Raw genomic sequence first — 69,543 nt, forward strand, 5'->3', positions numbered from 1 at the left:
AGAAAGAAAGAAAGAAAGAAAGAAAGAAAGAAAGAAAGAAAGAAAGACATTGAGTTGCAGAGCAATTAAGCCACTACACAAAGTTAGCCAACTAAAAACTTACAGAATCAGAATAAGAATTCATTTTGAATTATTATTATTATTTTTGAGATGGAGTGTAGCTCTGTCACCAGGCTGGAGTGCAGTGGCACGATCTCGGCTTACTGCAACCTCCACCTCCTGGGTTCAAGTGATTCTCCTGCCTCAGCCTCCCGAGTAGCTGGGATTACAGGCATGTGCTGCCACACCAAGCTAATTTTTGTGTTTTCAGTAGAGACGGGGTTTCACCATGTTGGCCAGGACATTCTTGATCTCCTGACCTCCTGATGTGCCCACCCCGGCCTCCCAAAGTGCTGGGATTACAAGCATGAGCCACCGCACCCAGCCCGGCTTGCTTTTTAAATAGATTCACTTGGAAACATTTGAATTTAAGGTTTCTGTTGAATTTTGTTTAATCTGGCACCAATTTTTAAAAACCTAATACAGTGTTCTAACTTTGCAGATTTTATGCTTATTTTGAGCTAGTTTCATAGGACATAAGCTTGTTAAATAACTGCTTTTTGAGGTTAATGTTTTGCCATTTATAGGATTTAATGTTGAGGAATACAGCATTTGCTGTATATTTTTCCTCTAATGGCAGGGGAGGTAATGTTCCAATAATTTAGAAATTTTCTATGTAAGAAAGCAGCTGGTATGGTGTGGCTGTGTTCCCACCCAAATCTCAACTTGAATTGTATCTCCCAGGATTCCCATGTGTTGTGGGAGGGACCCAGGGGGAGTTAACTGAATCACGGGGGCCGGTCTTTCCTGTGCTATTCTCTTGATAGTCAATAAGTCTCATAAGATCTCATAGTCAATAAGTCTCATAAGATCTGATGGGTTTATCAGGGGTTTTCGCTTTTGCTTCCTTCTCATTTTCTCTCGCCGTTGCCGTATAAGAAGTGCATTTTGCCTCCCACTGTGATTCTGAGGCCTCCCCAGCCATGTGGAATGGTAAGTCCAATGAAACCTCTTTTTCTTCCCAGTCTCGGGTGTGTCTTTATTAGCAGTATGAAAACGGACTAATACACTAAATTGGTACCAGTAGAGTGGAGCATTGCTGAAAAGATACCAAAAATGTGCAAGCGACTTTGGAAGTGGGTAACAGACAGAGGGTTGGAACAGTTTGGAGGGCTCAGAAGACGACAGGAAAATGTGGGAAAGTTTGGAACTTCCTAGAAACTTGTTGAATGGCTTTGCCCAAAATGCTGATAATGATATGAACAGTAAGGTCCAGGCTGAGGTGGCCTCAGATGGAGATGACAAACTTGCTGGGAACTGGAGCAAAGGTGACTCTTGTTATGTTTTAGCAAAGAGACTGGTGGCATTTTGCCCCTGCCCTAGAGATCTGTGGAACTTCGAGCTTGAGAGGGATGATTTGGTGTGTCTGGTGGAAGAAATTTCTAAGTAGCAAAGCACACAAGAGGTGACTTCGATACTATAAAAGGCATTCAGTTTTATAAGGGAAACCAAGCATAAAAGTTCAGAAAATTTGCAGCCTGATGCTGCAGTAGAAAAGAAAAACCCATTTTTTGAGGGAAAATTCAAGCTGGCTGCAGAAATTTGCATAAGTAGCAAGAAGCCTAATGTTAATCCCCAAGACCATAGGGAAAATATCTCCAGGCCATGTCAGAGATCTTCACAGCAGCCCCTCCCATCACAGGCCCAGAGGCCAAGGAGGAAAAAGTGGTTTCATGGGCCAGGCCCAGGGTCCCCATGCTGTGTACAGCCTAGGGACTTGGTGCCCTGTGTTTCAGCCACTCCAGCCATGACTGAAGGGGGCCAATGTAGAGCTTGGGCTGTGGCTTCAGAGGGTGGAAGCCCCAGGCTCTGGCAGCTTCCATGTGGTGTTGAGTCTGTGTGTGCACAGAAGTCAAGAATTGAGATTTGGGAACCTCCACCTAGATTTCAGAGGAGTATGGAAATGCTTGGATACCCAGGCAGAAGTTTGCTGCAGGGGAGGGGCCCTCAAGGAAAACGTGGGATTGGAGCCCCGACACAGAGTCCCCACTGGGGCACTCCGTAGTGGAGCTCTGAGAAGGGGGCCACCATTCTGCAGACCCCAGGATGGTAGATCCACTGGCAGCTTGTACCATGCACCTGGAAAAGCCACAGACACTCAATACCAGCACCTAAAAGCAGCCAGGAGGGAAGCTTACCCTGCAAAGCCACAGGGGTGGAGCTGCCAAAGACTATGGGAACCCACCTTTTGCATCAGCATGACCTGAATGTGAGACCTGGAGTCAAAGGAGATCATTTTGAAGCTTTAAACTGCCCTGCTGGGTTTCAGACTTGCATGGGCTTTGTAACCCCTTTGTTTTGGCCAATTTCTCCCATTTGGAACAGATTTACCCAACATTGTACCCCCATTGTATCTAGGAAGTAACTAGCTTGCTTTTGATTTTGCAGGCTCATAGGTGGAGGGCACTTGCCTTGTCTCAGATGAGACTTTGGACTGAGGACTTTTGAGTTAAGGCTGAAATGAGTTAAGACTTTGAGGGACTGTTGGGAAGGCATGATTGGTTTTGAAATGTGAGGACATGAGATTTGGAGGTTCCAGGGACAGAATGATACGGTTTGGCTTTGTCCCCACCCAAATATCATCTTGAATTGTACTCCCAGAATTCCCATGTATTGTGGGAGAAACCTGGTGGGAGATAGTTTGAATCCTGGGGGTGGTTCCCCCATACTGTTTTTGTGGTAGTGAATAAGTCTAATGAGATCTGATGGTTTTATCAGGGGTTTACGCTTTTGCATCTTCCTCATTTTCTCTTGCTGCTGCCATGTAAGAAGTGCCTTTTGCCTCCCTCCATGATTCTGAGGCCTCCCCAGCCATGTGGAACTGTAAGTCCAATTAAACCTCTTTTGCTTCCCAGTCTTGGGTATGTCTTTATCAGCAACGTGAAAATGGACTAATAAAGCAGCCATTGTGTATTTTTCTGTATAAGTATTTGAATTGGATCCAAAATGTACCCATGATTGTGCCTTGTGTTTTTCTAAAAAATAAAACAATACATACTTACTACAGAAGATTGGCTAGATACAAAGAAGAAAAAAGGAAAAGAAGCATGCTAGTCAAAGAAAAAACATTAATAGAGTGGTGTATTTTATATGGAATTTTTATACTCAAGTTTACATATTTTACATGTAATTTACTAATTTACTTAGAATGTATTTTATTGTAGGGTGTTAAGCCTTATGTTTCTGATAGGACAGAGGTGATTATAAACCTAGTTCCTTAGTTTCTGATATGACAAGTAAATGATGTCCCTGTTAGATATAAACTTAGTTTGCAGTAAGGCAAATGCTCAATTTATATTGATTGTTGGGAAAATTCACAGGATGCAATGTATACTAGATTTATATGTTAAAACTCCCAAGATCAAGATCAAATTTCTGCCAAGAAAATTTAATTTTTAAAAATATTGATAAGTATCTCAACATTACTTTTTGATTCTAAGGTGAGATAGCTTGACAGATGGTTAAAAGAGCAGTTGCCTAAGGAAAATGATTTACAATAAATCTTTCAAGAGATGAATTTAATTGCCTGCCAAAACATTTCTCAAATAACTCTCCAAGTTTAAATTTCAACCTCTCCAAGAGACATGCGCATTTTTTTTTGAATGGATTTTATTTTTGGAGCAGTTTTATGTTCACAGTAATATTGAGCAGAAAGTTCAGAGTTCCCAGTATATCCCCTGAGCCCTAACACACACAGCCTCCTCTACTATCAACATCCTGCACCAGAGTGATACAGTTGTTATTCATACAATCTATGAATCTACACTGACAAGTCAATATTACCTAAGGTCCATAGTTTATGTTAGGGTTCACTCTTAGTGGTATACATTCTATGGGTTTGGACAAATGTCTGATGGTATGTGTTTACCATTACAATATCATATGGAGTTGTTTTATTAAAAATCCTCTGTGCGGCTGGGCATGGTGGCTCACGCCTGTAATTCCAACACTTTGGGAGGCCGAGGCGGGCTGATCATGTGAGGTCAAGAGTTTGAGACCAGCCTGACCAACATGGAGAAACCCCATCTCTACTAAAAACACAAAATTGGCTGGGCGTGGTGGGGCATGCCTGTAATCCCAGCTACTTGGGAGGCTGAGGCCAGAGAATCGCTTGAACCCGGGAGGTGGAGGTTGCGGTGAGCCGAGCTCATGCCATTGCACTCCAGCCTGGGCAACAAGAGCAGAACTCCGTCTCAAAAAAAAAAAAACAAAAAAAATCCTCTGTGCTCTGCCTATTCACCTCTCCCTTCCCCCAACACCTGGCAACCACTGATCTTTTCACTGTCTTGCTATATATATATATATATAGGGATATATATGCTATATATATGCTTTATATATAGGGGTATATATATGCTATATATGCTTTATATGTGGGGTATATATATGCTATATATAGCGGTGTACATATATGCTATATATATGCTATATATAGGGGTGCTATATATTAGATATATGTATAGCATACATATATCCCTATATATAATATATATATATAGCAAGACGGTGAAAAGATCAGTAGTTGCCAGGTGTTGGGGGAAGGGAGAGGTGAATAGGCAGAACACAGAGGATTTTTTTGCTATTTTATATATCTATATTAGATATCTTATATATATTTTTAGATATCTATATCTATGTATCTAAATTGTATATATCTAATAATAATTAGATGTATACATCTGTACATCTAATTATGTATAATTATATATATCTAATAATTATATATATCTAATAGTATATATATCTAATATAGATATCTAATATAGATATCTATATTAGAGACAGGGTCTTGCAATATGTATATATTTTAGAGACAGAGTCTGTTACGTTGCTCAGGCTGCACTTGAACTCCCGGGCTCAAGAGATCCTTCACCCCAGCCTTCTGAGTAGCTGGGATCACAGGTACAAGCTACCATGCCTGGTTCCACAATATATTTAAAGGAACTTTCTATGTCATTTAACTGGGAAACTTTTCTAAATGGTTTTCTAAGAGCTGACTGTAAGGGTCTTTGATAAGATGGCACAGAACTGGCTGGGCACTGTGACTCACACCTGTAATCCCAGCACTTTGGGAGGCCGAGGCAGGCAGATCACTTACGTCAGGAGTTCGAGACCAGCCTGGCCAACATGGTGAAACCCCGTCTTTACTAAAAATACAAAAAATAAATTAGCTGGGCATTGTGGAGAGCACCTATAATCCCAGCTACTTGGGAGACTTGAACCTGGAAGGTGGAAGTTGCAGTGAGCCAATATCTGCCACTGCACTCCAGCCTAGGCAAAGAGCGAGACTCTGTCTCAAAAAAAAAAAAAAAAAAAAAAAAAGGCACAGAACTGTATTTCCAAGCCCAGGGTCTTCTTGCTTCAAAGCAAAAAGTATGTGATGCTGCAATTTGGGGATGAGGTTATATGTTGGATTATTCTCTTTACATAATGAATTTTAGAAGGAATATAATATCTGATCCCACTTCATGCAGTCCAGGATTTGCAGCAAATGTGGTTGTGCCAAACTGGTTTGCAGGTCACAGTGGGCAGCAAAGCCACAAATGTCGCATATTGAAATGCTTAGAAAGATGCTGTGAGTATGATGGGTTATTTTTCCATAGCCAGGGAACATCTTGTCTTCTGTAAGAACAGTAAATTCACTTTCTGTTCTCTGGGGAATTAGAAAAACGTGTACAACGTATTGCTGTTTAATCATATAGCAGTCACTTTAGGTCCATTTTGAGACTGAATATTTACGGCAACTATCCTAGTTTGTCTTGCATTATTCAGAGTAGTTTATTTACTGCTTTATATATATTTTAACTGTTTTCTGGGAAATAGTTTCAAACTTACAGACAGGTTGCAAAAGTAGAAATAGTATAAGGGACATTCACATACCCTTTACCCAGATCTACCCACTAACATTTTACTCTATTTGCTTTATCCTTTATGTGAGTTTTCTCCTTTATATGTAATATTTAAATTATGTTATATATAACATTTATACACACATCATTTACCCCTAAATACACTAGTGCATACATCCTAAGAATAGGTATATTCTCTTATATAACCAGAACAGTAAATTTAACTTTGACACAACACTTTTATCTAATTTTCCATTCATGTTTAATTTTGTCAGTTGACCTGATATCATCCTTTATAGCACCCTCCTCTTATAGTACAGGGTCCAGTCTAGGGTCAGGTATTGCTTTTTTTTTTTTTTTTTTCAAGGATACAGCCCCCTACCCTTTAAAAAGTAGAATATTCAGTTTTTTGCTTTTTTTTTTTTTTGAGACAGGGTCTCACACTGTCACCCAGGCTGGAGTGCAGTGGCATGATCGTGGCTCACTGCAGCCCTGACCTCCTGGGCTCAAGCAATTCTCCCACCTCAGCCTTCCGAGTAGCTGGAAACACAGGTGTGTGCCACCACACCCAGCTAATTTTTGTATTTGTTGTGGACACCGGGTTTTGCTGTGTTGTCTAGGCTGGTCTCGAACTCCTGAGCTCAAACAGTCTTCCCATCTTGGTCTCCCAAAATGGTAGGATTATAGGCGTGAGCCAGCATGCCCGCCTTTTTGTGTTTTTTTTGTATCTAATATTTTTCCGGAAGTTCAGGAAAATAGCCCATTAGGATTTGAGCTGCATGTTCAAATGTATACTGGTATCTTAGTCCATTTGGACTGCTATAACAAAATGTCTTAAACTGGGTAATTTATAAACAATGGAAATGTATTGCTCACAGTTCTGGAAACTGGGAAATCCAAGGTCAATGACCCAGAACTGGTGTCTGCTGAGGGCCTGTTCCTTACAGATGGCACATTTCTCACTGTGTTCTCACATGGTGGAAGGGCACACAGGCTCTCTCATGCCTTTTCTTTAAGGGCACTAATCCCATTCACTAGAGCTCTATCTTTATGAACTAACCACATCCCAAAGGCCCACCTCGTAAAACCAATCCATTGGGGATTATATTTCAGCACATGAATTTTAGAGGGACACAAACATTCAGAACATAGCAACTGGAGAATGACGGGTTCTGCTTTTCTTCTGCCTTTCAATTCTTATATATGTGTCTCCACTGGCACAATTTAACCTGGAAACATTTAGGGTAAGTTCTCTGGAAAATAGAGTGCTAGGCTGTCTCCCTATAGGTGCAGAGGAGAATGTAGAAGGGGTGGCAATCATGCCAAGTTGATCACTGACAAGCTGGCACATGCTCCTGTTGGGACCTATGGGTAGAAGGGAGAGGACAATGAGGTCCCTGGCCTCATGCAGGTTTCAGACTCCAGGGAGACCTGTAAGTTTTGGGAGGGAAACAAGCAAAGGGCTGTGACTGAGAGTAACCGAGGCACTCTCTCGGACATAGTGTCCAGGAAAGGCCTCTCAGAGTCCTGAAACATGACAAGGAGCCACAGCTATGTGAAGGGCAGAGACTGTGGGGTTGTGTCTATCCAGGTAGAGAGGTGTCCAGGGCAGTGAACCCCACAGCAGAAAAGAGCTTGATTTATTTTAGGAAATGGCAGAAGGTCAATGTGAATGGCAGTTGGTGGAATGTAGCATCATTTTAAGTTGGAGGGGATGGCAGGGGCTGGATTGTGCTGGGCCTTGTAGGACCTGGTGATGAGCTGGCATTTTGTACTAAGTGAAAGAGAAATTCTCTTATTCTATGTGGCATGTTTGGGCAAATTAGATGTCCATCTTGTTGGAAAATTGTTGTAAGATAATTTTGTTAGAATGAATCACTTCACTAAAATCTGCCAGAAAATATTCTGGCAGATTTAATTAATAATTATTATAAATATTATTTATAATATTATATTTTATAATTTATAATATTTATATAATATTATAAATGTTATAAAATAAATATTAATTTAATATTAATATTCATAATAAATATTAAAGTTCCAGTGCCTCCAATGTGAACACACTCTTCCATAGGGTTGTTCCACTACAACTGTACAATTCTATATGGTAGCCTTGGTGGGGAGCCATGGAAATGTTTCTTCAGGGAGTGACACAATCCTGTGTGGCTCCTGTGTGGAGGGGCCAGGAGGAGAGAAGAATAGATGAGATGAAGTGTTTTGAAGGTAGATTCTACAATATTTTGGAGATAAAGAGATTGGATGGAGAAGATGGGAAAAAGGATGACAGGATGGTGACTCATCAGGTTTGTGGATGGCAGTGCCGTTTTACTGAGATGGGCAAAACTGGGAAAAGACCAGCCTTTAAAGGTGGAGGGGACAAAGAAATCAAGGAGTAATTAAAATCCAGGTATTTGCCATCCTATCTCTTATTGAATGTTCTGTTTTCAATTAAAAGTTAACCTAACTATTCACTTTTACAAAATACACATTAGATTCAAGAACAATAACGTGATCTTTTTTGCCTTTCAGGATTAAAAATCAGGTTAGTCAGTCTTGGCGGTGCATGCCTGTAATCCCAGCTACTGAAGAGGCTGAGAGGGAGGATCCCTTGATCCCAGAAGTTTGAATCCAGCGTGGGCAGCAAAGCAAGACCCAATCTTTTATTCTCAAATGTAAAAAATTAAAAAAAGAAATTGGGGAAAAATAAACTCAAGTTTTACTAATCTTTTCAAGTTCCTCTATGTTTTAGCAGTATGTCATACACTTTACACATTATCTTATTTCCTCCATTCAGCAGTTTATGAGGAAGTTCCTTTTTTTTTCCTAAGAGAAAGGATGTCCTTCCATCATTCAGGCTGGAGTGCAGTGGCTGGATCATTGTTCACTGCACTGCACTGCAGCCTTGACCTTCTGGGCTCAAGGAATCTTTCCATGTCAGCCTCCTGAGGAGATGGGACTCCAAGTGCCCAGCTAATTTAAAAATTGTTTTGTAGAGACACAGTCTCACTATGTTGCCCAGGCTGGTCTTGAACTCCTGGCTTCAAGCAATCCTCCTGCCTCAACCTCCCAAAGTGCTGGGATTACAAAGTGTGGTGGCTTACACCTGTAATCCCAACACTTTGGGATGCTGAGGCAGGTGGATCACTTGTGGTCAGGAGTTTGAGACCAGCCTGGCCAACATGGTGAAAACTCATCTCTACTAAAAAGAAAACACAAAACATATCCAGGCATGGTGGCACATGCCTGTAATCCCAGCTGCTTGGGAGACTGAGGCAGGAGAATCACTTGAACCTGGGAGGTGGAGGTTGCAGTGAGCCAAGATCACACCACTGTACTCCAGTCTGGGCAACAGAGTGAGACTCAAAAAAAAAAAAAAAGAAAAAAAAGAAAGAAAAAAGGGCGGGCGGGGGGGAGGGGAAGGGCGGGAGCCAGCCACGTGCCTGGCCAGTAATTCCTATTTTTATCTTCATTTTACAGTTGAGATGTAAGGCTCAAAGAGGTGTCTTAACACTTGACTTGAACAGGGTACCACAGTTACAGGGTCAAGTAGGAGTGACTCTTACTCCCTTTCAGTGACTTTGAGTTCCCTGCTTTGTTCCAACTTGGTCAGTGCTATCCAATAGAACTTTCTGCAGTGATGGAAATATTTCATATGTGTATTGTCCAATAGTCATGTGGCTATTAAGCACTTGAAATGTGGTCAGTGTGACTGAGAAACTAAATTTTTAACAAATAAATTTACATTTAATTAAGACATGTGGCTAGTGGCTACTGTGTTAGCGCAGATCTAAATCAACAGTCTCCAAATTGGGGTGCATACAGCCCAGAGAGGGCATAGACTATGAAGAGTACAGAAAGAAAACATACATATATATTTAAAATCATTATTTCTGATTTTGTGTGTGTGTGTGTATGTTGTTTTTTAATGTACCTAAGATACTAGGTACATTATAATAGGTGTATGTGTGTATATAAATATACACTACATATATTATACATATAATTCTGTGTGTATGTGTGACTGGGTCTTGCTATGCTGCCCAGGCTGGATTCAAACTCCTGGCCTCAAGTGATCCTCCAGCCTCGGCCTCCTGAGTAGCTGGGTATATTACATATGCAACAACTTTTTTAAATTTTTAAAAAAATTTTTTGAGATGGAGTCTCACTTTGTCACCCAGGCTGGAGTGCAGTGGTGTGATCTAGGATCACTGCAAGCTCCGCCTCCCAGGTTTACTTAATCTGTTCTCCTGCCTCAGCCTCCCAGTTAGCTGGGACTACAGGTGCCCACCACCATGCCCGGCTAATTTTGTGTATTTTTAGTAGAGATGGGGTTTCACCGTGTTTGCCAGGATGGTCTCTATCTCCTGACCTTGTGATCTGCTCGCCTCGGCCTCCCAAAATGCTGGGATTACAGGCGTGAGCCACCGTGCCTGGCCATATGTAACAATTTTTATTTCACACTTATGTAGCACTATATAAGTGTGTATATTATATATGTAATAATTTTATTTCACACTTGTAAAGCACTGTGTGCCAGGTATATGATTTACATATATTAATTCATTTAATCTGCATAATGACTGTGATATATACTTTTATTATCTCCATTTTACAAGTGAAAAATACCAAAGTCATATTTGGATGTGCCAAGGTTGTTAGAGGCAAAGCCAATGTTTGATTACAGTCATTCTGGCTTCTATCTATGCACTTTATTTGAGCTAAATAAGTACATGAGAAGTGAGGAGGGCAAACATTTTTACTAATGAGAGTGAGTGACCAAAAATATTTGATTAACTAATGCTCTAGGCTTGACCTTAGACAACCAGACATAGCAATTCCTACTTTCCAAATTTAAAAGGATTCTAGGCATTATTTAGTCCTGCCTTTTCCCCACTGGTAGATATTCTGTGCATGTAGAGGTGAATGAGGTAGAGTGATGGTTCAGACAAGCGACTGGCCCTGGAGACTTCGGTACTCATCTAGAGACAACTCTAAGACACGAAAGATTGTGTGTGTGTGATCATACAACTTTCCCCATTTAAAAAAAGTTCATCTTTGCCAATTTTGTTCTAATTATTATTATTATTATTTTTTTTTTTTTATTTTTTTTTTTTGAGATGGAGTCTGGCTGTGTCGCCCAGGCTGGAGTGCAGTGGCCTGATCTCGGCTCACTGCAAGCTCCGCCTCCCGGGTTTATGCCATTCTCCTGCCTCAGCCTCCTAGTAGCTGGGACTACAGGCGCCCGCCACCACGCCCGGCTAATTTTTTGTATTTTTAGTAGAGACGGGGTTTAACCATGTTAGCCAAGATGGTCTCGATCTCCTGACCTCGTGATCCGCCCGCCTCTGTTCTAATTATTAATTAAAGAAAAAAAGGACTTGCTTCAGAGACAAACTCTATTGAAATAGAGGAGGATGGGAGGCAGCAAGCCTGGAGGAGGAGGATCCCAGGTGGAAGAGCAGGGCGGAACCCAAGTCTGCTCTCTTCCCTAGGTGCTCATCCACTTGCAGCTTGGCTGGTAGTGACTCTAATTCAACAGCAATCAAATGCAGGTTAAAACAACTTACTGAAATAATAGATGAATAAGAAATATAAAATTTACCAAAACTCAATTTTCTCCTCCACACCACACACACTTTGTTTAAAATAAGTATGCTGTTCTCCCCACCTCGCCCCCATCCCTGGTCTACCCTAAGCAACTTCGTTACCTCTCCACGCACCCACCAGAGCAATTAGCTATCTGATTAATTAGGGCACGTTTAACCTTATATACTATGCTATAATTACAGTTTCTAGGTATGTGAAGTAGGCTGATGAGGTTTTGTATCGTCAAAGTTTTGGAAAGACCAGAATTCTAAAGTATGAATTTAAAAGAAAGGGCTGGGTGGAGCACGTGGGGTATGTGTGTGTCGCCGCAGTTTCCTAGGTTTCAAGAGGAGGGATTTTACGTAAAGCAAAGGGAAAGTGTGACGGGAAGGACTGCTGTGCTAAATGGGAGCAGCAAATGCCAGTACCGACGCCTTTGGGCATCTAAATCCAAAGCCTGCCTTTCTCGTTCTTCAGTTCCCTGGGGAGGCCTGCTGTGGGTGGGGAGGTGTCTTCCTTCTATTCTTCCAGTCTCCCTAAGAACTTGGTAGACAGTTGAGCAATACTTTCTAAGGGCTGGTCGGAGTCAGGAAAGTCAGGTAAGACGCCCCACGTGCACCTCAACGCGTCGCGGGAGCGCGTCCAGATATCGCACACGCACAAGCTCCGCCCGCGGCAGGCCTGGGTGGGTGTGGCCTACGCCAAAGGCCCCGCCCCTAGAGCGCGTCGCGAGGGGCGCGAGGGGCGGGGCGAGGGAACTGGCAAGAAAGGGCGGGGAGCGAGCGGTGTGGGTGTGCTCGTGACCGCGCGCTCGCGCCCGGAATGTGGGCGGGGGCGCGCCCGTGCGCGCGCAGGGGAGAGGCGAGGCCAGCCCAGGCGGCCGTTGTCGGGTTCCACTGGAGGGGCGGGGGAGTCACCTGCGAGCGGCTGCGCTGGCGTCCCGCCCGCCCACCGCGTCTGGATCGCGCCGGCTGAGTGGGGCTGCGGACCGCACACACCCTGGAAGGCCCGGGCGGGGAACGGGCAGAGTCCGCGCCCTGCGTCGGCGACCAGGAGGATCGGACCTTCGCCTTCGCTGCGGCCGACGCCTGCGGCCGTCGGGGTAGGTGAAGCCCGAGTGGGTGGTCCGCCGGCTCCTGGTGGGCCGGGAGAGGAGACGTGAAACTTTCCGGGCGCTTCCTCCCGCGGTCCTGGAGCCGTCGCGGCGCCGGGAGGTGTCGTCGTCGCGGGCGGTGGCGGCCGACGCCATGTTGGGGTCTGTGAGAAACGGGGCGCTCCCAGCCGCTCCCCTCGCGCCGGAGCCGGCCCGCGGGCCAGTCGCCGCCGCCGTCCCGCCAGCCCGGTAGCAAGCCCCGCGCGCCCGCAGGACGCCGCCGCTGCCGCCGCGGGGGAACGGGGGCCGCCGGGGAGGGTCCGGTCCACAGGTCTGCGGGGCGGGGGCCGGCGGACGCGGGAAGGAGCCCCGAGGTCGGGCGAGAAGTTTTGGCGCCTGAGGACTGGGGTCCCGGACGCGGCCAGGGGCGTCTCAGGGTCGCAACAAATTTCTGGCCGAAAAGTTTGCAGGGTCTGCGTGTCGGGGACGTTGTGACCTGAACTACATATTTGTATGTCAGTTGGGAGAAAAAAATGGCCCCGCAGAACTTGCTGTGATAGAAGCGATGATTTATTTCTTTGGAGCCTTTTAAAGTTTTATGATCCTTTGCCGAATTTATTTTTCTTTTTAAAAACGTGATTGAAGGCCGAGAGCGCGCTGCTGGTGTTGCTTGAATAGCCTTGTGTGCTCTCCGTACATTCCAGCAATAACTTGAGTGTGCGGTGGAAGTGGGTATGAAGGTTACAGACACCTAAGCCCTCCTCGGTAATTCATAGACTCACAAGACACGTTGTTGATGAATGCCTTCTTTGTCGTGTTGTGTAGTACGTTGCTGAAGAGACTCATTAAAGAAAAATTTAGACACTAACTTTGAGACTCTTAAAGGCAAGTGTTCTTTTAAGAATAAGGAGAAGTGATCCTGACAGTTTGAAGTTTTTTTCCCCTCCCTTTAGTTTTTTAAGGGTGAATGCCTACCGTGTTTTGAGCATTTACCTTTTTTTAATACTCTGGTAGCTCGTGGGGTCTTCACGTTAATTCAGTATTAACGAAGGCTTCATTATAATCTCTTTGGGTCCCGACCACACGGGGGGTGAATGGTATTAAGCTATTTATTTGGAAAGCACACGTAATCGGCCTCTAAATAAAAGTAGTGTAGTGACTAAGCATCAAAAGAAAAGATTCAGTCTCAGTAAATGAATCTAAATGATTTTTAAATGAAGACATCTTGCTTTAAAATTCTGTTAAATGAACTGAAAAGCCTCTTAAATACAGTAAGCCCTAAAACCCCAAATTCTTGGAGAATTTTACTTTTTAGATCTAAAAATACAGCTTCTGCTCATATTTGATTGTCAATTTCTTTTTCCTTTTTTCTTCTTTCCTTTTCCTTTTCCCCTCTCTGTCTCCCAGGCAGTGGTGTCATCTCGGCTTACTGCAGCCTGATCCTCCTCGGCCTCCTGAGTAGTTAGGACTACAGGCGCGCATCACCACACTTGGCTAATTTTTGTTTGAATTTTGTGGAGACAGGATTTTGCCATGTTGCTCAGGCTCTATTGCCAATTTCTGTTGTCCTTAAGAATTCTTTTAGTTTTGCTTCATTGTCAAGTAAATGCCATTATAATATTTATTTTTTATTTAGAGATGAAATAAACTAATTTCACAAATGTAGCAGCCAAGCTGGTATTTAGCTGGGATGTTATGACTCTGAAACCTTTTCATTTTTCCTATAGCATAACTCTGTAGGATACATAACTCAATTTTCTGGAGCAGTCTGTCCATCTCGTTTGCTCTTATCACTGCTCTGACTTGAATTTAGTTCTTCAGTATACTTATTTCCCAGCGAGCTGATTTACAGGTGATCCTTGTGATGAAATTTTTCCTTAAAAATACTTAAGCCTGTACTCTTTGAAACCTTTTCTGCTCTGTTCTCTCATTCCACTCCCTTTCTCTCCCCAGAAATCAATTAATTTCTCCCATGGTATTACTGTAAATATCGCATAGATCTGTCATGACATCTCCGTGACAGCAGGCAACACATCGGGGCTGATTTGCCTCTTCATTCCCTGTATGCCAAGAACATAGCAGATGCTCAGGAAAGGTTTGAATGGACGAGTACACATATGTTTGTTCCTTGTAAATATGCTTCATGAATTTCTTATGAAATTGTAAATTCCATGAGCATCATAGTTAAATCTTCTTTGTAGTCTTTTTCCCAGTACATGCCATCAACTCCATTAAATCCACAAATTGGTTTATTTTATATATATATACACACATATACACACACACACACACACACGCACATATATATATGTTTTGTTGTTTTGTTGATAATTTACCTTAGTAACTGAGTGAATTTTGGCCTGGGAATACAGAACTTGAATATTTATGAAATTTCTAAGTAGATAATGGATTAAAGTATAATTACTGAAGTATGAGAGAGAAACCATGATCATCAAAAGGATTATAATCATAATTTTAAGTGTGATTGAATGTATTTGCACTTGATGGAAATATTGTTAATGCTTGAAAATTTTAAAGGTCATATTTATACATTTAAGCTCTTGGAACAAATCCCATCTAGCTCTATCAATTATTGTTTTGCCAGAATTGTCTTAGAAGTTTTAGAATGCCCTGCTTAATAGAAAGTATATGAAAATTTTTTTCTGTTGTTTGATGAACCAGCTTTGTACATGAGCTGCCTGCTTATATTTAAAAGCAATGTATGGGTTGACTTAACTGAATTAAAAATACTTGATGGATACACTTTCACAGTGCTGTTTTAAGTTGGAAAACCTCTCTAGGTTAAGGTGTTTTGTAATTCTGTAATTTAGACTGTAGAATTCGGGGTTTATTTCCTGCGCCCACCCAAGATAACTTTCTCCCCTGTCAAACTGTAAACCACAAACTAATGTGCTCAATTTAGGGAGGTCCTGGGAAGAGAATAAAAGGCATTCAGATGGTTGCTGTGAGTGCAATTGAAAGAAAGCAAGTTGCATGTAGGATGGACTGGAACAAATAAACCTTGTCCTGGCTCAGCTCCTTGCTAGCTTGTGACTCTTGAACAAGCCGCTTCACTTCTGTAAGCTTCACTGGACTCATTTGTGAAGTGGGCGCAGAAATATTTGCCTCAGTGTTATCGTGAGGATCACCCAAGATTCGATGTTTGTGGAAGGGCCTGGAATACGATAGTAGGTATTATTTTAACAAATGAGCAGAATGACAGTGAATTATGTAGAATCACAGAATTTAAAAACTTTTAAAGGGAAGCAGCCTGTAGGAATACCTAGTTCAGTTTTCAGCCTTGGCTGCACATTAAAATCTCCTGAGGAGCTCCTTAGAAATAATATTGCCTGGATCCCACCCCAGGACAAATAAATCAGAATTACTGGATTTGGGGACAGAACATAGGTAATTTTGCCTCTTTTTAAAAGCACCCCTGACTTTAGTGTTCAGTCAGGTGGAGAACCTTTTATTTAACTCAATTTCCCATCTCCTTTCTTATGCTCTTCATTTTGTAGTTGAATAAAATGCAGAGGAGTTAGCTGCCAGCCACATTCCTATCAGTCAGGCTAGAAAGGATGTATTAAATACTTGGAACTGAGGAAAGCGAAGTGCATAGAGGTTAAGTAAGGGTTACATTCATTTCTGGCCAGAATGGCCACGTGTGGAACTACACTAATTCCAGTGACCCTCACTGCTACTCTGCAACAGCAGCCTGCACGTTATGACCATGTTACTTGTCATCATTCAGAACCACTCTACCTTAAGTCTTAAACCTTGTGGCCAGATGGCGATGCAAGGGTCTGTTTCTCTTTTTCTGTCATAACTGGTGAAGCAGCTTTTTGTCCTTATTGTCACCTCCAGTCCCTCCTAGGCCATTAGTTGTCTTCCTTCTTTTCAACCTTGAACTCTGTAGTTCATGTTCTAACCATGAACTCACTATACCACATAGTCCCTCCTCTCCTTGACCTTTGCTGGGTATAACCGGTCAGTTTTCTACTTTTGTCCCTGCCCCACACTCTCCCCCAAAGTCACACTTTTGGTGATTGTTACATACTTGTTTTCTACCTGCTATATACTAGTCACTTTCTAATCTTTTTCTTATCCCCAAGTTGACTTATTTTCTCTGTTGCTTTTTCACTCGAGTCAGGTTGCTAACCCCAGTCTGGAAACACTTGACTTTGACCTTGCTTCCTTCTAAAATGATTAAGATTTTATGATGTGAATTTTCTATTTTCTTCTCTGCACCAACTTCATCTTTTTTCCCCCCATTTTCAGAAGTGGAACTATTTTTAATTCTTTATATTTGTTTCATTTAAACAACAGTTGAGGAAAAAGGTTTTTATGTTCTTTGCTCATATTTTTATTAATTGTACATACAACTACATTTTGCTTTTTATACTTACATTTTTCTACACATTCTTCTTTGTATTTTCTTCCCAAACTAGAAGGCTTTTTTTTTGTCTATGAGAGAATGTGTTCATTATAAGATAATTAGGCATATCAAAATATTATTAGTCTAGTACTTAGAGATAACCACTACTAACTTTTTGGTGCATATCAACCACTTTTAAATAACAAATCGGCTTATACTATATGTGCTGTTTAGAAACTTTTATTTAATAAAATGCTTTATTTAACAATTTTTCACATTGAATGTTTTCTAAAAAACTGCCTAAAAATTAATGGATGTGCCGTAATTTATTTAGTCTCCTATTGTTAAATATTTAGGTTGTTTCCAGCTTTTCCATATTATAGACAAAGCTAGAGTGAACTTCATGTGAACAACTTTGTACACTTTTAATTTTTGTATATATTATTGGAAATAGAACTGTTGTATAAACTTTCTAAAGCATTTATATTGCCAAAATGGCATGTAGAAAAGTTGTTCCAGTGTGTATACAGTATTGTCAAGGATAAGAAGGCCTATTTTTACCACATCTTAGGTGAGTAATATATGAATATCATTTTAATTTTTATTTCTTTGATTGGAATTGAGAGTCATTTTTAAAATTTTCTGGTCATTTTCATTTTTTTAAATTGATATTTATTTCTTATTTTTCTGTTGGGATATTTTCCTTTTTTCTTGTGGATTTACAGGAGCCCTTATATTAAAAACGTTGGCTGGGTGTGGTGGCTCACACCTGTAATCCCAGCACTTTGGGAGGCCAAGGTGGGCAGATCAGATTGCTCGAGTCCAGGAGTTTGAGACCAGCCTAGGCAACATGGCAAAACCCCGTCTCTATAAAATTTACAAAAATTAGTTGGGCATGGTGGCACGCCTGTAGTCCCAACTACTCAGGAGGCTGAGGCGGGAGGATCACTTGAGACTGGGAGGTAGAGGTTGCAATGAATTGAGATTGTGCCACTGCACTCCAGCCTGGGTGACAAAGCAAGACCCTGTCCCATCAGTCAATCAGTAAATGTTGACCCTTTGCCATATTACTTTAATATTCTTCCCCCAATGATGAAGTTTTAAAAGTTTAGGTAGTAAAATTTTTCTTTTATGATAGCTTTTTGTGATATATTTAACTATTCCTCAGCTAGAAATTTAGGTTTTGTTTTTCACTGTTAGAGTGAATAGTGGGAAAACGTTTTATATGCCACACCCCCTCCACCCTCTTCCTCCAGTTTATTTCTCCAGGATAAATTTTTGTGGGTAAAAATTTCAGATATTTTATTGTTATACATTGCCATTAATCCTTGTTTTTTTTTTTTTTTTTCCGTGTGTCCCACTGCTGATTGTGACCTTTTGGCAGGTTATTTAGTCTCTGAGAGCTGTGAAACATGTGAGAGCAGGTTGAAAAGGTGCTTTGTGCTCCTTTGTGTCCCATTCTTTTTTCTCTTAATTTTCCTCCTTTCTAAAGTAGGGGTTCCCCAAAGTTTGGTCCTCCGCCCTCGTTTTTCTTCCAGCATCAGCCAGCATCTCTAGGTGGGTGACTACCAAATCTGTCTGTCCTGGAGCTCCCTGCCCATCCTGGCATCTCTGTCCCGCAGAAGTGTTTGTCTTGTGGATGCCCTGGAGGACTTCAAGATACATATGTCCCAGACTGATTTCTTCTCTCTCCTGAAACAAAGCTAGCATCTACCCAGTGGCTTACCCTTAAGCCTTTGAAGTCATCTTACAGTCCCTTTTCATCCACGTATTCAGTTATTTCCTAAATCCTGTCTGCTATGCCTCCGTTATCTGCCAATTATTGTGGTTCAGCCTTTTCTTACCTTTCATTTAGAGATTGTTGTAATCCTCATATGACTGGTTTCTTTGTCTTCATTCTTCTCCATATTCTCTTCAGTCCATCCTGTGTACTGCTTCTGTGTCTGATTAATATTTTCCTATTTAAAAACCTTTGTCTTCCCATGGCCGGTGTAATAAAGTGTAAACTCTTTATCTGATGTTTGCTTTCTTTTGCAGTTTGTCTCATCCCTGTTTTATCAGACTTCTTATCACTATGCTTTCTCCTGACCCTGCCTCCTCTGACCTAGGGTCCATTATTTCCTCTCTGGGCGAATAGACTTGTGTACCATTATCCATACCCAAACCCCAGATACTTTGAGCTACTACTTTTGCTTTAAGGCCCAGCTTGAATTTCTAGTTCTTACAAGACATGTTCCTAGATGTTCTACCTGGTCAAAATTACATCCCACCTCAACTCCTTGGCCCTGGGACCTTCATCACTTTTTTTGTTTTTTTTTTTTTTTTAAGTTAAAAAAAAACTTTTTGGCTTGTTTTTCCTCTGCTGTGTTAGACTTTGCACAGATTTAAGTTAATCGTATACCTCAGTTTATAGCACACTATAGGGATACCAAACCCCTTCCTTGTTTCGGTTTTTTCCTTGTCAGATACTCCCATGATCATCTTTCCTATAGAAACACAACTGAATTATATATAGTTGTCTATATGAACATGAGAATATAGCTGTCTTTCTCTTCCACAAAGGTTTTCAGTTTTGAGTATCTTCTGTCCTTTAATACTGCTTTGCACAGAGCAAGTGATAATAAATGTTTGGCTACTTGGAATTTGTTAAAAGTCAATTTGCTTTTCTGAATTAATCACTTAGACTAAAACCCTGGAGATTAATTTTAGCTTTACTCTTCTATATCCAGTTTGCAGTTCTGAATCTGACCCATCCTTTCTTTTCCTATTGTGTAAGCTTCAGACTCTTCATCAACTTTCCCCTCTATTTTTGCAGTTACTTTTCAACTGGCTCCTGTTTTCAGTCTCTTCCTTCTCAATTTATCTTTCATTGTTTCTACAGTTATCTTAGAAAAATCCAGATCAGATCAGGCCACTCCTTCCAAAAGTTTCAGAAGGAAGTCTTAGATATTAACAATATTTTGTCTTACTTTTCCCCTCTTTTCCCACTAAATAACTCCCCTACAACTTCTGCTGCAGCTGTACAGTGTGACTTTTTTTTTTTTTTTTGAGAGGGAGTCTTGCTCTGTGGCTCATGCTGGAGTGCAGTGGTGTGATCTTGGCTCACTGCAACCTCTGCCTTCTGGTTTCAAGCAATTCTCTTGCCTCAGCCTCTCAAGTAGCTGGGACTACAGGTGCATGCCACCACACCTGACTAATTTTTGTATTATTATTATTTTTTTTTTGGTAGAAATGGGGTTTCACTGTTGGCCAGGCTGGTCTTGAATTCCTGATCTCAAGTGATCTACCCGCCTCAGCCTCCTAAAGTGCTGGGGTTATAGGCGTGAGCCACTGCGCCCCACCCAGTGTGACTTTTTATGTGAGTTTTTACTTGCAAAGCTTTGTGCCTTTATTTAGCCATTTTTTTGCCTTCTTAAATTCCGCTCATTCTTCACCTGTTTTCAGCGTTCAAATGCTGTATTCTCTGTGCCATGCCCTCACTCTGCTTTTTCTGCTTCCTTACTACTTTGCTAATATTTTTATTATGATACTTACCTCCTTGTGTTTTGTATTAAACCTTGTGGCATGTATCTTATTTCCTAGTGTCTTCTTTGTTCTTTTTTCCACCAAACATATAAACCTTGAATGTAGTGAACAGATTGTAACTGTTTTGAATGATACTAAAGAAAATTGGCCAGGGATGTGACAGGATAACTAATTCCTCAGTAGTGTTTTAGTTGAGCTTTACCAGGTTTATTTTTCAGATATTATTTAATTAATTTTTTTTTTTTGTTGAGACAGGTTCTCGCTCTGTGGTCCAGGCTGCAGTGCAGTGGTGCAGTCATGATTCACTGCAGCCTTGGTCCCCCAGGCTCAAGCTATCCTCCCACCTCAGCCTCCCGAGTAGCTGGGACCACAAGTGCACACCACCATACCTGGCTGATTTATGTAATTTTGGTAGAAATGGGGTTTCACCATGTTGGCCAGGCTGGTCTTGAACTCCTGGGCTCAAGTGAACTACCTGCCACGGCCTCCCAAAGTGCTGGATTACAGGCTTGTGCCATTGTGCCCAAGCTATTTTTTAGATATTATTCAATGCTTTCTTTACAGCTGTCAGCACTGTACAGCTGCCCCTGTACAAATACTTTTAGAAATGATGTGAGTTTTTGAATCTGAGTTTTGTGATGATGAAAATATGCATGTAATCATCATTTTTTATTTACTAACTAAACAGCTGTGCTTTTTGGAGAAAGAAGAAATAATTTTTATATATTATGAGACTGAAATTTTTTAAAAAACAGGATATGCCTTGCTCAATACTTAGAATTTTTAATTATATACTGTACTGAAGTGGGCTACAACATTTGCTTGTAAATTTAAAATCTGTGGGTCTAGTGAAGCAGTTGATGGGTAGGGTGTGGTTCCTGTTTTCTGTGAAAATTAATGTAGATGTTAAAAATGAAGTCTTTGATTTTCATCACACTCAAGATTAAGAGCTGCTGCCACTTCTAACTGCTGATCATATTCAGTTCAGTGCACATTGATACCATTTATACAAGCATTTTTTTAGGTGCTGTTGCAAGTACAAAGTTGGAGGAAATAATCTTTTTTTTAAGGAACCTACACATCTGTTGGGAATGAGCAAGTACACACATTTTTATGAAACAAATAGACTATAAGTGCTATAAAGTGGTACAAATAAAATGGTATGAGGATATACCTGGCCACAGGATATACCCAGCCACAATATTTGGCTGTGAGGCGATTGAACTGAATGTCTTGAAGAATTGGTGAGATTTCAGTAAATAGAGAAGAACAAAGGAGGGAGGACATGCCGAGCTTAGAGGTAGGGAAGGAAGCCCAGAGCATATTCTGGTAATAGCTAGTAGTCTGATTTGACTATAACAAAGAGAATGTAGAGAAAGAGGTAAAACTGGAAGGATAGATTGCAACAGGTTAGGACTTGACTGTGAAGGGCCTTGAATACCAGGTTAAGGATTTTAGGTTTGATTCTGTTGCCCAAGGAATCTGGTTTCTGAATAGACTTACTTGATTATAGCAATAGTTAGAGAATATTAATCTTGCCTTGTGTAGGATGATTTAAATCAAACTTGTCCAATCTGCAGCCCACGGGGTGCAATGTAGCCCAGGACAGCTTGGAATGTGCCCAATATAAATTCGTAAACTTTCAGAAAACATTTTGAGATTTTGTGTGTGTGTGATTTTTTTTTTGTCTTTTTCGTTTTTTTCTTTTCTTTTTTTTTGAGACGGAGTCTCGCTCTGTCACCCAAGCTGGAGTGCTGTGGCCGGATCTCAGCTCACTGCAAGCTCCACCTCCCGGGTTCACGCCATTCTCCTGCCTCAGCCTCCCGAGTAGCTGGGACTACAGGCGCCGCCACCTCGCCCGGCTAGTTTTTTGTAGTTTTTAGTAGAGACGGGGTTTCACCGTGTTAGCCAGGGTGGTCTTGATCTCCTGACCTCGTGATCCGCCCATCTTGGCCTCCCAAAATGCTGGGATTACAGGCTTGAGCCACCGCGCATGGCCATCATTTTTTTCTTTTCTTATTTTCTTTAGCTCATTAGCTATCATTAGTGTTAGTGTATTTTATGTGTGGCCCAAGACAGTTCTTCCAGCGTGGCCCAGGGAAGCCAAAAGATGGGACACCCCTGATTTAAATAGTAAAATTTAAAGGGCTTGTTTAGAGCTTGAAATCCATATTTGTTCCCTCTCTCCTACCTCTCTAAAGATGTTTTTAAACCTCCAGTGTGACTGTTCTGATTTTCCAAACTCATTTTCTAAAATCTTCAACTATGACTTAGTTGTTCTTACATACTATATCGCTATCAAATCTTACCTATATGAAACTGCCTTTACTAGTACCCTAAATTAGTTACAGCTTTGCCTTTTACTTCTTTTTGGTATTTGAAGAATCATTTTGAGTGTATCTTATGGTTATTACCATAGATACATAATTTCTTTTACTCTTATTTTGTCAGTGGCTATTCCAAATACATAATATAGGTCCATATGCAAAAAATACTTCTGCCGTATTTATTTCTGAAGGTGAAGGTATAATGGAAAGAATATGCATTAAAAAAAAAAAGGGCTGGGCACGGTGGCCCAGCCTAATATTAACAAACAAAAAACAAACCCAATACTACTCATACTGTTAACCCAACACCTGCATGCTCTTAAGGAAAGTTTAAAAAAAGTAAAAGGAACTCGGCAAACTTAACACCCCGCCTATTTACCAAAAACATCACCTCTAGCATTACCAGTATTAGAGGCACTGCCTACCCAGTGACACTTGTTTAACGGCTGCGGTACCCTGACTGTGCAAAGGTAGCATAATCACTTGTTCCTTAAATAGGGACTTGTGTGCATGGCACCACAAGGGTTCAACTGTCTCTTACTTTTAACCAGTGAAATTGACCTGCCTGTGAAGAGGCGGACATAAAACAATAAGACGAGAAGATCCTATGGAGCTTTAATTTACTAATGCAATCAAAACTACACAAATCTACAGATTTTAAATTACTGCACCTGCATTAAAAATTTCGGTTGGGGTCACCTTGGAGCATAACCCAGCCTCCGAACAACCTATGCTAAGGCCACACCAGCCAAAGCGAATCAGTATGCACAATTGACCCAATAACTTGACCAATGAAACAAGTTACCCTAGGTATAATAGCTCAATCCTATTCTAGAGTCCATATTGACAATAGGGTTTATGATGTTGGATCAAGACATCCTAATGGCGCAGCAGGTATCAAAGATTCCATTTGTTCAACAATTGAAGTCCCATATGATCTGAGTTCAGATCGGAGCAATCCAGGTCGGTTTCTGTCTATTCTATATTTCTCCCTGTATGAAAGGATAAGAGAAATAGGGCCCACTTCACAAAGCGCCCTCTCTCCATAGATGATATAATCTTAATCTAATAGAATACCACACACCCAACCCAAGAACAGGGTTTGTTAAGATGGCAGAGCCTGATAATTGCATAAAACTTAAAACTTTATAATCAGAGGTTCAACTCCTCTTCTTTTTTTTTTTTTTTGAGACGGAGTCTTGCTCTGTCTGCCAGGCTGGAGTGCAGTGGCCGGATCTCAGCTCACTGCAACCTCCGCCTCGCGGGTTCACGCCATTCTCCCGCCTCAGCCTCCTGAAGTAGCTGGGACCACAGGCGCCCGCCACCTCGCCCGGCTAATTTTTTGTATTTTTAGTAGAGACGGGGTTTCGCCGTGTTAGCCAGGATGGTCTCGATCTCCTGACCTCGTGATCCGCCCGTCTCGGCCTCCCAAAGTGCTGGGATTACAGGCTTGAGCCACCGCGCCCGGCCTCAACTCCTCTTCTTAACACCATGCCTGTAACAAACCTTCTACTTCTTATTGCACCCCTACTAGCCGCCATAGCATTCCTCACACTTATTGAACGAAAAATACTAGGCTACATACAACTACGCAAAGGACCTAACATTGTAGGCCCCTGTGGGCTATTACAACCCTTCGCCAACACAGTAAAACTCTTCACTAAAGAACCCTGAGAAACCTCAACATTCACCATTATCCTCTGCCCCGACCTTAGCCTTTTCTATTGCCCTTCTCCTATGAACCCCCCATCCTATTCCCAACCCCCTAATTAATTTCAGCCTAGGCCTTTTATTCATTCTAGCTACATCCAGCTTAGCTGTCTACTCCATTTTATGGTCAGGGTGAGCATCAAACTCAAACTATGCACCAATCAGCCTGTAATCCCAGCACTGTGGGAGGCGAGGCGGATGGATCACCTGAGGTCAGGAGTTCAAGACCAGCCTGGCCATCATGGTGAAACCTCGTCTCTACTAAAAATACAAAAATCATTAGGGTATGGTGGTGGCCGCCTGTAATCCCAGCTACTCGGGAGGCTAAGGCAGGAGAATTGCTTGAACTCGGGAGGCAGAGGTTGCAGTGAGCCGAGATTTTGCCATTGCACTCCGGCCTGGGTGACAGGAGTGAAACTCTGTCTCAAGAAAAAGCAAAAAACAAAAAACCCAGGGAAAAAAACAAAAAACAAAACTGTGAGGCCGTTTGATAATTGCTTAGCTAATTAGTTCATGACTCAGTTTTTTTGTAAAATTAATGATCGCAACAAAATCGAGATTATTAAATGAAAGAGTATAATGTGGATGTGCTATTGTGCACATGTGTAGGTGCCGAGTAAATGTTACTTCCTTTTTTTCTTTCTTGGCTGAGATTGTAGAATAAGTCTACTTTTCAGTAATAGGCATATTTGGTGCCTATGAGAGATTTAAAGAAAAAAAAAATGACCTCTGTCTAAATGTGATTCAGAATTTTGAAGTTTCCATTTTTCTTAATCCAGTTTTAATAAATTTAAAATTAACATATGAAAGTTTTGTCTTACCAAAGAAATGAACCTCTTTCTTTTATCACTAGTAATTTCTACAACACATATTGTGTAGTTGGTTGGCCACAGTGGCAGAAATCCTGGTGGAAAGGGACAGAAAAAATCTTGACCTCTCTTTTTGATGGAATAAGTAGAGTTTACTAAAATTCCAAATGCAATTTGCTAAATTTTCAAGTATTTCTTTTTTTGCTTTATCATCTTAATGGTTTATTGAGACTCTTACCAAGAATTCCCTGATTATAAAACTGTAGAACTTTTGAAAGTAAGAACTGTCTTGTCCCTTGCAGATGGTAGGTACTCAGCATATTTGTTCATTTGACTTAGATGTATTAAGAAAGGAATAGTTTGCTTTGATATTATACATTTGGTCAGGAGGATGTACCTCTGATAGTTTATTGCTGTTTGTTTTTACCTCTGTTCTCCAGTTGCTCGTTAGCTTCTTCCTTTCCTTTTACATTTTCTGTAAAGTTTCAGTCCATCAGTAACACGAATTTTAAAATCTTGATTGAGATTAAAAGAGTCATAAATTTGATTAAAAATTTACTCATAGACAACTAAGTCTACAGTAAACCAGAAAATATGGCCCATTTACTATCAAAGACTCACTATTTTAAAGACTGAAAGGGCTTTAAAAATTATGTTTTCTTCCTTTAAAAAAAAAAAAAAAAGGTAAGTAATTCGTATGAAATCACTTATTTAGTATCTGAACCAAGATTATAATCCAGGTCCTTTAGTTCATAGTTCATTGGTTTTCCACTATAATGCACGGTTGAATACTGAAGCTCACTGATAACAGGTATCATAGGTATATGTAAGAAATAAAATTAGATTTGTTTTCATTTTAAACTCACCTGTAAGGATGAGATAAGTATTGATTTTCCAGTAGAGAGAACTAGGACATAGTAGTCTATGACATTTGGTCTCTCTTCTCAATTGTAAGTAGGATTCTGTGTCTTTTTTTTTAAAGAGTTTTTCCTCTTCTAATTACATTTTTTTATGATTCATTTTTATTTATTTATTTATTTATTTATTTATTTATTTTTATTTTTTAAGTGACTTTTTTTATTTTTTATTTTTATTATACTTTAAGTTCTAGGGTACATGTGCATAACGTGCAGGTTTGTTACATATGTATACCTGTGCCATGTTGGTGTGCTGCACCCATCAACTCGTCAGCACCCATCAATTCATCATTTATATCAGGTATAACTCCCCAGTGCAATCCCTCCCCCCTCCCCCCTCCCCATGATAGGCCCCAGTGTGTGATGTTCCCCTTCCCGAGTCCAAGTGAACTCATTGTTCAGTTCCCACCTATGAGTGAGAACATACGGTGTTTGGTTTTCTCTTCTTGTGATAGTTTGCTAAGAATGATGGTTTCCAGCTGCATCCATGTCCCTACAAAGGATGCAAACTCATCCTTTTTTATGGCTGCATAGTATTCCATGGTGTATATGTGCCACATTTTCTTAATCCAGTCTGTCACTGATGGACATTTGGGTTGATTCCAAGTCTTTGCTATTGTGAATAGTGCCGCAATAAACATACGTGTGCATGTGTCTTTGTAGTAGAATAATTTATAATCCTTTGGGTATATACCCAGTAGTGGGATGGCTGGGTCATATGGTACATGTAGTTCTAGATCCTTGAGGAATCGCCATACTGTTTTCCATAATGGTTGAACTAGTTTACAATCCCACCAACAGTGTAACAGTGTTCCTATTTCTCCACATCCTCTCCAACACCTGTTGTTTCCTGATTTTTTAATGATTCCCATTCTAACTGGTGTGAGATGGTATCTCATTGTGGTTTTGATTTGCATTTCTCTGATGGCGAGTGATGATGAGCATTTTTTCATACCATGCTCATGGATAGGAAGAATCAATATAGTGAAAATGGCCATACTGCCCAAGGTTATTTATAGATTCAATGCCATCCCCATCAAGCTACCAATGAGTTTCTTCACAGAATTGGAAAAAACTGCTTTAACGTTCTAATTACATTTTTAACAGGTAGTAGACACCCCACTGAAGAACATGCTACTTTAAAAGCAGGATGTTACCAAAAGACTAGGATGGAGTTTAGACAATGTAAATGCAGTTCTTGTCTGCAGTGTGAAGAAGATAACTTGAAACCTTTGATTATTTTTAAAAATTGGTATATAAAAGCTGGCTTTATAAAAGATATGCTTCTGCTCTAATTTTTACATTTTAACTGTGAATTAACACTGCCAGGCACTGCTGGAAAAGAAGACAATGTGAAAAAAAGAAAAAGAAAAAAAAAGTCAAGTTGAAAACTGTTGAAATTAATAGAATTCTATGAAGTATCTGAATGTGAAAAGAAACAAGTATCAATAGTTTTCCTATTAACAGTTTTAACTAATTAGAAAACATGCTGTGAAAAAGAGCTTAGATTCAAAGTGGCAACAAAAAGTACATAAAATCTGGGAGCCTATTTAAGAAGTGTAACTATCTTACAGAAGAAACATACAAAATTACTATGCCATAAAAGATTTGAAGCCTTGGGAAGAGATACTATCACCCTTAAATGCTCAAAACTGGAAAGATGTTAATTCTAAATTAATTTATGGAAATAACGTAAGTTTCATCAACATTTCAGTGGGATTTTATTCTTTTATTTATTTATCGTAATTAAAAAATGGTTCTAAACCTTAGCTACATGTTACAATGATCTGAGGAGCTTTAAAAATATTCTGGTGCACAGGTCTTACCCTGCATACCCCAGACCAGTAAAATTAGACTATCTGGGGAAGAATCTAGGTATTGATGTTTCTTAACCCTTGATATTTATCAGCAGAATTCGTTGTTCTTAATTTTAGGTTTTGGGTTTCTTTTCTGAGTAGTTTTAATTATTATATTGATTCATATTCTATAACTCATTTCTTAAAGTCTTCCAAAGAACAAAAACAAAATTTACTTATTTTAAAAAGCAAAATAAAACTCATTCTAGCATGCAGTTACCATATGGTTTCTTTGGGCATTCATAAATCTAAGATATATTATGGGATCTTAGTGATTTTGCTTTTCCTATATCTTGAAGCATTTTGCTATTTCATTTTCTTGCGAATTATTTAATCATTATTCATTAATTTCCTCCAATTATGTCAAAAAGAAGAAAATGGAAGAGTGATAGAATTGCCAAGAAGGATGATGCAGTGGTGAAATATAGCATCACTACTGTATCATTTCTCAAAAAGATACAAAAACAGTTTTGAGATCATCCTTTTTAGCATTTTTGTTCTAAACTTTCATTTAACATATTTGAGAATTCATATTTTTTCATTTTTTCATTTTCTGTCTTTAATAGCAAAAAAAAAGCAAAGGACATTTTAAAACTATTATACAAGTCAGAAGATAAATGCAAAGAAACAACACTTAATAATGATAGTGAATTTAATTGTATAAGTGAAATCTTAGACTGTGAGTCTTCAAATGATGATTTCCTAGACGAGTTTTTTTCAAACTCAACAATTAACAATATTTCTAAGGACAAAAAATGGAAATAATACACGTTCATGCATTCAAAGTTTCATTCAAAGGATGTTTCCTATTTCGGATATATATACCTTTAAAATCAGAGAAAGATGAAATTAAAAATTTTCTTATGTTTAAGTGTTTATGAAGCTTTCTCTTAGTTTTTTTTTCTAAACTACCACTTTATTATTTTTGTAAATTAGTCATAAAATTGCTTAAAATATTAAAAATAAAAAGTATTTTGGACCCAGATAGTCAATTGAAGTGAACATTCTTTTTCTGATATGCCAAAGGTTAAATCTGCCTTGTGATTCCAATGTGAAGCTAAGGTTGAGAACCACTATTCTAAGTAGATTTTATCTGGACAGATAAACAAGATTAGTTAAAATGTTTTTAAGAAAGTTGAGTAGGCCGGCCGCGGTGGCTCAAGCCTGTAATCCCAGCACTTTGGGAGGCCGAGACGGGCGGATCACGAGGTCAGGAGATCAAGACCATCCTGGCTAACACGGTGAAACCCCGTCTCTACTAAAAAATACAAAAAACTAGCCGGGCGAGGTGGCGGGCGCCTGTAGCTGCTCGGGAGGCTGAGGCAGGAGAATGGCGTAAACCCGGGAGGCGGAGCTTGCAGTGAGCTGAGATGCGGCCACTGCGCTCCAGCCTGGGCGACAGAGCGAGACTCCGTCTCAAAAAAAAAAAAAAAAAAGAAAGTTGAGTAATGGTCTAGAATAGAGCTACCAGATATATGGTACTGAAATAGGAATTATGAAACAGGTTAATGGATTAAAGCAGATAGTCTGGAAGCAGATTTTAGAATAGGTAAAAATTTAATATGAGAGTGACATCAATCAGTAGGTTAGATTACTAATAGCATTAATGCAAGCTACCACTCGTTGACTACTTGCTGAACGTTTTATATACGTTATCTCGTTAATCTTTTCCTTGATGTATCTGCTATTACTCCCATTTACAAGTAAGGATATCTGAGGTCACACAGTTCTTGGTGTTTCTGGAACAATTAGTTAGCTCTTTTAGAATGCAAATATTGGAAAAGCAAAAAAGTATTTTTACCTATGCCAGAATACATTTTAGGTGGATAAAATGATTAAATGTAGAGTTTGTGTCGTAAAGCATAGATAATAAATAGGTGCATCTGATATCTGGATAGGGAAGCTTAGGAGTGATGGAAGAAAAATCACCAAGAAAAGATCTGTAAGTTTAACGCTTAAGAAATACAACTGACTTCGTGTCAAACACCATAAAACTATAGATTAATATATTAGGAAAACAAACAAAGGATTAATAACTTTTATGTGTAACACACTCAGATTAATAACCTCTAAATATATAGTTTTAAAATGCGATTGATTAATAAACACATTAGAAAATCATTGACCTCATTAGGTAGCTACGGAATAAAACATTCAATTAAAAGTACTTTTCCTTCCTGTCTTAGGACCTTTGTTTATAGTATTTCCTTTGCATGGCTGACTCCTCATCCCTTAAGACTCAGTTTGTAATACTACCTCAGTGAGGCCTTTTTGTACTACTCAATCTAAATGAGTTTCCCCCTGTATCTTGACAGCCGGCTTATTTCCTTCATTATACTTCATCTTTTGGAATTACCTATTTATTTATTGGCTTTCTCTTCCCTGGCCTCTAAGCTCTGAGAAGAAAAGTGTAATACCCAGCATCTAGAGAGTGCTCAGTGAATAATTGTTGGATGAACAAACACTAAATAAAAGTGAGTCAAATGAATAAAGCAAGATGCTTTTAAAAATCTGTCATGCTTGCTGAAATTTTTAAAGAAAAATACCATATGTAGGACAAGATGGAACAGATACTGTCATTGTGCTGCTTGGTAAATTGGTGTTACTTCCAGAATGGAAATTTTGTCAAAGGTAGCAAGATTCTTTATTCCTGCCTTTTGACCCAGTAATTTTATTTACTTCTTGGAATTTGTTCTATGAAGCCACTTCCGCGAGGGGATGGGAAAGCTTTCTTCTTAGTTCTCCTATATTCACTGATACTCTTTCCCAAGAAAACTAGACATCACTCAAATTGAACCATGTTTATAGCTCTCTTCTGCTTCCTCTTTTGGTGCCCCTCAACGAGTAGGATATGGGAAGGACTCAGTCCTTGGCTAGGCCTCGTAATCTTGTATTCTAGTCCTCTCACAAAAGTATAGTATTCTTACTGCTTGGGGCACCTCAGTTTGCTGGAAGTAAATTTAGATTTGGGCTTTAGGGGAAGGGGGAGGCCTTGCTTAGGCCCTGAGCCAAATGGTAGTGCCCTAATCCAGTTTACCAAAGAACATTATTTGGGGTATCTAGCTGTAACCCAGATAAAAGTGGCACTTTGATTTCCCTTTTGATAACCTCTCCCCACTCCTTTCTTTCCTTGCTGGTTCCTATTTCCCTACCATCATTCGCTCTTTCTCGTGTGTGTGTGTGTGTGTGTGTGTGTGTGTGTGTGTGTGTGTGCAGGGCAGCATTTGTGTATTCCTGGGTTTTTTAGTTCAGCGCTTACTATCTTTTTTTATGTCTGACACATACAGAAAATGAAAGAGGATAATGGAAGAGGCTGCTTAAGGCCAAAGGCCTTAGGTTTTGTGTATGCCTATTGTTTTTCAGATATAGGTGACAACTCATCAATCAATCAAGTGGGCTGCCAGAATCATTAAAATAAATGAAGATAAAATAATGCATCGATCATTGTTGAAATAATTATGTGAGTGTTTGTAACCTTGCAATATAAAATGTGTTTTATGTTGGTCATTGTCAAACTTTTAAAGCTATTTGCTTTGCTGCAGCCATATACTAATTCATAATGCCCCAAACCTCGCTTAAGTTGCATCATTCTTAAACAGGGAGAAAGATTTATGAACAAAGATTTAGACTTAATATATTGAAAAATTTGGACAATGAAAGATTATCAAGAGACTAGCTGGGTAAATCATGACATATCCATCCTTTCAGGGGATTTGTTCAAGATAATATTCCCTTATCTTCAGTATTTTTAGGGTTTGCAGTGAAGGTCCAGAGGTTAGTTAATAGCTTCCTTAGAGTTCTTGTAGAGTCAGTGGAGTTCGAAGGAACAATTAGTGTACCATAATATACTGTAACATCACAGAGAAATCAGAGGCCTGGTCTGCTGTGACAGCCTTGGGCAAGTTATTTAACCCCTCTTTGTCTGTTTACTCATCCATAAAATGGAGCTAATAGTGCATGTATCACAAGGTTGCTGCAAGAGGGAAATACAGTAGTAAGTGCGAAGTGTTCAGCACAGTGGTTGGACTCCCTATGAGTAGAGTTCATCCCAGGTTAAGTTTTGCTTTTACATTATTAAATATCTTTGTGCCTTAATGTCTTCATCAGCTCACAGTTCAGCTAATATTATTAGATGCTTCTTTAGGGGACAATGAAAACTTCTCTAGTGACTTTATAGGCATTTCAAACAGTTCAAATCAGAAAATAATATGAAAAGCACTCTACAAATTTATGATAGTATTAATTTGCATAGTAGCAATAATAGGAAATCTGTGTTGTATATGAGTTAATTAATAACTATGTGTTGAAATGGGTGGACTCAGTAGTTGATTCAGGTGGAGATAAATAGATCTGTGAGTTTTTTTTTTTTTAAGTGCCAACATCTTTTCCTGCTTTAGGGCCTTTGCAGTTACTCCTTTTGTCTGGAATATTCTCCCCTATCCTTACCCCTTCTTGTGTCTGCCCATCTAGTACAGCTGAAATGACACCACTGTAGAAAGGCCTTTCCTGACCATCTAGTCTGAATAGTGACTCTCAGTTTCTTTTAAAAATCACTTTAAAAAAATCATAGCATTGATTAGTACTAGATTCTCGATTTTGTTTTCTCTTTCCCCCTCTCCAACTAGAATGTAAACCCTGAAGAGCAGGGACCTTGCCTGTATTGTTTAATTTATTATTTTAAAAAATTTTTATTTATTGTCACATACTCAAGTATGATCACCTGTGTTGTTTATTTTTACTTTTCCTGCACCTGGATCCTAAGTGCCTGACAAATACTTGTTGAATGCCTGAATATAATGTAAAATATGAAAAAATGATCCATAATTAGACTTTCCAGAGATAAGCTACCATTGTTGATAGTATAGTATATATTATCTAACTTGATGTTCTGTGTGTGCTTACATATACAGATGTCCATGATTATGCTTTTGAAATATGTATTCCATTGAGTCTAAAGAGAAACATTTTTTACTATATTTTATGTCTTTGAAATTGGGCTGTCTTATAATCAATGGTATGCTGTGGTTTAATTGGCAACATTTTTCTCTTTATCAGTTGCACATAAATATGTCTTAAAATCTATAGCATCTTAGATATGATGAAATATGGTATTTATTTGAAATAACAATGAGATCAGGATATGCATCTCTTTTCCCCACCTGAAGATCTTGAGCATTTTCCTTGTCACTAGTTTTAGATCTATCTTATTCTCAAAAGATATGATTAAAGGTATGTCATAACTTTTTCAACCAATTTCTCTTGATGGATATTTGCAGCTTTTCCAGTTGTTTTCCTGTTATAAACAATGCTGTACTGATTATCCTTGTACATAGGATATAAAGATATAAAGATATCTTTATGCATGTGAGTGAAACTTCTTTAATTAGATTGGTGGATGCACATATTCTGTGTAGTGTACAAGGGTACCTATTTCCCTATACCTTTATGAGTACTGCATCTTAGTAAGTTTAAAAATTTTTATTAATCTAAGTGAAAAATACACTAATGTTTAATATCATTTCTTTATGATAGAGATTGAGCCTCTTTTTGTTTATTAGCTGTTTTTATTTCCTTTTCTGTGATATACTTGTGCATAGGATAGTAGACTTTTAATTGGCTGGCATATTAGTCCTAATTAGAAAGAGAAACCTTTCCAGTTTGGAACCATGGGTTATCCTGTTAATTCTTGGGAACAACTTTTAGGCCTGCCACATCCTACCTTTGTGGAGGACAAAAGGGCTTTACAAAGACCCTAGATTTGGGGGGAGACAGAATTCAGGAATAACCAGAATTCTAGTGTCCTTTATAATGGAGGCCAAGAAGGGTTATAGTGTCAGTTTTTGAGCTGAATACTGGAACTTGTACTATGCTGTTAGTCTTTAAACTTTAAATGTGCTTCTTCTCAAGGCTTGTTGTTCTTTAATATGACTTGGTTATAGTATAGTAGTATGAGTTTAGTAGGTTTGAAATAGGATACAACTCTGGGACTTGAGTGAAGTTAATATTGGACTTATAGATTAAATGTTTAGATTAATATGGTGTTTTGCACATTGTTAAAATGTTATTAACATTTTTTAGTACCTTTGCTGTGTCAGACCATATCAGTTTCAAACATAGCTATCAGATGATCTCTGCTTTTTAGGTTCTGCAGTGGTCTATGGAGGAACAGATTTCAGTCCTTTGGTAAAAGTGAAGCTAGAATATACATGGAATATGGATAGCTCACAGGAAGGGTTTTAGTCTAGCATGGGAGTTTAAAGAAGGCTTCCTGGAGGAGATACGATAACCTAAACTAAGTCTTGAAGGATGAGTTTGAGTTAGCTGCAGTAGTAAGTAGTAAAAGGAACAGCAGTGAAATGGACGACAAGTAGCAGAGTGTTCTTAGAATGTAACATTTGAGGTGAAGAGTGACTTATGGTGAGGCTGCAGTGACAAGTAAAAACCAAGTAATGAAAGGCCTTGAACACCCTGTATTTAATAGGCTAAGGGATCATTTTGAGCAATGATAGGGTCAAATTAGCATTTTAGAGATCACTGCCAAAAGATGATTTGGGGGCAAGACTGAAGGCCAGGAGACATATTGGGAAACAGTTCTAGTAATCCAGGTGAGATAATTAAGGCTGTAGCTCAGTGGTAATAGCTTACTGGGAAAATAGTAGTCATTTTTCTTAGTTTATGTAACATTTTGTTCTCTATTGTTCAGAATCCCATTGAGATTACATTTCATTGAACATTATTTTGCAGAGATAAGTTATGTTAATTATCCAATCATCTTTCATTCAATTATGTCTGTAGGAAGTTTATACTTTTACAAATACCTGCTTAACTAGTGTGGTGCTACATGGAGATGACAAATAAGTGTTTTTGATGATTTAAAAACTGAGACATGTTAGCCCTTTTGGTGTGCTTAGTGATTATCTTAGAGGGAAAGAATTTTAGAACATTTTGCCTTTGTGTAGAAGCAATGATTTGTTAGCTTAAATTTATATATAATTAACTTACAGGAATTTATAATTTATATGTGCTAATTTCTTTTTCTTTTTTTTTTTAAAAAGGCTATTAGTGAAAGATGGTGGATCGCTTGGCAAACAGTGAAGCAAATACTAGACGTATAAGCATAGTGGAAAACTGTTTCGGAGCAGCTGGTCAACCTTTAACTATACCTGGACGAGTTCTTATTGGAGAAGGAGTATTGACTAAGCTGTGCAGAAAAAAACCCAAAGCAAGGCAGTTTTTCTTATTTAATGATATTCTTGTATATGGCAATATTGTCATCCAGAAGAAAAAATATAACAAACAACATATTATTCCCTTGGAAAATGTCACTATTGATTCCATCAAAGATGAGGGAGACTTAAGGAATGGATGGCTAATCAAGACACCAACTAAATCTTTTGCAGTTTATGCTGCCACTGCTACGGAGAAATCAGAATGGATGAATCACATTAATAAGTGTGTTACTGATTTACTCTCCAAAAGTGGGAAGACACCCAGTAATGAACATGCTGCTGTCTGGGTTCCTGACTCTGAGGCAACTGTATGTATGCGTTGTCAGAAAGCGAAATTCACACCTGTGAATCGTCGCCACCATTGCCGCAAATGTGGTTTTGTTGTCTGTGGGCCCTGCTCTGAAAAGAGATTTCTTCTTCCCAGCCAGTCCTCTAAGCCTGTGCGGATTTGTGACTTCTGCTATGACCTGCTTTCTACTGGGGACATGGCTACATGCCAGCCTGCTAGGTCAGACTCTTATAGTCAGTCATTGAAGTCTCCTTTAAATGATATGTCTGATGATGATGATGATGATGACAGCAGTGACTAAGGACACATTTGGGAGTATTTAATCAGGTGTGGCTATCTGAGAAATCAGCTTTGGGGGAAATGTAAGATTCTGAGCTCTCTGTTTTGTTCTAGCCATGAATTTGCCTGAGAAACTTGTAACCTATGTGCCTCAATATATTCCATAGAAAGTAGGTCCCCTGCCTTCTCCCATTCCTCGCACTCTTCTACAGGGATAGACTTTTGCAAATATATCAGATACATTTTTTGTTTCTTATTCTTGTTTATTTTTAGGTTATTTTCTTGGAAGGTTGGGAAAAGATGTTTGTTTAACAGATCATGTATTACTTTGTTGTTTTCATTTCTGTTATAGGTAAAACTAAAAGCACAGAATGGTGGGAAAGGGGTTATAATGTGGTTCATTAATATGTTAGTAGCTTTTTTCTAACCATCCTGTCTAATGGTTAAAACACCAGTAACAAAAACACATGATTTGGAAATACTTTGTTTGGCTTTTTCATATACCTAGTGGTGCCTTATCATAATAGCACTGTTACATGAAATAAGCCCCCTACCTTCTTACTTTCTGGATTTTGAAAAAATACACTGGTGCTCTTTGAAGTGATAAAGTGAGTGTTTATGAATGGGTGTAATTAGGAAATACTTCTCATCCGACAGCTACAAATAACTAAGTTTGGAGGTATTTTCACTCTATATGAATAAATATTTTTCCATAAAATAGTTGTGATTATATATTTGTTTTATATAGGTCCCAAATTATAATGATCAAATATATATTTTAAATTAATAATAGGTTGTCCTTAGGAATTTGATTTGAAATTTATCAGTTACATACTGCATTAGCTTCCACCTTTAGTAAGACATATTTTTAGATATAAATTCATCTGCTTTAACATTATTTCTGGATTGAAAATCTTATAAAACCCTTGAAAATAAACAATTTCTTTTTTACAAAGCCTGTGTTAGAGCACAGATTTACCTAGGCTAGAAGATTTGGAAGAAATAATGTGTAAGGATGGTCTCAAGGCAGACCACTTTAAGCCTGGCTAGACTTCATATCGTGGAAGTATTATCTATTTCAGTGTGAAACTATCTTGAATTTGCAAATATAGTGTTATATTTTATAAAGTTTTGTAAAACCCCAAACAATATTTCTATTTTTGTAAAACAATTGTATGTGTAATCTGTATCTGAAATCAGTTTGCAATCTATGGAAATAGAGTAGCAATTGCTATTTCTAAATTGTGAACTGAAAGTCAATCTAGATTTATTTTGAGAAGTAATTGTTCACTCTTTACTTTTGAGGCAGCCATTAGGTTGAAAGTATATATTTATCATATAAAACTTGATGTGTTTTGCACTACTCTCTCCATTTATATGCTGCAAACAGCTACAGTCTTTGAAATATGGAAAATCAGCAGTCTAAAGTTTGTTTTAAATTCTAAATTAAAAAAAAATCTTCAAATCTGAATATACTGCAAATGTCATGAGAAGTTTGATTCAGTAACTTGTGATGGAGGATTCTTTGGTATCTTAGTGTTTGGTTAAGGCACTAATTTTACTTACCTATTAAATTTTGAAAGCATCTGAGATATACAAATCTTCCTGTAGGAAATGTGAAAGAAAAGCACAACAAAACTAGGGTTTTTTGTTCGTTTGCTTGCTTTTATGATTTTTTTTGGTTTGTTTTAATATCAGGTGGATTTTTGTTTGTAAGCAATATATGCATATAATCAACCAACATATCTGAAAAGGATCATGAAACCTGAGAAATGCTAATGGAGACTTGCTGGTACATAGGAATCTAGCAAATTCAGGAACCAAGGGGAAATGTTCTGAGATAACATTTACATTGTCGACCTTTATTGACTTTGTTTTTACAATAAAAAATATTTTACAACTTACTTTCTGTTCTCTGTATATTGTGACTTGAGGATTTCCCCCCTTTGCTAAGATAATAAATATATTATGCATATTTTGCCTAATAATTCAACAGCTGTGAGTTTCGGCTGTGTGCCATGCATTGTTCTAGGCAGTAGGTGAGAGCAGTGAACAAAACTCCCTTTTGGATTTACCGCATGAAGGCTCAGAAAACAAACATTCTTCCAAACGCTGAAGATATGGCTTAATGTTATAGGGAAGTGCCTTAATATAATTTGGCTTTGCTGTCTAATTACTGTTAGAAGGAATGACTTGACCTGAATTGACATGTCTCAGAAGGAAACATACACGTGGCTGACAGGTATGTGAAGAAATGTCCAAGATCACTAATCATCAGGGAAATGCAAATTAAAGCCACAATGAGATAATAATATCTGACACCTGTTGAATGGCTGTTATCAAAAAGATGAAAGAAGTGTTGGCAAGGAGATGCAGAAAAGGAGACCCTTGCACACTGTTGGTGGGAATGTGAAGTAGCACAGCCATTACGGAAAACAGTAGAGGTTCCTCAAAAGGTGAAAATAGAACTACCTATAGCATCTAGCAATCCCACTGCTAAATATGTATTAATATCTGAAAAAAATGAAATGAGTATGTTGAAGAGAGAATCTGCACTCCCATGTTCATTGCAGCAGCATTCACAGTAGCCAAGATATGGAATCAACGTAAGTGTCTATCAGCAAATGAATGGATAAAGAAAAGGTGGTCTGTGTACACAGTGGAATATTATTCAGCCATAAAAAATTAAATCCTGTTACTTATGACAACATGGATGGAACTGATGGACGTTATGTTAAGTGAAATATGCCAGGCACAGAAAGACAAATACTTCATGATCTTGCTTATATGTGGAATCTAAAAAAGTTGAGCTCATAGAACCAGGAGTAGAATGATGGTTACCAGGGGCTGATTGGGGGTGTGGGAGTGGGAGATGCTGGCCAAAGGATACAAAATTTCAGTTAGGAGAAATAAATTCAAGAAATCTATTGTACAATATGATTTCTGTAGCTAATAACAGTGTATCCTTGGAAATCAGAGTAGATTTTGTGTTCTCACCACAGAAACTGATGAGTATGTGATGTTAATTCCCTCAATTTGGCCATTCTGCAATGTATCCATCTTTCAAAACAAATCCACAGTACCATATATATATAATGTATAATGATATGTATAATTATATATGACACAGTACCATATTAGATATATATAAATTTTTGTCAGTTTTTGAAAAAATAGGCCAGGTGCAGTGGCTCACACCTGTAATCCCAGCACTTGGGAGGTCAAGGTGGAAGGATCACTTGAGCCCAGGAGTTCAAGACCAGCCTAACATGGCAAGATCCCAACACTACAAAAAATAAAAAAAATTAGCTGGTCATGGTGGCAATGCACCTGTGGTCCCAGCTACATAGCTACATGGAGACTGAGGTGGGATGATAGCTTGAGCCCAGGAAGTTGAGGCTGCTGTGAGCTGTGCTCGTGTCACTACACTCCAGCCTGGGCAACAGAGCAAGACCCTGTCTCACAAAATGAGTACATTTCAAAAGAATGACTCATACTATTTTGACTTAAACCATTACAAAAGTAATAGGGTAAAATCATAAGTTTAGATTTTTTTTTTGAGATGGAGTCTCGCTCTGTCGCTCAGCCTGGAGTGCAGTGGCGCGATCTCGGCTCACTGCAACCTCCGCCTCCCAGGTTCACACCATTCTCCTGCCTCAGCCTCCTGAGCAGCTGGGACTACAGGCACCCGCCACCACGCCCGGCTAGTTTTTTTGTATTTTTAGTAGAGACGGGGTTTCACCATGTTAGCCAGGATGGTCTCGATCTCCTGACCTTGTGATCTGCCTGCCTCAGCCTCCCAAAGTGCTGGGATTACAGGCGTGAGCCACTGTGCCCAGCCAAGTTTAGATTTTTGATGCAGATCCTGCCTTCTTACAGAAATATTCTAATGACTTGAAACCAAAATTCCAGAGCTACATAAACCATTTCACTCAATAAATATGTATTGAGTACTTTTTTTTTTTTTTCCTGAGGTGAAGTCTTGCTCTGACACCCAGGCTGGAGTGCAATGGCTGTTCACAGGTGTGATCATAGCATACTGCAGCTTCAAAATCCTGGCATCAAGCGATCCTCCTACCTCAGTCTCCTGAGTAGCTTGGACTACAGGCACAAACCACACAGTACCTGGCCGTATTGAACACTTTTAATATGTCTACTGTCATTAGAATAAGAACAGCAATTCTTTCCCTTATTTTCATGACCTTGATATTTTTTAAAGATCATGCACCAGCGATTTTGTAGAATAACCCTTGATTAGGATTTGATGTCTTCTCATTATTAAATTCAGGTTATGCATCTGTGTAGCAGAAATATCACAGAGGTTGTATCATCACATCAGACGGTACCCAATTTCAATTTGTTTCATGGCTTATGTTCACTTTGATCACTTGATTAAGGTGGTGTATCCCAGAATTCATAGTATTTTGGGGGTGGTATTTTTGAGATTATGTAAATATTCTCCTCAAACTTTCAGGTCATTTAGCTTTCAGTATGAACTCAGTTTCCTGATTCAGTGGTTCTCAAACTTGAGTGTGCTTCAGAATCTTTTGGAGGGCTTGTTAAAGACTGCCAGGTCCCATCTCTAGAGTTCCTGATTCTGTAGGTATGGAGTGAGACCTGAGAATGTGCATTTTGAACAAGTTTCCAAGTGGTACTGTTAGTGCTGCTGGTCCAGGGACCACATTTTATTACTTGTTATTGTCATTCTTTTGATGCTCAGACTGTCTCTAATTTGGTCAGTGGCCAACTGGCTTCTGTGGCCTATTGACAAATCTTCATTATTTGAACGCTTCTTTACTTTTCTGCTACAGCAAGATGTTCCAGGCTCATCTTGTACTTTCCCTGCCCCAACCCTGGAATTGGCCATTTCTTCAAGGATCCCTGGTTTCTTTTAGTGCTAAGTGGTACTTAGAAGCCAAGATCTGAGCACCAGGTGTGCTCATTGCCTTGGGAAAAGTACCACTCCCAGGCCTTTTCAGGGGATAAATTTAGAGAACATTAGTATATACATACCTACACGTTCCTATTTAAACTTCTATATCTATTGAAATCCATGACATCCTACAGGTGCCTCCATTTCTAACAATACTGTAGGGCTTCTTTCTTGACATTGAGGAACTGGGTCTCACCAGCTTTAAGATATTTAAATTATTTGATAAATTTCCCTGTATGTAACCAATCTCTCATCACCACTGCTGCCCCTCTCCCACATGGACATCCTCTTTGCACTCTTAAGGCTCTGACACTTCACACCTGGCTGCCCCTATCATAGATGCCCCCTTTATCCTATTTGAGCTCCAACACCCTCTGCTGGCTTGCCCACACTGCCATGGACATCTTTCTCTCTATTACTGCATTCTAGGCTGCCCGCATAGGTGGATCCACACCACACCTCACCTGGGCTCCAGCACTCGACACTGGACCTCCTCTGTGGCGTGGGGATGCTCTCCTCACCCTGCCTGGCTCTGACCCACCACTCTGGGCTACCTACATGTGAGCACATTTTACCCTGCTTGATCTCTGATTCCCCTCACTGTGTCAGCCACATATCTGAGTGCCCTCCTCACCCTGTATGAGCCTTGACACCAGGCCCTGAGCCTTTCCTCTGTGTGGATGTCCTCACAGTCCTCTGTGTGGGATCTAGAACTGTGCACCAAGCTATCCACATAGGAGGGTGCCCTCCCCATTCCGTCTGCTGAGGCTCAAACCAGCATGTCAGGCTGCTCCCCCATGCAGACACCTGACTCTCTTTGGGCTCTGACTACGCTGGCTGCACCATCCCAATGCCCCCACCACCTTATACCTGTCACCATTGCTGTTCTCCTCAGCCAGCTCTGGCTCTGACCCCTCACACCAGGCTGCTTCTCCACATAGGTGCCTGCCTTTCTCTGGCCCACCTAATGGCTTTAGGGCTGAGTTGTTCAGAAGGAGAAGGGAAGGGTTATGGCCATAATATTATATACCTAATAGTCTTAGAAAGAGAGAAGGAAAGAGAAAGAAAAAAGAAGGAAGGAGAAAAAATGTCTTTTTAAAACAAACTCACCTGGAAGGAAGAAAGGAGAAAATAAATGTGTGTGTGTGTGTGTGTGTGTGTGTGTGTGTGTGTGTATATATATATATATATATATTTTTTTTTTTTTTTTTTTGAGACGGAGTTTTGCTTTTGTTGCCCAGGCTGGAGTGCAATGGTGCAGTCTCAGCTCACCACTACCTCCACCTTCCGGGTAGCTGGGATTACAGGCATGCACCACCATGCCAGGCTAATTTTGTATTTTTAGTAGAGATGGGGTTTCTGCATGTTGGTCAGGCTGGTCTCAAACATCCGAACTCTGGTGATCCACCCACCTTGACCTCCCAAAGTGCTAGGATTATGGGCGTGGGCCACCGCGCCCAGCCAGGAGAATATATTTTTCAAACAAACTCACCTGGGGGTGGGGGAGGGAGAGATGATCTTTTTAAAACAAACTCACCTGGCAGCATAAACAAATAGGACAGATAAAACCAGAGCTCTCAAGCTGTTCTGCCTGAAGAAAGGATTGGAGAACCAAGAGAGGAAAGAAGAAAGGAGAAAAATATATAATTATATATTATAATTGTATCATACAATTGTATAATTGTATCATACAATATTATATATTGTATTGTATAATTGTATCATACAATATTATATACAATTATATATAATTATATATACAATAATTATATATAATTATATAAATATATACTAAAATATATAAATCTCAAAATTATATAATATATAATTATATATTATATATTATATGTATATATAATAAAAATATATATGTATATAAAAAACAAAATATATGTATATATGTATATAATATATAATTATATATTTTTATTATATATAATATATAATATAGTAATATATAATATATAGGCCGGGCGCAGTGGCTCAAGCCTGTAATCCCAGCACTTTGGGAGGCCGAGACAGGCGGATCACGAGGTCAGGAGTTCGAGACCATCCTGGCTAAGACGGTGAAACCCCCGTCTCTACTAAAAAATACAAAACGCTAGCCGGGCGAGGTGGCTGGCGCCTGTAGTCCCAGCTACTTGGGAGGCTGAGGCAGGAGAATGGTGTAAACCCGGGAGGCGGTGCTTGCAGTGAGCTGAGATCCGGCCACTGCACTCCAGCCTGGGCGACAGAGCGAGACTCTGTCTCAAAAAAAAAAAAATATATATATATATATATAATATATGTTATATATATAATATAGATACATATATGTACATATATTATATAATTATATATAATTATACATTTTTATTATTTATAATATATAATAATATAGCGGCCAGGCACGGTGGCTCAAGCCTGTAATCCCAGCACTTTGGGAGGCCGAGATAGGGGGATCACGAGGTCAGGAGATCGAGACCATCCTGGCTAACCTGGTGAAACCCCGTCTCTACTAAAAAATACAAAAAACTAGCCGGGCGAGATGGCGGGCGCCTGTAGTCCCAGCTACTCGGGAGGCTGAGACAGGAGAATGGCGTGAACCCGGGAGGCGGAGCTTGCAGTGAGCTGAGATCCAGCCACTGCACTCCAGCCTGGGCAACAGAGCAAGACTCCGTCTCAAAATAATAATAATAATAATAATAATATAGTAATATATTATATATAATTATATATAATATTATATAATTATATATATATATTTTTTGAGGTGGAGTCTTGCTCTGTTGCCCAGGCTAGAGTGCAGTGGTGCAATTTCAGCTCACTGCAACCTCTGCCTCCCAGGTTCAAGCGATTCTCCTGCCTCAGCCTCCAAGTAGCTGGGATTACAGATGCCCACCACCAAGCCCGGCTAAGTTTTGTATTTTTAGCAGAGATGGAGTTTCACCATCTTGGCCAGGCTGGTCTTGAACTCCTGACCTCAAGTGATCCGCCCACCTCGGCCTCCCAAAGTGCTGGATTACAGGCATGAGTCACCACACCCGGCCAGGAGAGTATATTTTTAAAACAAATTCACCTGGGAGGAGGGAGGGAAGGAAGAATGGAGGAAGGGAAGACAAGCAAAGGAGAGAGTTTTTTTTTTTTTTTGGAGGCAGAGTCTCACTCTGTCTCCCAGGCTGGAGTGCAGTGGTGCGATCTCAGCTCACTGCAACCTCCGCCTCCCAGGTTCAAGCTATTCTCATGCCTCAGCCTCTACCAAATAGCTGGGATGACAGGCGTCTGCCACCACACCTGGCTAATTTTTGTATTTTTTTAGACATAAAGTAGGCTGGAAGAAGGAGACTTAGGATCTTGAGGTAGATGAGGAATTCATGAATGGAATTTATTGGATTTTTAAGAGAGTTTTAGTGAAATGAATCAAAAGTCAAGTACATAACTCTCCAGAAATTATTTGAAAATTAATTTTTGTGATGTGAAAAAAAGTAGCCACTATTGTATACAATTCTATATTTGTGTTTGGGCCAGCATGGGAAATCATGGCATATTTCAAAAAAATAAAATCGGTAAATAAAAATTTTGTTATCCATATGTTAAAGTACAAAGGAAATATTGCTAGTTAAATTAAAATAATTATACAGGCTGGATGTGGTGGCTCATGCCTGTAATCCCAGCACTTTGGGAGGATGAGGCAGACAGACTGCTTAAGCCCAGGAGTTCGAGACCAGTCTGGGCAACATGGCGAAACCCCGTCCCTACAAAAAATACAGAAATTAGCCAGTTGTGGTGGCGTGCCTGTAGTCCCAGCTGCTTGGGAGGCTGAGGTAGGAGGATCGCTTAAGCCCAGGAGGTTGAGGATGCAGTGAGCCAAGATTGTGCCACCGCATTCCAGCCTGGGCAGCAGATTGAGACCCTGTCTCAAAAACATAGTGATAATAATTATACAGAATACAGTGTCATTGAAGCATAGAAAAAACCAGCAAACTTAGGGAGAATTAGTTTAAAAGAGGTTACATTTGAAAAATTTGTTTTTTTGAAAACCAGTTTACTTTTAACTTGGTATAATAAAGGATATGGTTGTTTTTGAGGTGTAACGACTCCAAATTTCAAAGACTTCTATCTTTTAAAAGCATTTCTGGGGGATAACTTAAGTTTTAAAAATATTTTATTGCAAGAAAATATCTCCAAGAATCTGGGGGATATCTTAACATCTAAATCTCTGAGCATAGACGCTGAGGCCTATGCTAATAAAGGTCAAGGTTTTTCTTGTTCCTTTGTGTGAATAGAATTGTGAAAAGCATGCCTCATGTGTGAACATAAATGACTTAGAAAGTTTTTACTGATTATCTGAAGTGTATATCTCATAATAGGGAAGTGTCAATGGTAACATCATGAAGTTTACAATGATAATTTAATATTTTACATCCAGTGATCTAGAAATAGCTTCTGTGATTTGGAATATTTTAGTATTAGGTTTGTGCAAAAGCAATTTCCATTACTTTTAATGGCAAAAATTGCATTTACTTTTGCATCAACCTAATACTAGCCTTTAAGGTCTTCAAAGCAGAAAGAATCAATGGCAAAATGTTAAAAGCAGCTTTCACTTGGCTAACATGCCAAATTAACTTTAACCAGAGCAAGCTGTAGGGTCTAGGCTAAATGGTAGATTAATATAATTCCTTATTTTCACCAGGAGCTTCTCTTCTATGTAATGTGTACAACTATTATCTATGCTCATGATATATATGTGTATGTTATAACTGAATTAAATTCACTTCTATTTGTGAAGTTTTAATTTTGTGCAGAGTAACTGAGGTTTCATTGAATTACCTCAGTTTAGAAAGCATGAGATGCTAGGAATGTGATATTTGGGTTACTTGTAAAGTAGAAAAAGGAAGTTAAAAGCATTTTTTAATGTGGATTTTTCCTGTGGTGGATAAGGGAAAATTTGTATTTTATCAACAAAAAGCTCCATAAAAGTAGTTGTGATGATTGTCATGAATATGTTGTCCCTGTTTTCTGGCTATAGACACTGATTTTGGTTATAGTAATCATTGTGAAGATGTTATTTTAAAATTTAATTAACTGTTTATACCTAAGATAGAAAACTTCCTTGAAATGTTTAGAGGTACTATGTGTTTGCAAAAGTGAATGAGGAAAAATGTCTGAAGTTGCTTTTTTGTTTGTTTGTTTTTTGAGACGGGGTCTCACTCTGTTGCCCAGGCTGGATGCAGTGGCATGATCTTGGCTCACTGCAGCCTCTACCTCCTGGGCTCAAGCGATCCTCCACCTCTGCCTCCCCGGTAGCTGGGACCACAGGCACGCACCACCACGCCCCGCTTTTTTTATTTCGTATTTGTAGAGACAGGGTTTCACCATGTTGCCAAGGCTGGATTGCATCTTTAAACTCATACTTTGGTTTTTGTGATGTTATACCTGAATCCAATTTTGCACAATATTTTCCTTCACTGTACACCTAGGTTTCAGGTGAATTGGAATTATTGTTGCCCCTGAATATGCTCTGAAGTGTTCTCACCTCTGTTTCCTGCTCACACTGTTCTTCTCATGGCAGTGCCACTGCTTATGCAACCCTTGTGTATGTACCCCATTTTCTCCCTCCTCAGACACTACCTCCTTGAAGCTGTCCTTCCTCCTTCAGAGCTGAAATAATCCCTCTGACAATGTGTTCTGCCTTACCTTGTAATTATGCTTAGTTATAGCTATTTCTTTTTATATTTTTATTTTTTGTATTTTTCATAGAGACAGGGTTTCACCATGTTGGCCAGGCTGGTCTCGAACTCCTGAGTTCAGGTAATCTGCCCTCCTTGGCCTCCCAAAGTCCTGGGACTATAGGCGTGAGCTGCTGCGCCTGGCCAGTTGTAGCTATTTCTTCTTGCTGCCAGCCCTTTAACAGAAGTATGGTGTATTAAAATACCTTATAAGCCAGCAGCTTGCACATAAAAATGGCTTTATAACATTTGGATAAATGAATAAACATTTGTTTTCTTAGGACCAAAAAAAAATTATGTATTTTTTTCTCTCTAGAGTTAAAGTATTCATGTGCTTTGATATATAACAAACATTTAGGGTATTCTTAATTAAATGAATATGGCAGTAAGAATATTGAAAGAAAAACAGGGGACCATTCCAATTTATGGGTTGGTGGTAGGCCGTGTCAGATCTGCCTAAAACACTTTATAAACAAATAATGGGTCAGGTGCGGTGCCTTGTGCCTGTAATCTAGCACTTTGGGAGGCTGAGGCAGGCGGATCACTTGAGGTCAGGAGTTCGATACCAGCCAGGGCAACATGGTGAAACCCCCGTCTCTACTAATAATACAAAAATTAGCCAGGTGTGGTGGCATATACTTATAATCCCAGCTACTTGGGAGGCTGAAGCAGGAGAGTCACTTGAACCTGGGAGGCGGAGGTTGCAGTGAGCCGAGTTTGTGCCACTATGCTCCAGCCTGAACAACAGAGCAAGACTCCGTCTCAAAAACAAAAACATTTGTTATTATTATTGTTACTTATTGAGCTTTATGAAGTTTCTTGCACAGGGCAAAGAGTCCATTCATTGCTCCTTCATTGCTTCTGTGTCACTGTGCTGTGGATTTAAGAATCATTCAATTTGATTTACCTTTACATTGAAAGCTGTGCTGGTGTTTTAGGGGCAAGATTTACTCGCACTGTTAAAATTGGCCTTCTCTCTGGTTAGGCCCTTATTTGGAGTCCCAGTTGCCCTCACTGCCTATAGTGGAAAGTAGAACTGCCTTTAGATCATAGTTGGTAGTCTTTTTTTTTTTTTTTTTTTGTGGTCTTTGCTTTTTTTAAGACAGGGTCTCGCTCTGTTGCCCAGGCTGCAGTGCAGTAGCACAATCTTGGCTTACTGCAACCTCTGCCTCCTAGGTTTAAGCGATTCTCCCACCTCAGTCTCCTGAGTAGATGGGACTACAGACATGTGCCACCATGCCTGGCAATTTTTATATTTTTTTGTAGAGATGGGGTTTCACATTGTTGCCCAGGCTGGTCTTGAATTCCTGAGCTCAAGTGATCCACCCACCTCGGCCTCCCAAAGTACTGGGATTACAGGCATGAGCCACTGTGCCTGGACTAACACTTAATTTCACTCTGTATGTCAGGCCCTGTTCTAAGTACATTTATTAAGTCAATTGGATTCTTATGTGAACCCTGTGTGGTAGGTATAATATTATTATCCTTCACTTATAGGCATAGAGAGGTAGGTCTCATATTTAATAAGGGGCAGGCCCAGGATGTGAACCCAGGAAGTCTGGCTGCAGAGTTCATGCACCAGTGTCTAAGTTAAAGAGGGTATTCAAAGTCAAGAAAGTCCCTGTGTGTGTTTGAAGGAACTACCATAGATTTTTGAGCAAATGAGTAACACCGGCAGATTCCTACTTTTACAGTAAGCACCAGCTCAAATGGCCTCATCTGTCTTCCCCATTTGGTTGCTGATTTCCTGGGGCTTGCCTAGCACTTAATTTATGTACGTTTTGCATCCACCATGTTGATCCTAATGTGTCCATTTACATGTCTGTCTACCCTAGTAAATGGGACTTGACTAGTAAATGTGAGACCATGGGAGGGCAGGAATTGAGAATCCATTTTTCTCAACATATCAACCTAAATCATTATCTAACTAGAAACAATGTGCTGGCCTTGCACACCAGCTTTTAGGCAAATGTCTTCCTTCCCATTCTAGACTGGACCTGTCAGCTCCTTTTATATGGAATGAGTAGGTGCTACTAGATTCTGTAACCTTATGTCAGCTACATTCCAGCACAATGCCTGGTTCATTCACTCACCTGCGTGAAGGAGCAAGTGCTTTCCTTGAACAAGTACTTCCTTCCTTGCCAGGCACTGTTTTAGGTGGTGGGATTACAGCAGAGATCAAAACAGTTTGGTTTCTGCCCTTGGGAAGCTTATGTTATAATTTATAATACAACATCAGGTAGTCTAAGTGCTATGATAGAAAATGAAGAAGGGTAGTGGGGATTCAAAGTGGTAGAGAGAACTCAGTTTTGAGTGCCTACTATGTACATATTGGGTGCCTCAAAAATGCTGACCCCAGGAGTTTGAGACCAGCCTGGACAACATGGCAAAACCCTGTCTCCACAAAAAATACAAAAATTAACTGGGCATGGTGATATGCGCCTGTAGTCCCAGCTACTTTGGGGGCTGAGGCAGGAGGATGGCTTGAGCCAGGGAGGTGGAGGTTGCAATGAGCCAAGATCACGCCACTACACTCCAGCCTGGCTGACTGAGCGAGACCCTGTCTCAAAATAAATAAAATAAAATAAAATAAAATATTTTAAAAAGCTGGAATGAATTAAAGTTAAAGCTCAAGATAGACATCAAGTTTACTGTCCCAAACTAGAATGAACTATAATGTTATAATTCCATTCTGAAGGATGAATATTTTTTAAAGTAATTCATGCTTAAAAATAAAGTCACGCTCCAGTCCTAGATAAAGCTCAGCCCTGCTAGGAAATATTTGACTTGAATTCAAGAACTTGCTCACTTACTGAATTAAAACAGAATGATAGTTTTCAGGGTCAAGTTTACACGCATCTTTTAATTAATGAATTTGTTAATATTTTCCTTCAGGGACCTGAAGAAGGATTTAGCTGGCTCTAGGATGACAGAGAAAAAGACTTCTCTGAGTGAATAAATTAGACATGCCAGCAATGGTGATCATTGGGAAGCTAGCCAAAATGTAGCTCAGCCAGGGCTCATTCTCATTTAAAGTCATTCTGTGTCCTAGTCTGTCATCAGAAGAGCTGCTTTGAAGCCTGCTTCTCGGCTGCTTTGTTTGGCATTGGAGGACAACCACTAATTAGGACGTTATGTATCTAAAGATGTAGCTGTTTCCACGCCTTTGCCAGTTCTTCTTAGAACAATGAACTTTGAAAGATTGGGGTTTGCATCCTGGCACTGGAAGTTTGGAGGACACCCAACTCCAATGTGACCACTTCTGAGAGCCTTCCGGGCGCTCGCCTCTTCACCCCTTGCCGCCTCCACACCCCCTCCCCGCAGAGCCGCATTCATACCCTGGGCGAGCTCTGCTCCTGTTGTATTAGTGCTGCTTTATCTGTGCCCTCTCCTTAGGCTACTTTGGGACCCATTCAGGACTGGGAGCTGCCTTGTCCATCCTGTTATCCCCAGCAGCTCACAGCGCCTGACATATGGTAGGTTCTTAATAATTTCTTGTGGAATTGAGTCTGATCAAAGGGTCCACTTGAGCATACTCTCTTAGGAGAAAGAGAAGTGCCTTCGAGTCTGTGGCCTACATTATCTTCTTAAAGCAGACATTGGAAGCAGAAACGAAGCCCTGCTGCTTGTTGATACTCAATTCTCCGAGTGCAAGTGCCAAGGCACGCCTGGCCACCTGCTCCCGCTTAACGGGTGGGCCCTGCGGGTGTGACAGGAGGGGTGGCCCGACCGGCCTCGTGTTCCAAGTGCCAGAAGGACAAGCCCACAGTGGTAGGAATTTCCCTTTGAAAAGACATCTGTGCCACTTCACTGTTCTACGCTCTGCCTTTGCTCAACTGCCCAAGCCACTTGCTTGCAAGGGCCATTTCTTGATTTTCACATATCCTCAAAATGAAGAGTCAGCAGGCTTTTCCTTGTTGAAGTGAGCTTTGGAAGTGACAGATGGACTGTGCTGGCAAAGGTGAGAATGTTTCTTCCACTCCTTATCACCTCTTTCCTGCTCTCTTACTTTGGTTACTCGCAATTTTTTCCTAGGCAAGTCTAAGAATACTAAACGTTAGGCCAGCTTCAAATTGATTTCCACTGCCTCTCAGAAGGGAAGATGTTTCTACTAAATTTTCTTTGGGAGCAATTTGAATCTGTTTACTTATATCTGCTATGTTTCCTATGAAGTGAGAAGCCAAAAGCTTATGGTTGGCTTTTGGGTCAAAGGGGCCAAGACTGTGACCAACTGGTAATTTCAGAAAATAGAGCACAGAAGTGGAATGGTCTCTTTAAGGAATGCCATCCTCATAGTCAGAGGGCAAATCTCTGGAAGTGAGCCCCTCTGCCAGTGGAGAGAGAGGGATTGAGGTAGGGGGTAACTGATGGATCTTTAAGCCCAAGGAGGCAGGAGAGGTGGGAATACTAGAGGAGAAACAGCACTTCCATTGTGCCTGGAGGGAGGAGACCCCCTACGGTATAGATGTAGACAGGAACAGCTCACTTCCCATGACTTCTCATTTCTTGTGAAGTTGGGAGTGTGATATTCTTTGGAAGGAACAGAGTGTGGTTCCTTCCATACTCTGGAAAGAAGTGGTGGGACAAGAGATTTGAGGAATTGGAAGAATTTGCACTGGCTCCCATGGAGACTGGCAGGGAGAGCTGATGGGGATACCTAGAGCGATGGCTGGACTGCCCTGGGGACCCTTGCAATTGGAGACCATGAACTTGTAATTGCCCAGCCATGAGATGGAGGGGCATTTATGCAGATTCCCTTTGAAGCCAAAGTTTAGAAGTGGGAGTTGGGGATGAGGAAGCTGGAGTTATCCAGGTTTGGTGTTTTGCCGGGTGAGTGCAATGTAAAGATAACGTACATGGCAGGGGAGTTAAAGAGATTTATAAGATAGATGCACCGTGGAGTCTGATAGGGAAGGAAGTAAAAACAGGAAGGGGCTGATAGAAAAGGAGAAAGTACAGGAGTCGAGATACTGAAACTCTTGCTGAAATAAAATACAGGTGTGGTAGCAGTCATTGGAATGAAAGGTGGCAGCTTGTGATCTGAGTAGACTGCTGAATTAAAGGCTTCAGAGATAGAGAAATTGTGGGTGGTGACAAGGTCCAGGGAGTAGTGAAAGAAAGGGTGGTTTAGGTGTCATTGAGAGGATATTCCTTTGAAATCAAATAATTGAAATGAAGCTGTAAAGGACCTGGTGTAAAAAGGAAGACTGGGCAAGGTGCCAGAGGCTTCCAGAATGAGGAGGAGGAACGACTGGAGGTTGGCATCTGACACTGGCAATGTGGACTATAAAGGGTGGTTTAGCATCAGCCTGAATGAATAGAGGAACTGTCACCTGGAACTGACATTATGATTCTCCCCTCAACTCTTAGGTACAGGCTGTGGGGTGAGGGAGAATAAGTGGCATCCCCTTGGGAGGAGAACAGGGGAGACACAATGTCCGTGCAAGGATGAGCAAGGTGGAGAGAAGGATCCATTGGTGACAGGGCTGTGGATGAGAGATTTTTACCATGGAATGCGGTTCTAGAGGGCTCAGATAAAGGTTATGCAGAGAGGGAGCAATGAGAGGATGGTCAATGGTGAGGAAGATCAGAGCTCTTTGGAGGTTAGAGTGTAGCCAAAGAAACTTGCATTTTGGCCATTGACTAAAGAAAATGGGAATTTGGTGTTTGGAAACACTAGCTGGCTACAAGTTTTCTAAAAGAGTGAGTTCCAGACGTCTTCTAGTGCATGGGAGGAGGTAGAGGAGGACTCCAGGCCTTCTGGAAGGAGGCAGCCTTCCTTGGACTGAGGAGGAACGATTTTCCCACAGAACAAAGAGCATGGTCAGAGGCACAGAGGGAGTTTCACGCTACCAGGGTCCAGAAACTAAGTAGGTCAGTGCCGCTGGGATGCAGTGTTTGTGGAAGAGTGCCTGCCTGTCAGGTGGGGCCAGATTATGAGAGGCCTTGCAGCACTGACTCAAGACTTTAGACTTTCTGCAGAGATGTGACACAATAAGAGTTCCCTGATGCCAGTAAGAAGGGTGGGCTGAGTGCAGACCAGACAGGAGACCAGGAGCATGGACATTCCTGGCATCGGATGGGGGTTTGGTGAGGAGAACATAAAGTGATGAGGGCTACAGAGGAGTCAGAAGTGATACCCAATGACAGAGAGAGAAAGAGAGACAAAGTGGCAGGGGAAGAGAGGAGAGATAGGTAGGAGAGAGGCCAGGTGTGAAGACTCATGCCTATAGTCCCAGCATTTTGGGAGGCCAAGGTGGGCAGCTCACTTGAGGTCAGGAATTCGAGACCAGCCTGGCCAACATGATAAAACCCCGTCTCTACTAAAAAATACAAAAATTAGCCAGCTGTGGTGATGCTCGCCTGTAGTCCTAGCTACTCGGAAGGCTAAGACAGAAAATCGCTTGAACCCAGGAGGTGGAGGCTGCAGTGAGCTGAGATAGCACCACTGCACTCCAGCCTGGGTGACAAAGTGAGACTCCATCTCAAAAAAAACAAAAAACAAAAAACAAAAAAAGAAGGAAAGAAAGAAGGATAGGAGAGAATGAGAGATAGAGACAGAGAGAGAGAAATAAGGGGATGGGGGTAGAGAGAGAGAGAGAGAGACATAAGAGAGAGAGACAGAGAGAGAAGGTGCTGAGAAGAGGGAGAAAACTTCAGAACGCTAAGGTCTGCCCAGGCTTATACCATGGGAACATCTGAACAGTAACACAGGTACCAAGGAACAGATCTTTTTGTACATTTTGCTTTTTTGCATCTGATGTGAACAGGTGGATATAGTAGCTGTTTGTTATGCTTCCTTTTAATGAATGATTATCAACTGTCATAAACCTCCTGCAATTTAGATTCAGATCCTGCATCACTTAGAAACCAAATATATGCACATCATTGATGCTGCAGTGACCACATCACCTGAAAATCCTTAAATGAGACATCATTATTCTTGATTTGTAAATTTATTCATGCCATGTCTTCTTTAATTAAAGATTCCAGGGAACAGTAATTCAGAATCACGAGGACAGACTAGAGAAGTAAAAGGTAACTAAAATAAAAGTCTAAGTAGGGACCTAAGGTAAGATTTAGTGCTCTGAAGAACTACAGAGATTAATGAATTCACACGGTGAATATTAGATGCAAAATTCTCAGTTGTTGATCCTTGGGTTGTTTAAACATTCTGAATTTATCTGGATTTCTCCATGACAGAAATTGACAAAACTATTTAATATTAACTCATCACTATTTTATTCCTTTTGTTCTCCTGTGATAATAACAGGAGTCTGGCCAGGCATGGTGGCTCATGCCTGTAATCCCAACAGTTTGGGAGGCTGAGGCGAGTGGATCACCTGAGGTCGAGAGTTTGAGACCAGCCTGACCAACGTAGAGAAACCCTGTCTCTACTAACAATTAGCCGGGCGGGGTGGCGCATGCCTGTAATCCCAACTACTCGGGAGGCTGAGGCAGGAGAATTGCTTGAACCTGGGAGATGGAGGTTGCAGTGAGCCGAGATCATGCCATTGCACTCCAGCCTGGGCAACAAGAGTGAAACTATCTCAAAAAAAAAAAGAAGAAAAAGAAAAAAAACCCAGGAGTCTATATAGATTGGGAAGTTCAGTCCATGATGGGTAATAGGTAGATTATTTTTGCTGACCTCCTGATCATTAGTTTGTCTTACGATGTTTTCATGACCATCGTCTCCAAGTTGGAGCAAACGTCTTTATTTTACAAGATTTTTCACTAGTGGTCACTCTCCAGTTGAATGAACATTTGCTTTTTCGTTGCTTTCATTTTAAAAGTCTTGTCATTCCATCTTACTAGAAGCCACTTGCTTACATTCTAGAGCCCAATACAGTAACAGAGACTGGTTTTCTTATTGTATATCTCTGTGGTCTAAGTTCCTTAACCTGCATGATGACAAATGGAGTACAGGCCATCTATTTACGTGTGTGTCTGTGTGCTTGCATGCCAGTGTGTGTGTATTTGTACATGTGAGTGAACTGGTCCTGGGTCAAATATTCAAAGTCAGAATTTGAAACTTAAGAGTTCTCTGTAATTCCAGCTTCCACCTGCTGTGAGGTGTTATGCAGACGTGATAATAAAGTTTGTAGCTGGAGGGGCCTTAGGTCATCTGATCCATCCTCTTCTTGCCCGAAGTCATGCAGAGGCAGTGAGACAGAGCAGGACCAGAACCCACATTTCTTGACCTCACAGTTACTCGGTTTGCATCTGTGAATCAGGATAATTGAGACACTGTTGTAATTTTGATAAAGAATGCAGAAATGAAGGTTTGTCCTTTAAAATAAATGTTTTAAGGAAGAGAATAGATAGCAGGAGAACTCGGCATTGGGTGGAGCTTCTCCTATGGGCTCATCTCACAGGCCTGGATGTTTCTGGTGTTTGGGTGCCATCGGGCCTGGAGGGAAAAGGCACCCTCCCTCATCATGACATCCATACATGAGGGCTACATTCTAGAATAGCACACAAGGCAGAAATGTAGCAAAGTGAAGGCCTCCCATTGAAAATATTTTAGGAAGAGACTGGCATAGTATTTCAGGAAGACAACTAGCATTTCCTCCCGCATTGGACAGGTGACTGTTTCTTCATGGAAGCACCGGGGGAAGTCACTGGTTTGCATTTAGGGGCCATGGTGTGTCCCAGACACACATCTCTTTTGCCACTGAGCAATGAGACGCTCACCTTTCCAGAGGCCCATGGTCCATGGCTAACTGAGGCGATAGTAGGGTCAGTCTTCATCCCAGCTTACTCTGCACTAAGCTCAGAGGGAGCAGGGCAGGCAGTGGCACCTAGCTACATGAAAACGAAAAACTCTTTAGAGGTTTTAAATTGTAATCGGATAACTGTATTTAAATAATTTAAAAGCATATTTGCATGGTCAGTGCTACCATAGATTATTTTGTTGAAACCAATTAATTCCAATACAAAAGTCATCTAAATGAGATTGTCCCAGTCTGTCAACAGACTTCTCTCTTCTTTTATGTACTTTCTTCTCACCACTTACTTACTTTTGCCAAACTTAGCTTCTATTTTTTTTAGTAGAATTATTTTAAACACCCGCTAACTCCTTCTAAATGTATATTGTTTAGAAAATGACACTCACTTTCTATGTCCTTCTATTTACTTTTTTGTCTATTCCCTTCTCTAAGCCTGTCAGCTACAGCTTGTTTACTCTTTAGAGGTAAGGGTAAGGGCTTTTGGTTTTAAATTTAAAAAATTGTTTTACTTGTTTATTTTGGAGGTGTGTTTAGATAAAATATGTTTAATGACTTCCCCCTCCTTCAATTTTCCCTCTATTCAATTATGCTAATTTCCCAACTCAGTCATTTATTGGGAGTGTGATTTGACACTTTGTTTAATTTTTTTTGTTTGTTTGTTTTGACTTCTTTTTTTTTTTTTTTTTTTTTTGAGACAAGGTCTCTGTTGCCTAGGCTGGAGTGCAGTGGCACAGTCATGGCTCACTGCAGCCTCGTCCTCCTAGGTTCAAGCGATCCTCCCACTGAAGCCTCCCAAGTAGCTGGTTGATTTTTGTGTCTTTTGGAGAGATGGTGTCTCACTATGCTTGCCCAGGCTTGTCTTGAATTCCTGGGCTCAAGCTATGCACCCTGCCTTGGCCTCCCAAAGTGTTGGGATTTCAGGTGTGAGCCACCGCTCCTGGCTGACACAATTTTCTGAACTTACTGAAGCCTGCTTCTCTTCTGTGAAGCAGGGACGATAACAGCACTTTTCTCATAGTTGTTTTTATGAAGTCGATAAAATAATTAAAGCGATCAGAGCAGACTGATCTAGTACAGCAAATGTTTAATTAATGGGAACTACTAAGGTGTTAAGTTTTTTTTTTTTTTGAGACGGAGTCTCACTGTGTTGCCCAGGTTGGAGTGCAATGGCACAATATCGGCTCACTGCAAACTCCACCTCCCGGGTTCATGCCATTCTCCTCCCTCAGCATCCCAAGTAGCTGGGACTACAGGTGCCCGCCACCACACCCGGCTAATTTTTTGTATTTTTAGTAGAGATGGGGTTTCATCGTGTCAGCCAGGATGGTCTCGATCTCCTGACCTCATGATTCACCCTCCTCGGCCTCCCAAAGTGCTGGGATTGCAGGCGTGAACCACAGTGCCCGGCCAGATGTTCAGTTTTTAACATAATACTTGCATTCTAAATTACATGCCAATTGCTGCTGCCTGAAGATAAAGAATATTTTTATTGTTAGTTATCATCTCATTTTATTTCATCCCCACAGAACATTTGGGGTTGGGCTAAACTATTTTGAGTAGGGAGATTTCCTCGTATCTTTTTATTTCTTTTAGTCTTTAATGGACTTTGTTTTTCAGAGCAATGTTAGGTTTCCAGCAAAGTTGAGCAGAAAATATAAAGATTTCCTGTACACTCCCTGTCCCTGCCACCTCCCCCACTATCAATATTCTGCACAAGAGTGGTCCATTTTTACAATCGATGAACCTACAAATGGCTTTTTATTTTTTCAATCATAATACTCTGAGAATAAGGTAGCAGGTCAAAGGGGCACAGCTGCATCTTAACATTTCATTATCTCTTCAAGATGCAGGAGCTCCTTGGAATCGGATGGACTGGTTAGAATAGTATAACCAGTGTGTCCTGTCTGACTGTCCCTTTTCTTGTCTCTTCTCCTTTATGAAGTTCTTTAAGGGCCTCAAAATGCAGAAATGCAGCAGGAACCCGACAATGGGGTGGGAGACAAAGCCAGCTTCAGAGATGCCAGTGTTTACGCTGAAGGGACGTGGGCAGAATCCGCCAACAAATAATCACACCAGAGTCCATTGAGCCCGATCAAGGTCCCGATGGGAGTGGTGAATGAGTAACTAGTGTCCCCAGCAGCCCTCTGCATTCTGCGTGATAGCACAGAATAAACCATGCTGGGGCTGCAAGGATCCCAACCTCCAGTTATTGTTTCCTCAACCCGGCTGCCCCAGGGCCCACTCCTCTGGCCAGCACTCAGGCACAAGCTTGTAGCATCAGGCAGGAAGATGTGGCTAAGCATTAACTTTCAAATTCAGCTCTGTCCAAATTAAAGAGGAGGACGGGGTATAGAGAGTTCTCAGACCCGTGTCTGGATGGTCAGCATATTCCGCGTTGATTTCTTTTTTGCAAGGTCACCATGCTATTAGTTACAGAAGTGATAATATTATTTCTTCTCTCCAAACAACCAGATGTTTTAAAAGTTAATAGAAGTGGAATTTAAACCTGAGATGTAAAAATGAGCCAAGAACAAGGTCTCAGAAAGCCTCCTGGTAACTTTTGCCTATTGATTTACTAAAAGAGGGAGAAAAACATCATAAAAACAAAAGATGAAGAGGAAATCTTCATTCTTTTCAGACTTTTCCATCTTCATGTCTATTGTCAAGTATTTTGTTGAGAAATGCATTATAACCTCATTTTAAAAAATAAACAGAACTTATGAAGCAATGCTCTTGGAGAATAACTGGAGTAGTTTCCAGCAATGTTTCAAAAGACAGACATACCTGCCTGGTGTTTTTGTAGGTCTGGTGATGGTCTGTGTTCAGCTGGGCAGAATAAAACAGCCCTAACAGACAGAAGACACCTCACCCTCTATCTTTCACTTAGGCAAAGTGGACATCTGATTTACAGGACTGGGAAACAAAACACGCACACAAAACCTATACCTCTTTTAGCTTACCGTATGTTGCTTCATCATCAACTGGCTCATTTAACCATGAATGTGAAAGGTTGAAAAGCTTATTTAAATGTGGGCTACTGAACTTTCCTGGGGCTACAAGAACTGATAATTTGTTCAACCATTACATTCAGTGAAACTCTCTTTTTTAATGAACCTTGTTTCACATTACACAAACGGGACCAGATTGGCTGGAAAGGGCAGGAGGCTCCCTGTGCAGGCCCACAGTGAAAGGGGGCCAGCGTGACTGCAGACAGGGTCCCTCTGCTGGAAAGCTCCCAATTCTCTAACTACCAGCATCTTCCATTTTCCCTATCAGCTTTCTCCTGTGATAATTTTTCTACTTTTACCTTGTAAACCAAAAATAAAATTCAGAGCCCCCTGACCATCTGAATTGACCCCTCCTCTTGGCAAGGGCATTCCAAAGCTAACCTGAAAAACGAGCCCAGGCCATGATGGAAAAGAGGAGCTGGACATGCCTCATTATGCCCTATTCCCTTTTGGAATTACTGATAGAACAGACTCTTTAAGTCTCATAAGAAACTGGCCAGGCTCATGCCTGTAATCCCAGCACTTTGGGATGCTGAGGTGAGCAGATCACCTGAGGTCAGGAGTTCAAGAGCAGCCTGGCCAACATGGTGAGACCCCGCCTCTACTGAAAAATACAAGTTAGCCAGGCGTGGTGGCACACATCTGTAATCCCAGCTACTCAGGAGGCTGAGACAGGAGAATCGCTTGAACCCAGGAGGCGGAGGTTGCAATGAGCCAAGATCACGCCACTGCACTCCAGCGTGAGTGACAGAGTGAGGCTCTATCTCAAGAAAAAAAAAAAAAGATTTATGATCTATTCTCTCTGAAGCCTGCTACCTGGAGGCTTCATCTGCATTACAAAACCCTGGTCTCTGCAACCCCTTATTGTAACCCAGACTTTCCTTTCTATTGATAACTCTTTCAACCAATTGCCAATCAGAAAATATTTGAATCTGCCTATGACTTTGAAGGCCCCCCGCGCCCCCCAACCCCTTCCAGTTGTCCCACCTTTCTGGACCAAACCAATGTATATCTTACATGTATTGATGCCTATGTCTTCCTAAAATGTATAAAACCAAGTTGTGGCCCTACTACCTTGGGCACATGTTCTCAGGACCTCCTGAGGGTGGTGTCACAGGCCATTGGTCACTCATAGTTGCCTCAGAATAAATCTCTTAAAATATGTTACAGATTTTGACCCTTTTCATTGACCATCTGTTTTGGTAAATGGCTGTAAAAACATGAAGACATTAACATCTAAAGCTGTGCCCCCAATTCAATCCTTTCTACCCCTTCTCTGGTTTATTTTTTTCTTCCTTGCCACTTATCACCGTCTAACATACTATTTATTTTATTTAAACATTTTTTTTATTATTGTCTCTCTCTCCTGCTAGAGAGTAAGCTTCATTAGGCTGAGGGCTTTTTGTTTGTGTTTATTACTATTATTTTTATTTTTGAGATGGTGTTTCACTCTGTCACCCAGGCTGGAGTGCAGTGGTGCAGTCTTGGCTCACTGCAACCTCTGCCTCCCAGTTTCAAGCGATTCTCCTGCCTCAGCCTCCCAAGTAGCTGGGACTATGGGCGTGTGCCATCATGCCTGGCTAATTTTAGTATTTTTAGTACAGATGGGGTTTCATCATGTTGGCCAGGCTGGTCTTGAACTCCTGCCCTCAAGTGATCCACCTGCCTTGGCCTCCCAAAGTACTGGCATTACAGGTATAAGCTACTGCACCCAGGCTGTGTTGTTTATTATTTTATCTCAATACCTAAATCACTGCCTGGCGCCTCATAGATGCTCAATAAATACTTGTGGAATGAATGAATAATGGCAGGCCCTATAGCTTAACCCACTTCATACCTCTTAGTCCAGTGTTACTCAGAGGTCCAGTTAGTTGCTAAATACGGGTCTAGTTGATTTTATGGCAGGGTTAAGGGTTAGGAGATATAGTTGTCCTCATGGGGGTACGCTATGCAGTTGCAGAGGGACTCAAAAGGGTCCTGTACTTGGCTTAATGCTCTGCTGTCACTGCCAAAAATTCTTAATAATTTTTCCTTTGAACTTCTGCTTTGTCAGTGACATCTAATGGGATAACCAGACACACAGGTGAGAGAGAGACACATGTAATCTGAGTGTCCAGCTCTATTGTTTGCCACTCCATTTGCATACAACATTCATGACACCCCAGGAACACAAAAATCTGGTGAACCCACAATCTGTGGGAGTTTAGTGAGACTCAAAGCAGGTACAATGTGTTAAATTAAATTTGACCTACAGCTGCATCCATACCTAGCAAACTGCAATGTAACTTAATAAGTAAGCAAATTGTAACCTAAGGAGTATATTCTTATAACACATAACTGAGTCTTAGCCAATCACAACAGCTAAGCTTCAGCCACTCACAGGCTGCCAGCTGATCAGACCATGTCCATATAACGTGATGCAGAGCTGTAACCAATCAATCTACTGTTTCTGTACATCACTTTCTTTCTGTGTCTGTAGATACTGCCTGCCTGCATTGCTGAGTGGAGCTCTCTGAACCCCTCCTGGTTCAGACTACTGCTCAATTCATGAATTGTTCGTTGCTTGAATAAACACTGCCAAATTTAATTTGTCTACTTTTTTTGTTTTAAGGGTGTTGTGTCTATGCCTGAGTCGGCAGGGGCTGTCACAGCCTAAGAACTCATGCTTTTTGTCTGAATCAGAATTTGCTTTGAACATAGAAATAAAGCAAGAAACACAAATGATCAAGGAACACTATCATCTGCTCTTACTCCTGTTCGTTTTCTGTGTTAGCCAACCACTAACACTGAAAATGATGACATAGAAGGAGAGGGAAAGATACAACAACCAATAGTACCTTTGCCTTTGGCCCTTCCTTACTTGTCAGTAAGCTGACAGTAGCATGTTAGTTCTCTGATTTGTATTAGGAAGTGAGCTGAAATTAGTTGAGTTAGTTTGGTGCAGCATTTCCACTGTTCTATTAAGAATGAACAGGCTGGGCATGGTGGCTCACTCCTGTAATCCCAGCACTTTGAGAGGCCAAGGCGGGCAGATCACGACGTCAGGAGATTGAGACCATCGTGGCCAGCGTGGTGAAACCTCCTCTCTACTAAAAATACAAAAACATTAGCTGGGTGTGGTGGTGGGCACCTATAGTCCCAGCTACTCAGGAGGCTGAGGCAGGAGAACGGTGTGAAGCCGGGAGGCGGAACTTGCAGTGAGCTGAGATTTCAACACTGCACTCCAGCCTGGGTGACAGAGTGAGACTTTAAAAAAAAAAAATGAACTGCAGATTGTGTTCAGTGGTTCACATCTATAATCTCAGCACTTTGGGAGGCTGAAGTGGGAGGATCACTTGAATCCAGGAGTTCGAGACCAGCCTGGGCAATGGAGCAAGACCCCAATTCTACAAAAAAAAAAAAAAAAAAAAAAAAAAAAATTGGCCCAGTGCAGTGGTGAGTGCCTGTAGTTCCCAGCTGCTTAGGCTGAGGCAGGAGGATCATTTGAACCCAGGAGTCTGAGGCTGCAGTGAGATAAAATTGTGCCACTGCACTACAGTCTGAGTAACAGAGTGAGACCTTGTCTCTTAAAAAAGAGAATTAACTACATATGCGTGTACCAACTCTGAAATAGGAAGTGTATAAGATGCTCTTATCCTTGCATTTAAACCTGGCATTGCACAATATAAAAATGAACAGAACAGTTCATTCTAATCATTTAAAAATTTACTTTTTCTTTACTGAGAACAATAATAAATAGCATTTTTTTGATCATATTATTTTTTAAAAAATATTTGAGACAGGATCCTGCTATGTTGCCCAGGCTGGTCTTGAACTCCTGGGCTGAAGCGATCCTCCTGCCACGGCCTCCCAAAGTGTTGGGATTACAGGCATTAGCCACATGCCCAGCCTAAATAGCAAATAAAAAACGCCATGATAAATCAAGAGAGAAACTGTTGGAGAAAGAAAAAAGCTTTATATTTTAGTACCTTTAACTGCATTTCCCCCCCATTTTTTGAACAAGGAGCCCCACCATTGGGCCCCACGAATTATGTAGCTGGTTCTGGATCTCATAGCTATGGCTGAATAATTCAATCCAGCCTGTCAAATTCGGGGGCCATGTTTCAAAAATAATTTCTTAAGTATAAGAAGCCTCAACTTACTAACAGATTGTGTTCCAACTTGTTTTATAAGTTAGCAGCTTGGATCTTGGCACGTGTGTTCTCATAGGAACACTGTTTTGAATAGTGGTCAGGTTTCCAAGCTAGCCCACAAAAGCATACTGAAGCTGTAATACAGCTGATGGTCTACAGTCTATTTGCTGTTGTAATAATGTAGCTGAAGACCATCTGTGTGGTTTGCCAAATACTGCACTGTGGGGTTGCACTAAACAGTTGGGTGGGGTCAGGGGAATTCTGGTTGGTTCTGGTCAAAGAGCTGGGAGTGGTGGTGTGTGCCACTCTGAGCCAGGGCCAGGGCATTCAGTGGGTGTTGCGAGACCCTTCAGGGTGCTCTGTTCCCCTGCCGCAGTCACTGGTAATCTTCTGGGGACGACACAGAGCAGAATCCTGGTGGACGGTGATGGGCATGTTGCATGGGCAGGAAATCTGCTGTTGTGTTTTCAGCCACTGAAATTTGGAGTTGTTACCAGTGCAAAAGATACACAGTCCAATTTTAGAAATAGTTCAGTGTGAAAAGCTATAACGTCTTTGGATGGAACTGATAAGGGAATGGGAAGTATCTACCCTCTCCTCCGACGTTTAGACAGAAGGGATGCGGAGAGATGGGACAGTAGCTAGAGAGGGATAAAGGTCAAAGAGGAGTTTATTTGCTGATGCCTTTCTTATATTTTTTAGGTAGGAGATGCAGAAGTGTGTTTATATGAGAGTCAAGGGAGGCAGAGCTAGAGAAAGAGAGGTTAGGTACAATCAGTTTATATCTGCGGGAACTGAAGACTTAAGGGGGTTAAGTAACTTGTGCAAATCCTTATGTCCTCACTTTACAGATGAAGAAGGTCAAGTAACTCACGCAAGTTTACATGGTTTATAACTGGTTGAACTATGTCTTAAACCCATATTGGTCTGACCCCGAAGCCCACATTCCTGACTGCTAGACTGCCTCACCTCCTAGTTTTCGGGTGAGTTAACACAGGAGCGGAGAGCCTGTGGCCCCACAGTCAGCCTGGGAGTCAGGGGCCTCGCTATTCCTGGTGAAAGCTTTGTCTACACAAGTCACCGCTTCCTCATTAAAACCTATACTGCCAATTCTAAGACTTTCATATAAAGTTTTCAGCCTTTTTCCTGTGGAAATTTTCCCTTAGGAAATCAGATGATATCGAACATCCTTCCACCACTGAAACTGGGTGATTCTAAGGAAATGCGGAATCTCAGGAAAGATTCTAAGGAAATAGAAACTCAGAATTTTAACACTAATAATATCCCTGCCATGTAATAAAAGAAAAACAAAGACAGTGAGACTCGGTGACTTGCTTGGGGTTCAAGAGTGTATTTAAGAACATTTCCAAGAGGTCGAACAAGCAAAAGGGAAACACCAGTGACACTGGGAGGTACCCAAGTGTAGCTGCTGGGATAACATGGGTTATTGTTGTGGCCAGGGGGCCCCTGGAGTGTGACACCAAAATAAGGCTGCAGCCAGGAAGTTGTATCCTGGCTTCTCTCCAAAAGGATGGTGGTTTGCATCTCATCCCCGCCAACTGGCTGATGGCGGGTGATAGCCGAGTCACATGGAGGGGGCCCAGCTGTCCGGGGGTTACCACTTCCTCCTCGCCCACAACAGAGGCCCTCTGCCAAGTGGATGTGTCTGTAAATGCCTCCACCTTCAGCTTTCGGGGAACCGTGGACTATGCCTTCTGATATAACTTGTCAAAGCTGGAGGCAGCATTTCTTCCTCAGCACTCTGGCAGACAATGGGGAGGACAGGACAGTGGCACTCACATGAAAGCACGAAATTGGTATGAAAGAGACGAAGCAATTCAACAGTGGCAGATCTCGTGATAGTGGCAGCTCGGAAATAAAACAAGCCCCCAGTCACATGGTGTCTCGCACCACCAGCTTCATGGTGTGACTGCTTTGCAAAGGGAAGTTGGCTCAGGCCACTGACAAAGAACATCTAACCCCAGCAAGGCACTGCAACTGGGAGCCAGAGATGCAGCTTGATGGCTTGTTTGTGGCTTGGGGATCTACACTGGCAGTATTTTGATGTGTCCTTTTTTCTGTCCAGGCAGGGACCAGGGAATAAGTGTGTTTTAATAAAGCTTGGCCTCTGTACACCCGTGACCTTGGCCTGGCTTGGGTTATCTGCTTATCCCATGTGCACCTCACTGAGTTATTTGTTTAGATAGCATTTTGAATGACTGATTTTTTTTTTTTTTGGACAGAGTCTTACTTTGTCATCCAGGCTGGAGTGCAGTGGCACGATCTCACCTTACTGCAGCCGTGACTTACCAGACTCAAGTGATCCTCCTGCTTCTGCCTCCCAAGTAGCTGGGACTACAGAGTACAGACACACACCACCATGCCTGGCTAATTTTTGTCTTTATTTTAGAGATGGGGTTTCGCCATGTTGCCCAGGCTGGTCTCAAACTCCTGAACTCAAGCAGCCCACCTGCCTCAGCCTCCCAAATTGCCGAGATTACAGGTGTGAGCCAACTCGCCTGGCCTGAATGACGACATTTTAACTTAAATTTAGAATCTTAATTATTACCTCATATCTTCAAAAAGGTCACACAATGGTGTAGCATTGAAATGACGTTTCAGAAGATGGCTTGCACACACCAGGCAGTGGAATTGATGGCAGTAGAGATGGCCAAATCTCTCAGAAAAGATCCCGGAATTTCCAAAATTCAGAAAGTTAGAGGAATGGACAGTTTGTCAAAAACTTCTGGTTGACTTTCAGGAGAGGTCATGTAATTTCCATAATGTGAAATACCACTAAGGAAAGAAGAAACTTCAAGGGGAACTAGAAAATGCAGGCAAACTTGAGCTTCTTGAGCAGGCCTTGAACTCACATTTTGGAAGATTTTAGAGGTCAAGGGCACAAGTTCTGGTTATGGAAAGCAGTATGCCAGTGAGGATGTTTTGCAAAGCTACTGATGATCCAGTATTATTCCCAAAGATCTCCAGACGCAGAATACAAAGCAGGCTTAGACTTAAATGTTGATTATGATACTAAAGAAGAAAGTGATGTGTTAGTGTTTTGATAAATGTATGCTATTGACAGTTGAGTACAGAGGATTTTTAGAGCCATAAAACTACTTTGTATGATACAATAATGGTGGATGATACATGTCCTTATAAATTTGCCCAAGCCCATAGAAGGTACACCAACAAGAGTGAACCCTAATGTAAACTAGGTAATGATGATGTGTCAATGTAGGTTCATCAGTTGTAACAACTGTAACGCTCTGGGGTTGGGCGGGGAGTGTTGATAACGGGAAGGCTATGTGTGTCTGGGGACAGGGAATAGATGGGAAGTCTCTGTATCTTCCTCTTAATTTTGCTGTGAACCTAAAATGCTTCAAAACGTAAAGTCTTTAAAAATGCATAAGTTGAACAAGGACAGGACTCAGGAGAGGTGAACGAGATACCTGGGGTGCAAAAGGAAGGAGATGCGCATTCTTGGAGTTGTGCCGGTACAAGGCTAAAGGGTTGAGAAGTCCACGATATGGTTTATAATCCACAGCATCTTAGAATTGAGGAAATACAGTGGGCGCAGTTCCCCCAGGGGCTGGGGTTCTGAGCTCTGTATTGGGCCTTCCTGGCCTTGCCATCTCCAAGTGTTGTTTTTAGCATGAGCACCAGCTCGTCTGGGGAGGGGCTCTGGAGAAGCTGGGGAGGGGCCCGTCCTCTGCACTCTCATCATTGCCCTCCCTGTACAAGTCTTTCTGTGAGTCATCATCTCAGTGGAATTGGTTTTAAAAATCTGTCTCTTCCCCAGACTGTGAAGTCCTTGGGAAGAAAAATTGTTGTGTTGCACCTTTTGTAATTGGTCCAACAACAATGAATTGACAAGCTCTGATGTCCTATAGAGATGGGAAAAAACATAGAGTCCTCTGTGGCGTGAGCGATTAATTTTTCTCCTGCAATCATCAGTGCAGCCCTCTGGTGGGCTGATGAAATGTCTTCAGGAGCCGGAGGGCACTGCCAGTCCAACCAAGCCTTACCCTTGTCTTTGGTTGAGGAACAGCTTTATCATTTGGTTAAAGTGGAATATGCCAAAGAAAGAAAAAGTTTTGCTTTTTATGACTCATGTCAACATTTTAAAAAATATCTCAAGGAAGTTAGTCAAAGTGCTTAGGGAACTTTGGAAAAAAGATGCCAGTATCTATGTACTAGTGCACTGCATGAAGTCCCAGGTGCATTGTGTAAGGTCTCAGGTGCACCGTGTGAGGACACAGCTACATCGTGCGAGGCTGCAGGTGTGTGGCATGAAGCTGCAGGTGCATCAGTGTGGCTGTAGGCTGTTTAAAATCCTTCTTGTTCCACACAACCTAAAATGCTAACTTTCTATAGAAGCGATACCTCCTAGTTTTGCTTAGATCCCTAGACAAATAATCTGCTTTCATAGGAGCAAACACATGGCTTATACCTGACTCTAGTTTCCAAAATGCAATGTTTAGAGTTAACAGCCTTTTCCATCTTGCTAGTACTCTGTAGCCACAGAATTTCCTGTTCATGGTATCTAGTTTGCATCTGTTTGTATTGGCTTATTATCATTTAAGAAGACTTGAGTTTGTAGCATTTAAAAAAGGAATTATATTTTATGTAACATGTACTTTTATTTTGGGTTCAGCAGGGCGGGAGATGGGCAGGAAGGTGGAAGTGCTGATAGCTGAAGAGATCTACAAGAGGATGAAGAAGGTCCAGATCGTGCCTTATTTCACCTTCCTAGTGATAACTGCTAATATATTTCCATCGAGCCTCTTTTAATGGTATGTATTTCAAACATTTTGTTATAAACATAATACTCAGTTATTATAGAATTGAAGGAAAAACACTTTTAATGCCACCACTCAGATAACCAGTGTTGCTATTATGATGCCCTTTTTTTTTTTGCTTTGCATATAAAGTCAAATACTAAATTTACATTACAGTGTAAGCATTTTCCTGAACAAAAAAACATGGCACACACTTTAATTGCACAAGACAGAAGCAGTAGCACACAGAGCACACACATAAGTCCTATATCTCAATCTTGCTTATAGACCTTGATGAAAAACATCAAACAAAATATTGACAATATAATCCAGTAATATGGTTTAAGAAATGTATCATGACCAGGTGAAATTTATTTCAGGAATGTAGAGATTAGAACATGTTTGGAAATCTGTTAATATAACTAACCTTATATAAAAACCCTGTATGATCATCCTGATACTGAAAAGTCATATGAAGATTCATGTGATTTAAAAAAATCTCAAACGAAGTCAGCATTATGTTTAATTAAACATAGTCACATTAAAGTCTAAAAAGACGAGTGTCATCACTATTTTCCTGTTCTAAAAATCCTAGTCAACACAATGAGCCAGATAATTAAACAAGATGTCTAAACATTGACAAGAAAGAGGCCAAATTATCTTCACTTGAAGATAATATGATTGCTTTCAAAGAGAATCCTAAGAAATTTTAGAAGTAACATAGTTCAATAGACTGTACAAAATAAATATATAAAATAAATATTTGAAAACTATGTAAAACAAATATTTAAAATCATATATTTAATATATATTTAAAATCATACATAAAAATTTAGAGTTTCTTATATATCAGCAATAACCACTTAAAAGTAAAATGAAAAATATATTCCATTCATTAATCAGCAGCAATAAAATAAAACACCTAAGAATACATGTAACCAAAGTCAAAAGCCAAACAAAGTCAAATCAAATCTTTATGCACCCGTTCTGAGAGAAATAAGACTAGAATGAACTGACAGACAAGTCTTGTTACTGGATGGGAAGCCCCGGTGTCAGAAAGAGGCGCATTCTCCAACAGATCTCTAAATTCTATGTAGTCTCAAAAGGAATCCCTAAGGGATTCCAAGTGAATTCTGAAACTCAGCATGAGAATAGCCAGGACCGTTATGGAAAGCACAAGTAAAATGGAGGTACTCCTCGCAGTAAATGTTATTATTATTGTCATTATTATTATTCTTTGTTCTAAGCCTGCCATTGTACTGAATGACTACCACATACTAAAACAAAGCTATAGTAACTAAGTGTGTATGATACTAATACAGGAAAAGACAGGTCAACAGAACAAATTAGTTCGGAAAGATCCGAGTGAGTGAGGGAGTGTGTCAGCATGCATGTATATGTATGGGTACGTTTGCATATAAATATATATATATATATATATCAGAATTTAGTATCTGATAGAGGGGGCATCTCAAATGTTTGGAGTAACTGTCTTTTTTTGTTCTGTTTTTGAAACGGGGTCTCTCTCTGTGCTGGAGTGCAGTGGTGTAAGCTTGGCTCATTGTAGCCTCGACCTCCTGGGCTCAAGTGATCCTCCCACCTCTGCCTCCCAAGCAGCTGGGACAACAGGTGCACACCACCACACCTGGCTAATTTTTGTCTTTTTTGTAAATACGGGGTTTTGCCGTGTTGCCCAGGCTGGTCTCAAACTCCTGAGCTCAAGCCATCCTTCTGCCTTGGCCTCCCAAAGTGTTGGGATTACAAGCATGAGCCACCACTCCCAGCCAGAGCAACTGTTTATTAATAGGAAAACCATAAAGCTGGATCCTTATCTCATTTTTTATACCAAAATAAATGGAAAATAATAAAAAATTCAAATATGAAAAATGAAACCATAAAATGCTAAAATATAGGTGACTATTTTTAGCCTTAAAGTGCGTAAGTCATGATACCAAAGAGCAACTATAAAATAATATTTTATGGATTCACATAAGTAACATTTTCTAAAAGTCCTTTTGCATATTAAGAGTAATGAACAGGCTGGGTGTGGTGGCTCACACCTGTAATCCCAGCACTTTGGGAGGCCGAGGCAGGTGGATCACGAGGTCAGGAGATCGAGACCATCCTGGCTAACACAGTGAAACCCTGTCTCTACTAAAAATACAAAAAAATTAGCTGGGCATGGTGGCGGGTGCCTGTAGTCCCAGCTACTCAGGAGGCTGAGGCAGGAGAACGGCGTGAACCTGGAAGGCAGAGCTTGCAGTGAGCTGAGATTGTACCACTGCACTCCAGCCTGGGCGGCAGA

At 40.6% G+C, this 69,543-nt stretch overlaps 1 protein-coding gene and 1 long non-coding RNA gene across 3 annotated transcripts in view; both read left to right on the plus strand.

Annotated features, from left to right (window-relative positions):
- Positions 1-12,335: 12,335 nt before the first annotated feature.
- Positions 12,336-37,850, plus strand: PLEKHF2 (pleckstrin homology and FYVE domain containing 2). Of its 2 annotated transcripts, XM_023222863.1 has the most exons (3): positions 12,353-12,639; positions 31,513-31,609; positions 35,205-37,850. In XM_023222863.1, exon 3 carries the CDS (start codon positions 35,219-35,221, stop codon positions 35,966-35,968), a length of 750 nt encoding a protein of 249 aa, XP_023078631.1. In that variant the 5' UTR covers positions 12,353-12,639; positions 31,513-31,609; positions 35,205-35,218; the 3' UTR covers positions 35,969-37,850. The 2 variants fall into 2 exon arrangements, with proteins under 2 accessions (XP_023078630.1, XP_023078631.1); XM_023222862.1 differs by lacking the exon at positions 31,513-31,609 and having other exon boundaries at positions 12,336-12,639.
- A 29,272-nt stretch (positions 37,851-67,122) lies between these two features.
- LOC111549696 overlaps positions 67,123-69,543 on the plus strand; it is a 27,712-nt gene continuing 25,291 nt past the window's right edge. Inside the window, exon 1 of the long non-coding RNA XR_002733807.1 lies at positions 67,123-67,253. This is a non-coding gene — a long non-coding RNA (uncharacterized LOC111549696). The remainder of the gene's footprint in view (positions 67,254-69,543) is intronic.

The sequence above is a fragment of the Piliocolobus tephrosceles genome, chromosome 7 (assembly GCF_002776525.5).
Source record: "Piliocolobus tephrosceles isolate RC106 chromosome 7, ASM277652v3, whole genome shotgun sequence".
Lineage (NCBI taxonomy): Eukaryota > Metazoa > Chordata > Mammalia > Primates > Cercopithecidae > Piliocolobus > Piliocolobus tephrosceles.

Bases quoted from the DNA above. Each gene is read 5' to 3' on its own strand.
- PLEKHF2 (XM_023222862.1), top strand. From the start codon at position 35,219: ATGGTGGATCGCTTGGCAAACAGTGAAGCAAATACTAGACGTATAAGC.